At 35.3% G+C, this 61,247-nt stretch overlaps 1 protein-coding gene across 1 annotated transcript; it reads right to left on the bottom strand.

Moving 5' to 3' along the window:
• Nucleotides 1–11,424: 11,424 nt before the first annotated feature.
• On the bottom strand, nucleotides 11,425–27,688 carry LOC145686784 (ionotropic receptor 84a-like). The gene is made up of 6 exons (XM_081760445.1): nucleotides 27,553–27,688; nucleotides 25,846–26,084; nucleotides 23,159–23,367; nucleotides 20,019–20,293; nucleotides 15,547–15,747; nucleotides 11,425–13,981 (listed from the first exon to the last, which is right to left on the bottom strand). Coding segments are annotated over exons 1-6 (1,086 nt in total). The 5' UTR covers nucleotides 27,555–27,688; the 3' UTR covers nucleotides 11,425–13,821.
• Between the last annotated feature and the right edge of the window lie 33,559 nt (nucleotides 27,689–61,247).

The following is a 61,247-nucleotide window of genomic DNA, read 5'->3' as shown; positions in this document are numbered from 1 at the left end:
CCGTTTTTTACCTAACATTTCCGGTTTTTTTCAGGCCTTCACAACACTAGTCTGGATTGGTTGGTTGAGAACTAAGTAAGGTCTTCTACAGTTTATCTAGTTTCTTCAAAAAATATCAGCGTAGCAGGCTGCAAAAACATAGAATAAAATCAAAGCCTCTGCAACGAATAAAAATGCGGAAGACATCGTTTAGTATCTACAGAGTTATTGATACTATGAGAAAGTTACCAAGTGATTTTATTGAACCTTAAAAATACCAAAGAAAAGTCAATGTTGTTCAAATTGTCTTTTTGATTTACATGATACAGTATTTTGTAAAATCTCTGGATGTTTTACATTATTAGTTTCAAAGTTACCTTCACTTTTGTAACTTTTCAGTTTTAATAACCACACTGAAATTTTATGAATATATATATATATATATATATATATATATATATATATATATATATATATATATATCACGTCGTGTGGGGTGATATAACTCCCATCTCTGTTTTGCGAAAATTTCTTTTATTCGCAAAACCATCGGATTATTTTTTTTAAACAAGTAATTATTATTGTGACATTTACACACTTAATCAAACAAGAATATTTTCCGGTCTTTTATTATTGGTTTCCAGTGTGTTCGGAAAATACACTCAAAAAAAAAAAAAAACGGGAAATATAAGAGAGTAAAAACAAGGTGTGTCGTGAGTGACAGTTTAATTTGTGAAAACCATTGCATCAATAGAAAATAAGGCATGGGTTTTCAGTATGGCAAATAGTGAAAATGTGTATCTTTGAGTATTTTGTGAGCACATAACACGAGTTTGTGTAATTTAATCTCCAACTAATAAACATGTCTCCATTACGCTATGAAAGGAACACGAGTTCTATCTTGTAGAACGTCGTAACATATCAGTCACTATCCCTTGCTATATTCTAAGTAAACGAGAACTATAATTTCGTAAAGAAAAATAAACAAAAACGAACTAAAACATAATCAAATATGAATATGTATGATTGTTCCTGATAATATTTCACTATCTCCACCCTCTCCTGGTTAATATGTGCATGATTATTGCATCTCATCTCTAGATGGAGAACTTTGAGCAAAGAGAATTTATAATCCACATTATAAGAACATATTAAATTTTAAAGTATCATTTGGAAGTATATAATGGACTTGAACTAAAGACTTTGAGATTGCTAAACCAGCTCCTATAACACCTCGACTACTCATTCATCACTAGTGTTGGTTTGTAACTGAATAGTTGTCTTCATAAAATGAAGGTCGGTGAGAGAAAGAACGAAAACAATGTTTGAATAAATAAATAAATAAATAAAAATAAACTTTTCTCGTGCCGGATCAAGGTTAAAGTAGCCAAGTCTCGGTTAGGACAACTCACTTTTTTGAAGAAATCTTGTGGGGTACAAGTAACCGAGCAGTAGTCGGTTAAAACATTCTTTAATCTTTCAACCTATTAATTACCGAGAAAATTGGCAAAAATATTTTTACCAACTTAGTCGGTTACTTCAGTCAAGAAGAATGATTCGTTAAGCTTTTAGTTTATTTTAATTCTCGGTTAAAGGGTATGTCATCCACTCAGTTAAATTAGTAAAATATATTTTGTCAAGTAGTGATATGCTAAAAGTTTCTGCATATGTTGTGTTGTATTGAATCACTATTACGATATTGTGAACGTGTTTGTAGTCATACATTGTATATACAGGAACATGGTTAACGAGGTGCAAGGAAATGAGATTGTACTAGGGATGCCAATTTCAGAATTTTTACTTTCCGGACTCCGGAAAGTAAAATCCGAAAAATTCCGGAATTCGGAAAATTCCGGATTTCGGAAAAATTCCGATGTCGGAATTGGGAAAAAATTCCAAAATTCGGAAAAATCCGGAAAATGAAATTTCCAATTCCGTCATATAGATTATCCGGATTCCGGAAAATTTTGGCCATCCTTAGAACCCTTTGAGTGAATCTGCGCAGCTCCTTCCACGCCTTAGTTTGTCAAGGAAGATAACATTGACGTTATAAGTGATAGAAGCATTATAAATTTAATTTCTGGAATGATAAGCTAATTTCCAAATTACGATCTTATAAACGGAAAGACCTTTGGTTAGAGGTTTTGTCCTCACGTATTACATTTTTCAATGTCTCGCGTTGAAGTTTAGGAACACGGTAAATTTGAAAGTTCACCGAGTTCTGGTGAGCGACATTTTAGAGTGGACCCCAGAACCGCTTGCTCAACCTTAGTGACGTCGAAAGAGACTACGGCCGAAAATTGAAATTTAGTATTACAGTATGCGGCAAAAGGAACTGTGCTGAAATCACATCGTTAACACTTATTTATTTGTTTGTTGTACAACATACTGGAACATAAGAAGTGTTGTCAAATGGATGTCAACTAAATGTTACTCAACACATATTGTAAATTTAAGAGAAATCGCGCCTGTACATCATGTGTTCAATATGTTGGCCATTACGTCGCATACTCTTTTCATAGCGATCCTGTAGATCAATGAACATCTTAGTGAACACGGGTTGCTGGAACAAGAAAATAAATTACCAAATTTTCTCTCTTGACGTCGTATAGTGGAAGGGAGCTATTTGTTTTGAAAATTACTTCCCTCAGCATACCCTATATGTCAGTAGCGGCTCGTGCTTTGAATTTTAGGTGGTGCACAATAGATGGCCTTGCCTTTTCATTATCATCATTATTACTATAAGTAATAATAGTTTAATAATAATAATAATAATAATAATAATAATAATAATAATAATAATAATAATAATATAAATAATAATAACGATTTCTTCATTGCATACTTCAAGCATGCAATGGAGAAGCTCATTTTGTATGATTTTTGACGTACTCTTTAGAATTGTTGCACTTTCTAAATGACTGTTGAGAGCGCTGTCAAGTTCAGCACTGAAATTAATTAACCCACGAAATACGCCTGGATTTGAAGAAGAGACTGTTTCATGTCCTCTTAAAGTCAGTTCGAAGGTGCCACAAAACCGAATGCAATTGATGATTATATTGAGCACGTACCTGTTTTACGTTACTTATTGATTATGACTCAATGGACTGCCTCATGGTGGAAAGACTACAAGGTGGTTGCATGCGCATGTCGCCTAGAGCGCTGTCGTGGCTGTGACGTCATCTGGTTTGCAAGAGACAACGGGAATAGGCGCGGCTTTAAGTGACAAGTGGAAATTCTTTGTTACTTTGTTCTTTTAAATGATATCGAGAATGCCTAACTGTGCAGTGTACGTACGGCTGTAGTAATTATTACAGAAAAACTAAGGGAACTAATATAAAGTACTTTAGATTTCCTCTCTCCAGAAATGGATTTTAGCTTGCAGGCGACAGGACAAAATAAACCTAAAATATGGTAAGTTTTACATAAAAGTAATGAATAAATGCAATGTTAAATTAAATTATAAAAATGCGATTTCATTATGTAGTTTCTTTTTAGTATTAATAGTATGTAATAATAGTATATAGGGCTACAGTAGCTTGTGTTGATTCTGCATACAAAAATCCAATAGTACGATTTAAAAAGACGAACTTTAAAGCGGCCCATACACGTAAACACATGCCTGAAGAAACAGCCCGACTTGTATGAAAAATGATAAAACCACAGGCAAGTTGATCGTGTATGGCCTCGTTCATTCATGTTGAAAGTTTTCAAAATCTTCTGAAAACATGTTTGATGTTTTTGCCGTTCTGCATGCATGTTTACCGTGTATGGGCTCGTTCATGCAAGGTGGCTGTTTTATATTTAGGTCTGCCAATCACGACAACGGAAGAAATCACGTGAGTCTCTCCTCCGTCGCATGCCAAGGTCGTGCAGTTGCAAAAAGAAAAAGCACGCGTTTCCTCGTCCTCCACATTTTTCCAACTACTTTCAGTATGTTGGACAGCACGTTGGTACGTGTGTGGGCAAAAAATTCTTTCAAGATGCATGATGAAAGAAACCTTTCATACATGTTGGTAATGCAAGTGCGTGCGTCTATGGCGCGCTTAAGGCAAGACCCGGACTCGAAACCATGAGGGAGGGGAACCGACAGAGGTTATCATTTCTATAGTTTCCTTCTACATAAGATATTGAGACAAAATTTTCCCCACAGAGGCAGGCATGTAACTCGAGAAGGGAGGCACGATGATCTAGGAGGCTTACCTCCCTCGAGCTACGCAAATGGAGAGCATTGAACGCGTTAAAGTAGTTCAGGTCCCATTTCATTCTGGAGGTCTGCATTCCCTGTAGCCTCGGTGCTAAAACGGGACGTTGCACTTCAAATTAACTAACGAATGGAAGTTTCGTAATAACGATTAATGATTGCAAAGATATATATAACAATGTATTAGATCAAGAGAATAAAGTATCCACTTACCATGTCAGGGCGACATTGTCGGGACATTTTTACACTCAGATTTTGAAATTTTTGTTCATTTTAATCATAACTTTGGATAATTACATATACATATTTAGGGGCCTCCTACAGAATTACAAAATTAAGAATAACTGCAGTAAATTTAAAAATATGGTAGATTCTCAACCAATCAAGGAAGCACGGTGGCTCAGTGGTAGAAGGCTCACCTCTGGTGCAAGGGATACTGGTCCACTTCTCGGTCAAGTGAGTTTGTGGTGGACAACATCGTGAGTTTCTCGGGGTACTCCCGCATTCTCACTCCACCAAATTCCACATAATCATTCACTTGCATTTATCTTTTGTCTTCTTTAGTCCATGGAAAAGAAAAGAGAAAACTTATCAAGAAAATGAAGAAAATTATGTAATTTTATGGTTTATATGTTTTCTAGTCTAGCTGTAACACCCCTACATCCTCTTCATCTACGCCTAGTACTTTGTTTCTTGCTTGAAATAGTCAAGTTGCAATTTCTTTGTTTGAGCTGCTTTGTATATACATATTTATTTCTATATATTTTAGAACACAATAGTATATGTAACGTTTTATTTCGTACAAATGTTTTAATAATACAGTTTGTTATGGCGTAAATTTTGACACTAATATTCAGAGAACGGTCAATTTCACCAAACCTTTTGTTTACATACAAATTCTATAAATAAGCGATCAGCGACTTCAAATAAGATTATTTTTTTTTTATAAATCAAAAATAAAAACTGTTTAAAATATTAAATGCGTGCGTCCCTGCTCAATAAAGTTTTTAACCTCTCCTGAGATTCTGACGAAACTTACGTGGGAGCAACCTCTTTTAAAAAAGCTGTCCAAGCATAACGAAAATATACGTACGTGCATTTCTGTTTACGAAAACCATGAATTCTCCCTTGAGATATTCTCAAAATTTATATTGGGTCATCAGTAAAGAATTCTCTTTCAAGCAAAATAATAATAATAGTAAATCAAAACCGATCAATGTGTTACGAAAATATACTTGAGCATACATAAATATATAATAACTAGCAGCGTTCACCCCGCTTCGCTGGGGTCACCCCGGAACGCAATAAACTTTGTTACTTAGATAATTTTTACTTTTTCGCTTTCAAGTGATATGATAAAAACCATAGAAGATTGCAGTAAATGTTAACATTATATCGCCTGTCATTTATGTTAACCCGCCGAGTGACACGGTCATGTGGGTTGCATATAAATACGGTTAGATTTAGCTATGATGAGCTAACAAAGGATTTCTACGTTATGGACACTTGAATGGTCAATTATCTCAAGACACTGTTAATTGAAAATTGAAGTGATATGATAAAAACCATCTAGGGTCCAAATCTTAATAACCCCCCAAAAATGAAAGAAATTGGTTCAGCCGTATTAGCGTGATGAGCTAACAAAGGATTTGTACGTTCTCTTTTATATATATAGATGAAATGCATTAACGATACACTGTGTTATAGAGGCCTATACATACTTGTGTGTATTACTTCAGATGTTTAAAAAAGAAAAGAAAGAAAGAAAGAAAAGAAAAGAAAGAAAAAGCAGAAAATGTAGTGAATAATATTGGCTTGTTCAAGCTTCAAAGGTGTTTAATATGAACTGATATTGCTGTTTCTTTTGCTATTGTAAATATCTTCCTTTGAATTCACTTAGCTTAAGCATTGATTACATTACGTTTATATAATTATTGTTTGTACTAAACTTTTTACTTCGTTGAAGATCGCTATAAATAGAAGAGAAGATTTTGTTTGTAAGATACCAGCGAGCAAGCGCTTGTGAAAAGTTCATCTGACTCTCGCTGGCCACGTCTGCGACCAAAATGACGTCATGCGCCAGAGCGACAAGAATGTAGCATTGCATTGCATCCACCTTGTAGTCTTTCCACCATGGACTGCCTATAAACAGCAGTTAATTGAGCAGCAATGTTCATATTTCCCAACACAGTGAGATTAACGTGTTATATTTGAGCTGACGAATTTTTATGTTTTTTTTTTTTTATTATTATTTTGTCGTGCAGATGCTGGACATCCACAGCACCTTTTTCTACTCCATGCATCTTCCCCCGCCCCAAACAACACGGAAAACACAACAAAGCATTTTTAATTTCACATCCACATAACCACTTATGCTGTTCGTACAAGTTGGATTAAACTTCGTTGTAAATGTTCGTTTCTGACTTTCAATTACTTGCGTTATATTGAGATCTGGAACCGGTCTTTCAATGTTTTTCACAAGTAGGCTTGCTTCTGAAGTTCTTTTTGAAACGACTCATTCAACAGATACGCTACAGAATTCATGGCCACTTCATGTATATCAGAGACAGATACATAATTATGCAATTACAGCAACGACATTCCAATAAATAACAAATACCAGCACAGGCACGCATACACACACACACACACAACAACAACAACAACAACAACAACAACAACAACACAACACTACAAAGTCCGCTTTAAAATCACACCCCTCCCCAGTTAATGCTCTTTTTTCTGAAAACTGCTCTCCAATTTTCTCATTCACCTACACACACATGAAAAGGAAAACATTCTATTTGTGCTGCCAAACTTCTACTTATTCAGAAAGGAGTGTATTAAATATTGACACTCTTAATCTGTCTTCACTCTTCACGGGGTCGCCTTTAGTGCCTCCATAGCTGGCTTGACCTTACTTGGTTGACAGCAGGGCCGCCCACAGGGGGGATGTATGGCGCAAGTTGCGCCATTGAGAAAAATTTTGGGGGGGATTTTACTCTACTTTCGAACTAGCAATTTTACTGTCGGAATAGCATAAAAACACGATTTTGAGAAGCTAATTTTCAAAAATTTTCCGGGGTAAACCCCCGTACCCCCTGCTTCGATACTCGATGAATGAAGTATCGCGCAAGTAGCCGTATGAAGGAAAGATTGGTTCGTTTTAAGAGAGAAGGGCCGCCCACATGAGGGATGAATGGCGCAAGTTGTGCCATCGAGAAAAAAATTGGGGGGATTAAAAAAATGGGGGAAGGATTTTACTCTAATGTCGAATAAGTAATTTTGCTGTCGTCAGAATAGCATTGGAGCACGATGCGATTTTTTTTTTTTTTAATCTCGAGAATGAATCCCCCTACCCCTTGCTTAGAAACTCTATGAATGAAGTACCGCGCAAGTTGCTATATGAAAGGATGGCGCCAAGTTCTGGTGAACAACAGTTACAAACACTCAAGGAATCACTTTCAAATTTAGATTTGAAACTTGCCTATGTTGTCTGTTGAAAATTATAAAGTAGTTTGACATAATTGTGAGCTAGTGACATTAGCTTGGCTGCATACAGACAACAGCCAAGTTTCAAATCTAAATTTGAAGTGAGCCAGTGAGTGTTTGTAACTGTTGTCCACCAGAACTTGGCGCCTATTTTTGTGATTTCAATTCTTTTTAAGGCCACTCGTACTTGGCTCTTTTACAGGAATGTTTTTGTTGGATATCACTTCTTTTTGTAGGCTAATTTCGAGGATAACATTTTCTTTTGGTATCAAACTCAATAACTTGTAACTTGCGTCTTACTTTTCATGTACAAGGGAATTATATCAATATTTTGTACAGAATAATAATAATAATAATAATTGTAAAAAAAAAAAAAAATACCTGTGCTATACACAGTGTGTAGAAGTTTTTATACCCTTCAATATCCTTATAGAACATATTTAGTATTGTACACTATCAAGACTACTAATAAAAGTAATGCCATTTTTATAATTACTACTGCCCCTACTACTACTACAAGCACTCTATAATACTACTACAGGAAATAAAAACAACAACAAAAATAACAATTACTAGTACTATAAAAACTACTGCTACACTGGGCAATTGTTTTTTAGAGGACTTGAGTTTTGAGGAGGGAAGAGATTATTAGTTTTTGGGGGGAGTGCGCCATCAGCTTTGGGGGGATGGGCACCCCTGGTTGACAGAACCAATAGTTATGACCACTTGGCAATCTCTCATTTAGGCAAGACGCAAGGGTGTTTTTTATTCTCTGTAGCGGCTTGGTTACAGTATGCAACATCGTCACAGAGAAGCAGATCATTCTCTTTCAGGCGAGAACCTTGTCAACCAATACTGCAGGGAGAAGAACGGTGGAGAAGTTCCAGTTCCAAACCGTTTTGTTTTGGAAAAGTTATTTTTGTTTGGTAGAATTGCTTGCAAAAGATCTGCAAACATATGGATCCTTATGAGGCAGTACACGGCGTTATAATGCCCCTTCCGTGCAACCCCTGCAGTGCCCTAGAAGCTGTTAAGCTGGGGAGTTTGTCAAACTCCCAAGCAGAAAGCAATTAACCAGCCCCGTCTCAAACGCACTTATCTAAGAAAATATAAAGTTAACAATAAAACGAAAAGTGATTTAGCACAAATAAAAATTGAAAATATTGGAAGGAGGTTTGTACAAACATGCAAACATTACGAGAAACCGCCACTACTATATGTAGACGTCTAGAGCCATGAGGTCTGGAAAGTTGGAAGGATATGGAAAATCCGTTCCATGGGAAAACAAACGATGTTCAAACTCACGTGGGCAGAAGGGCAAGTGACTCACTTGCAGTGTGAGCAGTAGCTTCGTTTTGCTGCATCCATTGTTTTGTAACGACACATTTTGGTGCGCAAATCACGCAAGAATGGGTCAATAATCAATTGTCGATCGATGGAGCGATCAAGGCACACATAGCTCTCATCTTTCAACCACATGTCCTGATGAAATCTTCATCTTCACATGCCATAGCTCGAGAGCAATACAGTAACGTGCTCGCTCATCTTTTGTAGTGAGATGCTGCCCCACACCGTATGAGCGGAAATAGTGCTCGAGAAGAAACATCTTCTACTCTGTTGTGAGTAACATTTCTTTGCGCCAACTGCACACCACGTAAGCTCACACACAACTTAGCACATATGTGGTGCTCACAGCTCATACCACTTTGCATCTGCGTGCCATCCATACACGAACTTCAGTACTCTTTGTTTTGCAGCATACTGTAGTAACAAAAACTGCTTGAATGCTATCATTGTTTTTGGACGTATGTTAGTTTCGTCTTCGCTCATGGAAATTTTAAGTGTAATGAGTTTCGGGCACGTTATTTTGTTAAGGTGTCCCGATTTTAGCTGTTGAAATTATGGTCACCCTATCTTAGATATTAAGTCATTGTTGTCGGGATGTAGTATTTGTATGAAATTTAACAGAAGACATACACAGCATCACTACAGTTTTTTCATATTATTTTGCATTTGATTATTTGAGGAATTGATATTGTCTTGCATATACTGTATATATCGGTTCAGTACAATTTGCAGTTAAGAGGATAAGGAAGCGGTTCCCTTTAAATTTCTCTGCAATTCGCTATTAAAAAACAAAATAGATCAAAATTGTGTACAATATATTAAGTACTGAACCAAAATAAGACGTTATACCATGTGTATTCCAAAAGTAAGGGCCGTCGACGTATAGTGAAATGGGGGTAGGACGGAACACATCTCTCATCGACAGACTATTAACGAAGCCACCGTAGTGATTGTCTTGAGTCAGTAGGAGTTCGGCAGCCGTGGAAGGCAGATCGTAATGGCCACGAGAATTGCTTCTCCCGCTAGTTGTGTAGTGCGCGGTGTGGTACGATTTTTGCTTTCAAGAGGAACTTCCGCTGCTGATATCCATCGGGAATTGTGCCTAGTGTATAGACCTACAGTACTGAGTGCAGGAAAGGTTCGCAAATGGTGTCGCGAGTTTCAAAATGGCCGCACCAACGTGCACGATGAACACCGGAGTGGCAGGCCTATTGTTCAGAACGATGACATCGTGGAGCAAGTGAACCAAAAATTGCGAAATGATCGGCGATTGAGTTGAGTTGAGTTGATTTTGAGTTTAACGTCCCGTTCAGCAGTGAGGCTATATGAGACGTGGACCTACTGTTTTACGTGGAATCCGAACCACATGAGCTCCCGTCGGGAATCGAACCCGTGTCTCCCACGTCAAAGGCGCGTACGCTAATCGCTTGGCCACGAAGGAGCTCTGATCGGCGATTGACGATCAGTACTCTGGATAATGACTTTCCCTACGCTTCGCGAACCACTATCTACAGGATTGTCACAGAAACGCTTGGATATCATAAATTGAGTGCAAGGTGAGTGCCGAAAATACTAACGGAATATTACATAGAGCAACGAATGTGCAGTGCTCGAAAGTTTTTCGATCACTATCGACAACAGGAAGATAATTTGTTTTCCCACATTGTGACGGGCGACGAGACGTGGATGTCGAACACCAACGCCGAATCCAAACAACAGTCCATGCAGTTTCACATTTCAGGTTCTCTCAAACCAAAAAATTTAAGCAATTGCAGCACCCGAGTCGCAGACTGATGGCTACCGTCTTTTGGAACGATAAGGGCGTCCTGTTGGTTGATTTCTTGGAACGTGGGACAACCGATACAGCTGACGTTTACTGCGACTGCTCACCAAATTCGAAGTGTAATTCAAAATCGACGCCGCGGGAAACTCGTCCGGAATTATATTCGTTCACGACAACACGCATCCTCATAACGCTGCCGTCGTCAAGAAGAAGATTCAAGATATTCGTTGGGACCTGTTCGACTATCCTCCATACAGTCCTGACATAACCCCCAGCGATTACTTCCTCTGCTTGCGTTTGAAACGGTGGCTTGGGGGACAACGGTTTGGAAATGATGAGGATCTCAACATTTCCGTTGTCAACTGGTTCCAATCCTAGGCGGCAAACTTCTATGCAGAGGGTTTACGGAAGATGGTGCAGTGTTACGAAAAGTGTTTGTAACGGCATGGTGATTATGTGGAAAAGTGAAGTAAGCATCTATTTCTGGCAATATATGCCGTTCCGCACGAGCGTATATTTTTTAAATCATCAAACGACTTTTACTTTTGGAATACACTTCGTATTATTCATGTTCTGCTATTGGATCAAAATGATTGCAAGTGTAGTTCAATGATCCACATTTTCAATAAGAAGTTTATTATATAGCCACAAGGAGAATGTGCATCACTGTTTGGACAAATCAAACAAGAATAGATACAATCATTATTTAACAGTAAATACAGTTTTTGTATACAACATGAAAATGAAAAAAATATTCCACCAGAATACAGAGGTTGTTCAGCCTACGTTTGGCCGATTTCGTTCCTTTCCCCTTCCGAACAGAATCGACTCACCCGACCTGGCTCGTGGCGTCCTGCAGTGTTGTGGAGTGGCTTCCTGGGAACGGAGTTGTTTTTCCGCGCGGACGACAATAACGCACAAATTAGGACCATTGTTGTGAGTGTTGTGTTAAATTTGTTTCCAAGTGTTTGGGGTTCCGCTCTGTGACCAAAATGCCCCCCAAACTAAGCCGGTTTTGGGAAGGCTATGTTGCGGTTCTTTAAGACGCCCACTTTAGTGTTTCTGTCATTAGAAAACAGTGCAAGAAGAATGGTTGCAACATCAGTTTAAGTGGAATAAAAAATGTTATTAAAAAGTACAAGGGCAACGAAACTCCACCATTTGGATCACCAAGGAAGTTGCCTAGGAAGCGGGAATGCACCAAGGCCACCTCCACCATGCAGAGAAAACTTCGCAAAATGACAATGCAAGAAAATCCGCCAACACAAAGGTGTATGGCTAATTGTCTTGACGTATCTTTGGGAACTGTGAGCCGGATGTTACACCATCAACTCAAGCTGGAAAAAGTCATGAAAACTCGCGGCCATCTTCTCACGGATGCCCACCAAAAGGAACGAAAGTGTAACGCCCGGAAGCTGTACGAACGGCATCCTGGCAAAACAAAGGTTCTAAAGCTCGATGAAGCATGGATTTACCTTTCCGACTGCGGCAAACCGAGAGCCATCGTGTACCGAGAGAAAGGCACCAGGAACTTCAGAAGGTAGGTCCGTGTCTGTAAAGAATCCTTCCCAAAACGGTTCATGGTCGATACTGGCTACTGTTACCGAGGTAAACTGAGGATTCGTAGGGTGACGAAGAACTGCAAAATAAATTCGCAGTATTTTCAGGAGCAGATCATGCGGCAGATCTACGAACATGAGATTCCAACAATGTACGGAAATGACGCCAAACTGGTGCGCATTCACATGGACAAGGCCTCATCACATACCTCACGATTGTCCCTCGCATTCTATAGGGAGATGGAGGAGGCAAGTGGTATACAGGTGATACCTTTCAATGAGGTACCTGTTAAATCTCCATATGCAAGTCCTATGGATTATTGTGGATTTGGATTGCTGAAGCGCGCTTTGGGAAAACGGCGTATGACAACTGTGGAAGGACTTTGGAAAGCTGTGCAAAGAGAATGGGACAAGATTCCCCTCCCAATTCTCCAGAGAAGCCTATTACAGTGGAAATTACGCTGTCGAGCTATTGTTAGGAACCAAGAGAAATACATCTAGCACTTACGGACCTGGCGCCATGGATTCTTCTAAATTTTTAGGTAAGTCGAACTTGGCCAAATGTAGACTGAACAACCTCTGTAAAACTATCAACTATCAAATTGACAACAAATGACATATTTCTTAACGCTATTCAGATTCATCTCAATTTTCTCGAAAACTACACATGAGGATCTACATGGACCAATATCATTTTATTTAGTTCAATGAGATTTTTCGATTGGTATATATCTCATCTTTGAACATTTTCCCCGTTAAATGTTAAGCTCATTGTAGAATTTATATTAAATTATATATATAAAAATATTCTTTTCGAACAGATTTAATTTGTTAAAACATGTTTCATGAAATGGGTTGACTAAAGCCAGGAAGTTAGTTGCAAACAGTTTGATAACCAGGGACGTATTTAAGGGGGGACTTCCGGGCTTAAGCCCTCCGAAATTTTACATACTATATTAAAGTAAATGAAATATCTAGCAGAATTTTCACATTTCCAGGAATAAAGTTACCAGAGCCCCTCCCTCAAAACAAAATCGTAAATACGTCATTGTTGATAACCATAACAATTTACTTACCTATTTTTGTTGTTAGTTTTAGAGATGTTTATGGCGGATTGTAGACTCAGAATATCAGAAATGTATATTAAAGAGCTGCTATTTTATTTTTTTCTAAAAAAATAGGAAATAAACACCATTCTTCCTACTTACAATTTCTTCTTTAAAAATTAGTGTCAAATTATTGTTTTAAGCACAATAATAATACTTCCATATTTGCAGTTTATTTTTTGTTATGCTCTACTATAGTATTATATTAAAATACTTGTATCCATATAATTTATTTTTGTATTCTCAATATTACAGTATTATAATATATTTATTTGAATTGAAAAAGGTTTGAACTTTATTAACATAATATAGGTGGACATATCACAGTACAAAGATTACGTTAGAAGATAATTACTGGTTGCCATATCTCTGTTTAGTAAATTGCATTCTTTTACTAGGTTTAATTTTTGTTTGTTTCGGTTTTTCTCTATTGAGAGTCGTAATTCTTCTTAAATGCAGGTCTTCATCTTTATGACTTCTTCTGTTTGATATTATTTGATGCAAAATAATGCTAGTGAGATAGATACATAAAAATTATTGAAGTTTACGCTCGCTTGGCAATAAAAAGAAAACAGGAAAAGCAAAGCCAAATAGTATAAAATTCTCAAAATTTAAATATAAAATTATCATACTTACATTGTAGAACTCATTGCTAATTAAGAGAATATTATACTGATAATAATTTATACATAACCAAAAATACAAATACAGTCAAAGAATCAGCATTAAATGCTTGTGTCAATGTGTTAAACTGATCAAATTCAAAAGTGAAAAATATCTGTTAGAAGCTTTTTTTTTTTAATATTAATCATTCTATAGTCAAGATACAGTAACTCTGAAGAAGGACCTCACGGAAGTTGTTCCTTCAAATGGTTACATATCAGACAAAGGTAACGCATGAAAAAAATTAGCTCAATCTATTTATATGAAAGTGACTTTGTTACTTTATATGAAAATCAAAGTGACTATGTTTGTTTCTTAATAACTCTTGAACTACCCGATCGATCTCGATCAAATTTTCAACATCTGAGATGGTTTTATCATTCCACTTTGACGGTGCAACTTAGGAGAAGGGAAGATACACAAAAACGATCGAAAATGACTTATATTAGAGTCAGATCCATAGTTTTGGGGGCCGCTTAGATGAACGGTGACACTTCCGATGCCGGTTAAATCCAAATTCAACCTTTATGTCCAAAATGAAACGTATTCCCCCATGCGAAGAACGGGTATTCTGCTAGTTGAATATTAAATGATACCCAAACGATCTAAAGTTTTGAATGCGTTTCTAGCATACAATATGAAGCAAACATGCCGCGTAAGTTTGAAAAGATATGTATAAATTAATAAGTAGGGATTTGAAGATAATAACTATTTAATAAGTTGGAAATAACGTCAGATAGTTGTGGTGAAAAGCTACCCGAAAACGATGTCACATCACACCTTTACTACTAAAAATTCTGAACTTGAATCCGTGATGGAGGTTTTCAATATTGCCGCCATGATGGTACTATACAGAAATAGATATGGTTCTACCTACATCACCCCTAGCCAAGATATAGTGTTATCCTCTCTAGCGGTTCCAAACTTACAGGGTACCTTTACCTAAAATATTCAGTAAATGCATTCAAGTCTTAAGGTCGCTAGGGAAATTTAATATTATCCAAATGAACTCAATTTTATGGGTTATTTTTATCTGATATGGAACCATTTTAGGGGAGTGAGACTCAAAGAAACTCGAAAGTCAAAAAATAAAGACCACTCTAATATCAATCTATCTACCTATATTTCTGATTTCACAACAAGTATACATTTTTTGTTCTCGTGTGAGGAATAATTTTACAAAGTATATTGGTATTGTTTCTGAACATCCCTAACTCATATTTAAATTTATGATCAATTTTATCCTGAATAGTCGGTATGTCTTATTACATTTCTGAGATAGACCATTGTTGAATAAATCCAAATATTTTATCCAAAATTACATTAATTTCACTTAAGCACAAACAAAGCTTGAAAAGTACATTTTATAATTCTTTTCTACAATTCTTAAGAGACCCAGGAAACTACACGTACCTGTAATGAAGAATCAGTTCCAGAAGAAATATGATCACAGCGGCAAGCGCACCACATCCAAAAAGATATAACGCCGGAATAACGTCTTGCAAATCGATACTGTTAAATACAGCAGCATCCCCATTTAAACATAAGGGCTTCAGGATAAACCATCGTTTGATTTCGCGATCAATGAGGCCAGCTTCCAAAAGAAGTAGTATGCTAATATAACATAGTATACAATACATTAATTAAAATAAAACCAGAAGATCTCTATTATAGCTAGACAGAAGTGTTACAAATATTAGCAGAATAGTAAAAGTTAACTTTTCATTATTTAGACTAGAAATAGGAAATCTCCGGCCTTCCAGAGTCATAAAGTACGGCCTTATGGGCCTGTTGTGGTAAGAAACATGAAATATACTAGAAATACGGAAGTTAATTCAATTATATTGAGCCAAACTCAATGTGCAACTGCACTTCGCATGTGTAATTCATCCTGGTGAAATTACCACAAGGCAAGCAACAATATCTCGTTAGTCACGCAATAGAGCAGTATAGTCGAGAGTAGTCTGATGCCGCCGAAACAGATCCAGGGAGAGTTTCATTATAACATTTTCGACGCTAAGTTCAAGTTGTAGAAATGTGTAAAATGTGGAATTTTCATAAGGTCGTATTATATGGAAATATGCGGTACAGAGTCCTGGGTCTACAACACCGACGTGGGCAGTTAGAAACCAGCGTCTCGTGAAGAGGGCCTCGCCAGTATTGCGTGTGGTTTGGCGTATGGCGACTTCCGAAAATCCACATACACACAGCATCCAACAGCCAACAAATGCAGCACATCGCAGGTGACAACTTGCACTATTCACAAGGATTTATGCCTCATGGTTCACAAGAGCAGTGTATACGCCCTGAAACTGTGTTATGCGACTGAGTAAAAAAAGAAACTGAAGAAGGCTGTATGAATGTTATCTCGCGGGTGATCGGTGGAAGTATGTTGTTACTCATGATGAGGCGTGGATTTATCTCACAAATTGTAGTAAAGTTCGTATCATTACATACAGAGAGAGTTTTCCAAAAGGATCGATTGTGGCCGGTTGATCGTTTACGGCGAAACTGCATTAAAAAAAAAAAAAAAAAGGAGTGAAACGTTACAATCAATGCTGCGTACTGCCAGCTCCATGTCCTGATTGAAATGTACCGGCAGTAAATCCAAGCATTGTACGGACAAGACGTAAAGCAGGTTGAACTGCACTAAGACAAGACATCCAGATACACGGCGAAAACATCGCTGAAACATGCCGTATGGAACAGGAAACTGGAATTGCAACAATTCCCTTCTCTGACATCCCTGTCAAGGCTCCAGATGTCAGCCCCATAGACTATTGTCTTTCGGAATCCTCAATCGCCGCTTGTCCCATCGTCGAGTCTGCATCCTCAATGGCCTGTGGAAAGCGTGTGAAGAGGAATGGGATGTAATACCCATGGTCCAGCTGCAACGTAGTCTCCTGCAATGGAAACTTCAATACCAGGCAATAGTCAGTAGAGGTTGCCTGCAGATCGAATACAACCGGTGGTGAAAACACGATATTTACTAGGTGAGAGACATATTCAAATTCTGTTCACATAACTGAATCAACCTCCGTACACTGTACCTCTGAAAAAGTAAATGAACGATAGATTTTCTTATTTTATCTTTTTAATTTCTTATAGAATTACCATTCTCATGTAAATTATTAATGTAACTCTAATAAATGTAAAATAATTATATAAAAATAGGTATGTTCAGAACTGCAGCCTTGTTGGCAAATGAACATAGTCAATGTGGCCTTTAAACAAATTAGGTTTCCCATCCCTGGTCGAGGCGATTTTCAGAGTTCTCATAGCTGCAACATTTGAGAAAATATGAAACTCTGGTATTTCCAACAAATAGAACTTTCCGAGAAAATATATAGAGATAATTTCGATTCTGGAGTTAAATATCAGAAGAAAATGAATATAAATATCACAGATTTCTATCTTAGTGAATCCTAAGTTGGTACTAGAAAGTAGTGTTGCTCATGAAACATGAAGTACCGTCAAATGGGGTGAATAGAAACACATTTTTGGCTATATGAGTATATAAGTCTGGTGATGTTAAAGGTTTCGGTATCAGATTATTCCAAACAAAAGGTCTTAATATGCTAATGAAGTTCAGTAAACGTAACGTTAATTTATCAATTCCACTTTTCTTCACCTTGATTTTTCTTAATGTTTCTATTCATCCCATGGGTAGGGGTGAATAGAAACAATGACTTTATTTCCATTGTTGTTTCTTTTATACTATTGGAAAGGTTAAAAGAAACAGCGTATTTGTCGAAACGAACTATTTATTTAATACCTGCAAGATATAAGTTCAATAAGACCTGTATTATATAAGTTACAAACTTATAAAACAATACAATGCACAATATAGGTACAAACGACCATACAGTTTTGATGATATTTGAATAAGATTTAAACCACTGAAATCACCAGGGAAACTTATCATGAGTTGAGTTGATTTTGAGGTTATCGTTCCGTTCAGCAGCGAGGCTATATGAGACGTGGACCTACTGATTAACGTGGAATCAGAACCACATGAGCTTCCGCCGGGAATCGAACCCGGGTCTCCTACGCCAAAGGCGCGTACGCTAACCGCCTAGCCACGAAGGAGCCCGAAACTAATCATATACTTAAAGCGTGTTGACGAACTCCTAATAAAACCCAACAGTTTCTTAACAATATCCTCAGGTCCTTTTTTCCGCTTCTCAAGAATTTTCCACTCCTCAAGAAGTGTTTCTATTCACCCCACTAATTAAAAATCATAACAATAACCCAGTAAAGTTAAATTTTGATTAGAAATAATTTACAAAAGGAGAACTTTTACTATGAACGTCAGTAAATGAAACAACAAACTACAAAATAGGCATATGTTCAAATGCAACAAATATGAAAATGTCATACTTACCAAGAAAGTTTGAGGAGCGCTAAAATACCGTGTAAGATTTCAGTAACACATTTATGCTACTGTCGTCTAGCTCAGTGTTCCCAACTCAGTAAAACATTTTGTCTCTGCCCTGAACACTTTAGCCGTATAAGACTATGTTAAGAAATTTCAGTTTTCTTGATTAATTTATCGTCCAGATAAATCCAAAACTAATCTGGGAGTTTTGTTTCTATTCACCCCCATGTTTCTATTCACCCCATTTGACGGTATACATGTTGAAATTCGAGTTGCGATGAAAAAATACAAGGGAAGTGATAGCTGAACTTAATGTAGTTTTTGGCGCTGATGTAATAATGATAATGTCTATCACGTCATGTTTTCTTCAAGAAATTAATTTTACTTGGATATCTATGAACATTCACTGTAAAACGTGTTTTTCGGCGTTGAATGTCTTCCCTGCCTGCCTGCCCATCATTCTACTGTGGTGAAACCTACAGAATACCCATCTGTGACACCTTCCCCTCGTTATCCCTCCCTTCCCGTTGCAATCTCTCGCTACCAATAGCGTTGCACGAATCACCTGAGATCCACCTTGGTTCGCTGACTTCGCAGGAACACTCGCGATGAAAGCAGCAGTCATCTTCTATTTGTTCGAGCTTTATCTGGGTTGATCCTGAACGTGTTATCTTTCGGTCGGAAGACTGAATTCGTCGTAATATTCTGAAGTCATCAGAAAAAATATAAAAGAGCTGTCCTCACGAGGGACTCAGTTTATCTCTCTTTAACGCAGACGATCGTGTACGTACCGTGTTCGTAGTAAGATATAAGATGTGGAAAGTTTAAGTTCATATCAGTGTGTCATTCATGTGAGTGTTGTGCATTCGGTGCTGATACAGTGACAAGTGGAAACTTCATCACAGAAAGAAAAAAATGTAACGGTTGCTTTTCTCTGTGCGTTATTAACTTGGAAAGAATACTTAACAAAACACACATTATCGCACACTAAAACAACTATTTCACATAAGATTCATCCCTCAACTACCGGCAATAGAGGAGTCGTTGCTTAGAAACAGCGGGAAAGAATACTCCAGTGATTTGGCTAACAATCTTTCCTTTCGTTTTGTTTATAACACGTGCAGACGCCCACTTTCGTTAATTGTACTTTAGTATGGGTCATAAGGCTATCTTTACTCTTCTGACATACCTCACACACACGATGTTGTCTCTTATCTTTAAAAAAAAAAAAAAAACACTCATTTCATTCACATAGTCACTTTTCTCAGCCAAGTTTTACTTATTTAAAAGTATTGATTTACTCATAATTTCTTCACCTTGTCATCTATTTGTAAGTTTCAACCTTTTCGATTTCTGACTACCTTCTGGGATATATGTGTTACAATTTGCTCCTAATCTGAATTATTGAAGGTCATGCCACACGACAATGTAAACTAAACCTTGTACTACTAACGTATGTGTGAATTAGTTAATTGAAAAAAATAGTGGTTTATATTTAATCACATACCTATAATTCAGGATATTCTTATAAGGTGATGATTTTCTAAGTGGAACTGCACGGTGATAGCTCTTCTGCACCACTGGAATGGTAGCAACGCTACATTTCTCCTCTTCTGTTAGAGTTTCTTGTAAGTAGGTGATTGCTTCATTTGTATCTGTGATGAATGCCATTTGACCCTTCACTACAGACTGAAGACCTTCTTCTTTTTCAAAGAAAACATTACTCAGGTGAGGTTCCATCTTCTTTCTATATAACTCTCTTGCGAATTCATTAGTTTCATTCTTTTAGAAAAAATAAAAGTTAATAATAATAATAATAATAATAATAATAATAATAATAATAATAATAATAATAATAATAATAATAATAATAATATAGGATGCAGGTTCACAATATAGACCATAAGCCATCTTATTTCCATCTGCCACTGGTTTCTATCTCCCTTTTTTTTTTGTAAAATCAGAATCTTACTATTCTGTAGTTATTAATAATTTTCTTAATGAAATACTAAAAATGCTATATCTATTTTCGAAACCAAATATAAACGTAATAAAACTCACCTCTACCAATAAACTACCTCTCTTCCTTCCTCTGAATCCTTCTAAGAAAAATGAATTATGCGTACTGTGGGCTCGTTCGTGAAAGCATTTACCAGTTGTCTAAAATGTCTATTGAGCCTTTGGGTGTGAAAATTGAAAACATATTTATTGTGATTTAGAACTAACATCATGAGACCATATATGCACCTTCTGTCATTTTTCCGCCAACACAATAATGATGTCACTTTATGTAAAGAACATCTGTGTTCTAAAAAAAAAAAAAAAAAAGTGACTAATGGTTTCCACAGGCCTCTTTAGAAACTAACGTAACACCATTCACGAAGTTCTGCGGAGAATGAAACAAATTATAATCTGACGGTGCCAGGTCTGGATTATGCGGTGGATACATTAAATGCTTCCTCCAAAGATTTCTCAATTTCTAATGAGTCGTCAAAGATATTTCAGTCTGGTGTTGTCAGAGTCGTATGTATACAACACGCTTTCTATTGGTCAGTTCGGCCCTTTATTTTGGATTGCATTCGCGGTAATTGTCGACAGTACGGGTCCCCAATAGCAGCAGCTCATAATGCAAGATGCCCTTCCAATCCCACCAAACAAACTTTCCTGGGCATCAGTGTGGTCTTTGCCACAGATTGTGGAGTTTCTCGCTTCATTGAAGATCTTTTTCGTACAATATTGTCGTAGATTATCCACATTTCATCACTCGTGATTAACCACTTCAGAAATGGCTAAAGTTCGTTACGTTTCAGTAGAGATTCCCAGATGGAAATTTGATGGGGTAAATGTTTTTTTGAGTCAGATCATGTGATATGCAAAAATCGAGCTTCCTTTCTCCAAATGGTTTAACACCGTTTGGTGATGGACATTCAGGTTATCGGTGAAGTCAAGAATGTTTACATGCCGATCTTGCACAACTTTTGCCAGAATATCATCCACTTTTCTGCGATTGGTCCCCCACTACGAGGAGCATATTGAACATTGAAATTTTCAAGAACGAAAGCGACTGAACCATCCTTTGGTTGTTGCTTTCGGTAACGTATCTTTCCTATAAACAGTACAAATTTCTGCACGGGAATGTGCAGGGTTTGCCTCGTTACCGAAATAAAATTGTAAAATATAGCGCAGTTTTGGGGAAAGTTTGCTTATCTTCACGGCACAATATCATAACGTCTAATTATTAGAGTTCTACCTCCTTTTGCACTTCTACTAGCTACAACTGTCAGCTGTCTAATTACATTAAGTCTCATCTGCCGCGACTTATATAATCTGAGATTTGAGGCCCTAATACCATCTTGTATGCCAATAATTCACTACTTTTAAGAATACCTGATTTTTAAAATAAGAACAAAATCTATAGAGCTGTTTTTTAAAAAAAAATCGTCTAAAATTAATCTCAGTAGTAAAATACTGCTATTGATTTTCCGAGAAAAATGAATTATTGTCATACTGTAGTATTCCTGAACTATTTGTTTGTACGTGTATCACAAATCTCGTGGGACAAAACTTACCTCTTATCATACTAGTTAACCAGCTTTTATGTATTTGTTCGAGAGAAATTTTGCCATATTATATGATTAGTAATAATGAAATATTTATTTATGAAATATTAACAAATTCGTTAAAGCTGTTTCCGAGAAATCATTTTTAAAAAAACACCTCACTAGAAATTTTTCGAGAAAATCGCAATTGCCAATTGTAGTCCTCCAACGAACTACCGTTATTTGTATAAATGTATACTTCTCAGTAATTTTAGCCAGTTTAAGCTCTTTTTTGTCGATTTTCTTTAATATTAATTACTGTGCAAATAAAATTAAATAATATTACTGCCTCTATTTGTTAATCAATTACTGTATTATAATATTTTATAATACATAATACATTTTGAAAATATTAATGCTGAAATTAAATAAAAGATACAATTATTAAATACAATACAAGCTCATCAGTAAATGATCATGATCATCTTCCATTTAATAAATTCATTAAAACTCAATATCTGTTCAACATTTGTAACATTTTTTTATTAAATCATCATATATTACCAATTCATATTATTTTCAGTAGCGTATCTAAAGTTTTTGCTTGGGGCAGGTGTGACGTAGGGTGTTAATCTTACGACAGTGAATATTTGGCCTGTTGATCCTTGGCGATGCTAAAATTCTATAATGTTTTGTCTGGATTTGGAAAAAGAGAAAGAACAAAGATGGGTCTCTGAACTCTCACAAAATCGTTACACACACAACAAGATAGCACATCACAAACAGAAGAAAACAACAACAAACACAAAGATGTAGTAACCATAAGAAATGCACAACTTAGTAACACAATATAAACTACCATCACACAAATCACAAACTGAATCACACAATACTAATGTACCAAAAGAGCAAGACTCAGAATATACGTCCACAGAAAATAATCATTCTGATCTCAACATTAATTTTCTCAAGTGATGAACTATATATTTTTAGTGGAGCTATGGGATCCGTATCATATGCTAAACTATGATTGCAACATTTCTTGACGCTTCTCTGTTGAAAACCGACATTAAACGCAGCAACACAAACATTGTTTTAATCAACATACCTTAAAGTAGCTAAGGAAATACTCAGTCTTCTCAGCTCCAACCATCATCTTGTCATTAATAATTTGCTGTTGTGTGTTTGTGACAGATCCAGTAGCTGACAGAAGAGATACAACGTTCCCTGAATATGCAGTGTACAGAAGAACTGCTAGCACAAAAAGGGCAATGAACAATATTCTGGCTGCAGCTGTCACCGGGTCACGAGCTGTTCCTGTTAAACGATACATGCATTTCCGAATCTCTGAATTGTTTCTCTACAGAAAACTTTTTAAAGCTGATATAAAACTTTAATTTACGTAAAATTAACATGATTTACACTAAAATTAATTCAAGTAAAACACGCAAATGCATTATTAAATCATACAGATACATTAAAATGTCAAATGAAAAGTTGAGGTTCCGTGATAAAATGATACATTTATTAACTACGTTGCACAGGTATAGAGAGAGCAAGTGTCCAAGTTTAAAATTCGTAATAAGGAATGGATACATCCTTCGTGTAGTGAAAAATATCCACATAGTAATTGAATTCCTGACCAATAAATTGTATTATGATTTTTAAAGTGCATATATTAACCAGCTACTAGGATCGTGAAGGAACGTCGTAATGGTGGTATGTAAACTGTATCTTTAACGAACTCTCAAAAGAATAAATTGTACACTTAATAAGAAAACAGGAAAGCCACCACGGGACAAGGTTGTCCCATTCCATGGACAAACAGTAAACGTAAACAAATTTGGGTAAGGTCTGTCGAACTTTGGCAGCTTCATTCGTAATGCTCGTGTAAGATAGTAAACGATTGTTTTATTCACTTATGAATTCTCAATCATTCTTTATGAACTTCATTATTCTTATACCATTTGCTACTTATGAAACTAAGACACTGTATATTATTATTTTCGCATCACAGGTTATTCAAGTATTACATTTACCTGGAAGTGTTCATTTAATGCCGTATATCTTTACTTAATTAGTTATTCCATTTGTGTATATCATCTCATATTTGAGTACAAATTTTCTTGATGCTGTTCAGATTATTCTTTTGTTGAAATTGAAAATCCAAAAAGAACAATATAGTATACTACGAAAAGTGTATATCGTAATATGAAGCATTGTCTCTGATTACAATAACTTAATTGATTTTATGATTTCTTAACGTGTGGCTCTAGACCACAAAGAGAAAGTTTTGAGCTTATTTAGGTATTGAAAACCTCATTTTTTTGGATTTTCCGAGAGATAATTCTGTTGGAGTTATTTCTGACGCATATTGGTTCCTTCAATTTTTAAAGTCGCTTCTAATATTTCTCTACCACCTTGTTCTGCTACATTAGTTCTTTTAGAAAAAAATACATAATCTCACGGGCAATAAAAACGTCATTTTTTAGACTTTTCATTTAATAATTTCGTGACTTTGCTAAGTATATCAAAATATTTTAAAATTATTATCATCTTGTATTTGATCAGTGTAAGAGTAACAGTTAGTGTTTTCACTGTTCTCACTTCCCAATTATGGGATCTAGGACTAAAATTCCACATCTACAAGATTTTCCTTCTGTCCCACTCTACTGGGATGTTTCCTTGAAATTACATAGTATTATTTTATAAATATAACATCATGCAGCAGTATTTATTCCAATAAAAATATGAAAATACGAAATAATTTTATTAAAGTAATATTTGACATATACCTATATTATGCGCAGATAGCATTTCTATTTCCTGTGAGATCATGCAATATTTTCTAAAGCAATTAATGTACCAGAACGAGATGGTAGTGAAATATTAATAGTAACTTTAAAAATTATAGGAACTAACGTCACACCTGCATCAGAAATAACCCCGATAGAATTATTTCTCGGAAGATCAAATCAGGATGTTTCCCATATCTAAATATTCTCAAAACTCTCCCATTGTGATCTAGAAACCACACGTTGAGAAATCATAAAACCATTGCCAACTAAGCCATTGTAATAAAAAGGACATAACACATTGAACGAATCTGTGAAACTAATGTAATTGAGAAAAGAATTTGAATAACATCATGCCATCTATTGTAACTGTATTGTTCGAAACATCTTTGAGCAGAATATGAAGTGATACTATTTCACTATTGTCCCCAATCAAATTATCAGAAATGATCAATGTTTGTGATTCACTATCAATCAAAGAAGGATATTATTCATTATTAATCTGCGCATTTACAAATGGTAAATTCCGTAACATCATTAACGGAATTGTAAACTTCTGTGTCGATTGCGACTTATTTGATACCGTCATATATATTAACATCTTCATTTAAAATCATTATTATCGTCACATGAAGCACTCCCCATAATGTTACAAAATTTAACTTTAAAAATAAATAAATAACAATAATAAATCAGTGAAGAGATGTGGAATTATTATGTCATATTCGCAGTATGTGTATATAAGAAGATAAACATCGCTTATTTTTCGTTTTCTTTAGATTGTCCTCTTGCTATGTCATATCAATTTATATCTAACTATACAGAGTGGCTCAAAAGAAGGTACAGACCTACGTATATAAAACATACTAGGATTGTATACCTACTTTTGGGCCACTCTGTATATGCAACATTAATCTTTACTTACATTAATTTTAATTTAACTGTCTATAAATTATACATGGTTTCGGTCTTTTTACACCCAAAAAATGGATGAACATACCTTGTTGACAGAAAGCTCCAACTGTAATCAATATAATTTCAGTGAGTTCCCAAACAGGAATACGTGGTTTCGACGAATATCCAGAATATAATCCAGTCTCTTTCGCCAAAATAAATCTCATAGCAACTGCAATGGCTAACACAAAGATTATTACTGTAAACCACACGCCTCGAGAAAATGCCAGTAAGTAGACATTCCTTGTTGATCTCAGTGACTGTACTTTATAATACAACTGTGGCCTGGAATAAATAATAAAATAACATTAATACATTATTTATTTACCTAAGTATTTACAGCTTGATCTCATATTAAACCACATGTACTAGTTTTATTTAGATACATGAGAATACAATTGGGGCATTCAGAGCACAAGAAATTCAAGACTACTGTGTTACAAATTTCAAAGGTTTTTGCTTCCTCGATGAAAGAAGGTGATCTTTATAGATTTCGACCTCCTGATTCAGGATCTGTTCTTAGTTTTGCTCTATCATCCACAGTTTTTGAGAAACAGTAAAGGTTATTCTATCAAATAATATCCCAATATACCTTTGTACATGAGTCAATAGGAAATTTTATGGGTAATATGAAGTATAATACAGTATTGCAATTGTTTTAATTCAATTTATTTTTAAAATTACACTTAAATTAGAGCAAATTTGTGCATTTTGTAAAAAAAACATTAAAAGAGAGGTACCAGAGCATAAGTCACAAAACAGAAGAAATGATTAATTTTACATTTATTTGCTCTATCATCCACAGTTCTCTAGAAACAGTAACGGTTAGTGTATTACTATCGCCTTGGTGAAAGGGGGATCGTACAAGCTTATTTACGTCTCTCTTTTACACTAATTTTGGACTAGAAATTTTCCCAATCATCCCTTCCACCGGGAAGTATACGCATGTTTTGCCAACCTTCCCCTGAGCTTGGGAAAGACTCAAGCGGAAGAGTTGGTAGCAACGTGTTTGGCTGCGTCCGAACTATCCGAATATAAAAATTAGCAAATAAGAAATATCGACTTAAACCTTTCTTATCTAACTGGAAGTTTGGCGCGAGGGATAGTTCACTACATAAATATAATTAAAATCATGTACATTCCGCAACCTGTTCTCGCGTCTCTGTTCAGCACTAAAAACAATCACAAAAAAAAGAAATATCTGGCAAACAATTGAAACACTGGGACTTAGATATCAATCGTTCATATTTAACAGAAAGCAAAATTAATAACTTTACATGCACTGGTTTTACACGGGAAGATTGAATATTAACATATATCTGAGCTGGAATGAACAAAAAGTATTAATCATTTACATCACTAAAACAACACTCTCATCAATGACATCAAATAAACAATAATTTTTCAAAATAGTACTTTGGAATTCCCTATCTAGCTAAACAACATGTAAAAAAAAAAATAGAACTGAAAATGTTTACATAACATAATTATACGCATGCGTTTTAATGGATTGTGACCGTTTGCGTTGTAAGTTTACGTTTGTTATCATTTTTTTTTTTTTTTTTTTTTTTTTTAATTCGAAGTTCACTATTTAATGGCAAATACGAGATACCTGGCGGGTAAAACACAATCCCAAAGCTAGAATCACTTTTGCATTCCGTCGATAAGTTCCTGAATTAGACAAACTTGATGTCAATGCTCGCGAAGCTTATTTTCCTGATTGCTTCTATCATTTTAATTCACCTTTACTTACATCACATGGTCCTCAAAAAATGGCGTGGCCACCTTGTCGTTCCCCTGGACTTGCAGAGCTCTAATGGAACCAATTGCATAAATTTTGAGTCTTCTTGTTTAATATGACGATCGTTACTTCCAGAAATCATTTACACACGTTAAATCTTTTTTCTACATATTATTTAAATCACGATGCTTTTAATAAAATGAAGTTTCACTGAAAAACTGTGTCATAGAATCGGGTCGCGTCACGCATCCATTGGGTCCTCTTTTCCGAGTGCTGAGCGTCCCTCCTGAACACACAAAGCATGTGTACAGAATGCACTTAGGACGTAACATAGTTTCCGATTGGTCAGTTTTTGAAAAGTTGTCCAATCACCAGTCACTTTAGAAAATCACCGTAAGTACGAAATAGTCTAGCAGCTTCTGGAACTTTCTCGAAGCTGTTCAACCGGAAGTTTCAACATCTTTGAGACAAAGAATCTCTGCTTTGCACACACACACATTCACAAGAAAAGTCAGTTTGTGGCGTCGAAGAGAAGTCATGTGCTGAACAAGCATGCATAGAGTTGCCAACTACTATGTTTTATCACCAAAAGTCAATTATAAATTTAATAAACTATACGCATTAATTTTTCTTGCTGTCGGTGGTCGATAGCAAATGGCGCCCACAGAGAATTGGCAATATTGTATTGACAAAATTGCCAAAGGACCCTGGGTGTTTACATCTGGTCCTTAATTTTGATGCACCCTGTATATGGTTCGATTTTACTGTTTCATGATAATGGTGAACACAATGTTTCCTTGTGGGGACGAACATAATAACACTATATAGGAGCAACTTGGGGTAAATGTGAAACATTAGCATTATAATTTGGAGGAACTATTCACTGTTGTAGGAGCATTATTGGTGGAGCATTATTTACGAAGCACTAGTAACACCATTTTGCACTATTTTGTACGCCCTGCTATTATTTTGAGTGATAGGTCTTTACACCTGTATGTTCGGTCACTTTTTTTTTTTTTTTTTTTTTCGGTCACTTTTTATATAATTATGAAATGTTTTCTGTCTTTTAATGTCTTTTCATTAAAATATGTAATTTTCTATCATTTTGGTAATTTTCACTCGATATTTTAAACTATGGTTTCTCACCGTGTGCTTATGTTTTATGAACATTCACTATCAACAAAATCTATTCACTATAGCATTACAAAAACGTTATTTCACAAGTATACAAGTCCCATTTGGGTGAATAGTTAAGATTATATGAAAAGAAATATTCTTTCGACCTAATGAAATTATACGTGACTCTTTTTTTTTTTTTTTTTTTTTTTTTTTTTTTTTTTTTTTTTTTTTTTTTTTAAGCTGGGAACGTATCGGAAACGGATTCGGGATTCGAAAATTAAAATGGAATCAATAACGGAATCGAATTTGTGCATTGCTTTACAATAGATAAACCTCAATACTTATTGGCTACAAACAAGTTTTGAAAAACTCCTTTTCTCTTTTTTTTTTTTTTCACAAACAGTACGGATATCTTTTTCGAGCATTTCAAAAGAAATCAATACAGTCTAAAATGAAAAATATTATCAATGTAATAGTCTTTGTCATTACAATTTAACATTATTAAACTTAAAAAAAAAATCTTTCACTTATCAATTTGGTGGGACAAAATTCAACAATCCTAAAAGTCATATTTCACAATAGATCTTATTCTCATATGTTCTATCAAGTGGTTCAAGATTTGAGAGGATCTTTAGAACAAAAATTTGTTCTTAACAACGTTTAACTATCCTGTAACAATATGACGGCATCCATTAAGGCTACATAACTGTTCATGTATTTAAGAAATATCTCTAACGCTTTTCTTATTAACACATTTTTATCGCATCCACATTTAATTACATCGAGGGCACAACGTCAACCTCGGTAAACAACATTTTCATAAAATCATTTTGTCGCTACTACTATCGGAGCATAGCCTTGCTACTGCTATCAGAGCATAGCCTATTTTCTATCCCAGACATACTTTGTCAACGGGGTACGTACATATATATATATCCACAATATTTCTTGAACCCATTTGTAAGCATCGTTATATATTCACCTTATGCCTCAGATAATTTGTTACCTGTTATTATTCTTTTGCAGTCATTAACCTCTCATCCATTACAATTACCACTCGTACTTCTCGATGACCAAAACAAACTTGGAATACAAACTTATTTTATTCCCACTAAAACAAATGATTGTTGACTATGTTAACGAAAAGAAATTATTTATATATTCTTTCCCCTTTTTTTTTTTTGTTCAAATTAATATTCTTACTTTTAGATAAATTTACTTTAGAGTTAGCGCCAAAAGTTTGGGAATGTATCTGTGTGTCTCCGTTACCTCCCATTTTTTTTTTTTTTTTTTTTTTTAATCGATAACCAAAATAATGGAGTAAAAATGTAAAAGTTCGATAAGAAAAAGAACATCTAATTCAATAGTATATGCATAATTATTGAACTGAACTATATTTCGGGCATTACTAACTAACCTTCTTCAGTGACTTGCTTACATATGTTTCTTCGATATATTTACTAATAAACATCACATTTATCTAAGAACCTAAAAATATGAACCAACACATAATATGACATTGATTATTAGAACTACTATAGCACATTTCGTAAAATTATTATAATGTTTTATAAAAGTTATTAAAACATTTTATAAAAATCTTTAGTTATTAAAATAAACAAGATTTTCTTTCGTATAAAAGGCATATTGCTTGTGCCTTTGGTCTTAACTATCGTAAAAAAGAATAAAAATGTGAAAAATGTGTATCAAAGCTAATTCCCTAAATAACTCGGCTATTTATTACTTAATACGTGAACGTTTTATTAAAAAAAAAATGTTAACCTACTTAATTGGAATATTGTATGTATCATTACGACTAAATTACACGTAATACAAATTATATTGAAAGACTGAAAAATTAGTATATTATATTAAAGTTCAACAAAATTTACTGTAATGTACATTTCTGTGTATATATATATATAAGTTTATATATTTTTTTTTTTTTTTCATACAGTAAAACACAGTAACTTTTAAACTATGAATGCAAAATTTGTGAAACCTTACAAAAAAAAAAACCTAACATGTGAACATAAAATGGTATATGATTAAATCCAAATCCTATATTCATTCACTAAATATGCAAAGTAAATATACTCAAAAAGACTTACAAAGTTTGACATGACTAATGATTTCTGTATGCAATACGTGATATTTGAATCTTATTATTATTATTGTTATTTTATGTCTTGTTCCTTACGTATCAGATAATTGAACTATTCATATACAAGCTTGCTTTGCGTAACTTAACTAATAAACTATCAAACATTGGGGTACATATGTACAAGTATGAGTGAAACGGCGATTAAGCCTGACGTAGCGCTACCCTGTGTGTCATTGGTTGACAAAACAGGTCGTAAGCCATTAATTAAACAAAAATATAGGTTAATGATTTGATCCCGAAGATCAATGAGCGCTGGCTTACTAGTTTCTCATAGCTAGAGTGTGCGGGATCGCTGAACTTCCCGACGATTTACATAAATCGCTCTTGCACTAAATCCAAATCCCATCCCAGCTGAATGCTTCGAGCATTACAGCTATGTCATAATCGGGTAAATCATTCCAACCCCAATTGGACTGTCAGTATCTAGACCTATAGAAGGTATTTCGAGAAAATAAAGACATGAAAAGGACAAGAAGAATACCCTGGGGGGGGGAAAGTTCGATACTACAGTCCCGCATCTCAATATCATCAACCATTTATTAATTATTAATAATTTTGGCCCGCTCCTACCTACAAAATTAGTAGGTTTACAACACATTCTCTTAAGGAACGCTGGCCGTTATTAAAAATTGTGCGGCCTCACTGGCAAAGTGCACTTATCAAATCCGGGCATATGGTCACCTTCGAGATTAAAGTCACAATCGAGTGTATCATCCACCAACCTAACATTACAATAATTCATGACGTAAAATGACAATTTTCCAGTAGACTGATAGAATTACAAATACGTAAGATAACGCTAATCGGCTTCCAGCACAAACGTGTCATGCTTAATTTTTCCATTTTTTTTTTTCAATGTGGAGAAATAAAGAATAAGATGATAATAACCTCAACGAAACAAGTAAATGAGGCCAACATTACGAGCCTGACTATGATTATCAGTGGGTTGAAAATGTTCAATTAAGAACCAACAGACTCTTTTCATAGAAGGAAGATTAAAAAGAACGGAAATTGAAAAATTTTCACATCCTGAATTAATTGTTACATTTAACAACCATCATTAAAAGAAATTAAAATGACATATCCATGATTTACTTGATTCTACTTTAAACAATTATTATTCACATTTTTCATTTCCGAGAATAAATTTCTTTTTAAAATTTAAAATAACACTTATCAAATTTTGTTTAAAGTTACCGACATTAATGAATTTCAAGGTTGATAATATTTTTGATTATTACGGCCAATCTATATATATATTATATATATCTTTCATTTTTATAAACCAATTTTATTATAATTCCAATTTTATGATCCAAATTTATTGTAGGTAATTACTACCTAATTAAAAAAAACATTTTATATGTTGATACCAAATTGTATCGGTGATTATTGGGTCCATCGCATCCATAAAATAATATAACATTCCTTCACCAACGACATGATGGCCTTGTCGCATTTTACCTTTACATACAAATAATACATTATTTTATTTTGTGGAAACGATGCACCCCGAAGAAAAGAAGAAGGAGTCGGTTTGATTAAAATCCAAACAGTTACAATTTATTGTTTTTCTCGAGTCAATGAAAAATGAACATCTGATAAAATATAAAATTTTAAGCGTCAAACTAGATATCTTGTCCTTAAATATATATATATTAAATGTCACAGACCGAAAGGGAATTTTGAAGTGTGTGTGTCTAAAGGCCAAATTCACACACTAGCTGAGGACCCAACCGGATGCCAAACCGATTTCGTCACTGTAATTTTGAAAGAGAATAGTAGTGACGCCTCTAAGGGTTAGATTGCATTCTGACCTCTTCATTCTTCTTATTTTATAACGTTATTACTTTTGAATTTTACTAAACCTTAAACTTTATTAATGTGATAATAAATACCTATTGACTTTGTGTAATAATTATTCGTATGAATCAATTTGTGATCAAGTTTAATAGTTTCAACCTTGTTTTGTATTATTATTTTTTTTCAATCACATTTAATAATATTTTTAGAATTTTGATACTACAATGTATAACCAATTCGATTTCGTGGGTTTACTGTACTCTTACATATATTCAATGACAAAGACAATCATCGACGAACGAACACATTTTTTTTTTTTTTTTTTTTCAAGACATGTTTCAAAATACAATTGTGTTTACATATTTCCGCCAACAAAGTAAACGACAAAAAAAAATGTTTGCAAAATAATTTTAAGTATGCATGTACTCTCATTTGTGATATATGTTCTCTAAAGATCCTATCAGAGTCTCTAAGAGTACCTAAGCAATCTCTAAAATTCCTATTAATGACTTTAAACAGGGTTAACAGGTTTTTTTTTTTTTCTACATCCACATTTCTTAGTATTATGGTAATAAAACAACACAAAATGATATAGGTGAAACTTTATTCAGACCTCCTCTCCTTTTATCCTGAAATGAACACAAATACACAAACAAATCATTTAAAATTTCGTGAGTGTGGTAGCGTCCACACGAAATAATAATGGTTGGAAAATGGGTTGTGTTTATAAAATTTTGAATCAAAATACATTCGCGAACTAATTTCAATTTATCTTTACCTCTCCTTTTCCTTAATCATCCTTCCTGGGTCCCTTTTCTTTCTCCTGGTCATCCTCAACTGGAATTAATCCTGAAATAAAATTTTATTAAACACACATTTATTATCTCACGTACCTGTCGTAATGGTGAAAAATATGGCTGGCTGGATGGATGGTCATCTTTGGTAAGCTGTAAGAGAAATCCCTAAACATACGGATTGGTGGGGTTCCTGACTTTTTCCTTTCTTTTTTTTTTTTTTTTTTTTTTCAACGGAGCAATTGTAATCCACTGGAAAAATTAGTCATAACCGCTTTAACACACTCGTCAGACCATTCAGTGGAGTCTTTGCAATAATGCGTGACATACAAATCACCCAACTTACGTAAAAAGTATTCTAAGCGATCACAGTGTTGTAACTTAACACAATTCTGTTTTAACAATGTTTCGGGGTTACCCTCATTAGTTTCATCCGGCTGATTAACAATATCCACTTCTGGGTACAGCAATGGTAATGACTTTTCATGTGTTGATGGATGGTAAGGAGCATCTTTGAGTTTAGCTACTTGTTCTTCTGGTAAATGTTTTCTGGCCATGAGAATCCAAGTATTGTAAGTCTTTGGGGTGGGGTTCCAAATTCTTACTCTGTCCATGGAATGAAAACCGATACTTTGACCATTGTATGGATCCCATAACTCTACAGCGCGATCGTTACTGGTAACTGAAGTACAAACATACGGCCCTCGGAATATTTCAAAGAACTTTGCTATTTCCTTCTTAACAAGACTGCTTACATTTCGTTGCCTAACAAACACTAGATCTCCCTTAACAACGAGTCTCTTTCCCTGTTGGGCTTGATTCCATTTTTCATTACGTATGGCAATCTTTCGTTTTCTACGTAAATCGGCCATAACAAGTTTATTGCTCCAATTAATCGAATCTTCAGGCGTAATCGCCTCCTGTACATTTATACCAAAATGTGTGAATATGGGTCGTGAGGAATTGATATTTAAATGCAAACTAGCAGGAGAAACACCAAGACTCTGGGAAATAGAATAATTATACAACAATACTGCTTGGGTCAGATATTCAGCCCACTCCTTGTGAGATGACGAACACAAAGTTCTGAGGGTTTGCACTAGATTCTTATTAACGTTTTCCACTAACGATGCCATGGGATGGTATGGGGTAGTATGACGAACAACTACATTATACTTTTTCATAGCCTTCAAAAACGGTTTCGAATGAAACACAGCTGCATTGTCAGTAATAATTACTCGCACTAATCCTAACATGGGGAAATAAAATTCTTCCAGACATCTTACTACAGCCTTCGCTGTTGATGTGCGCAATGCAAACGCAGTACAATACCGGGTGTAAAGATCCATTATTACCAAAGCGAATCTTTTCTGGGTTTGGCCAGTCGGATAACTTCCTAAAAAGTCTATGCTAATTGCGTCACGAGTTGCATTTACTGGTATGGTATGCATCAATTTAGCAGGTGGATGTTGGTCTGGTTTCATACGTTGGCAGGTAATACAATCGCGAATGAAGTTTTTAACAGCTGTTCGCAATCCCTTCCAATGAAACGCTTTTGAAATTATAGAAAAAGTCCTTTCAACGCCTGGATGGTGAATATCGGTATGGTACGCAACTAAAATGTTCTGGGTAAGTGTTGGAGGAACACAAATTTTCCATTGATCTGGCTGGTGAAAATCTCGAACTAATAAGATATGATTATCCAATTTATAAAACTTTTTCCACGATCTACCGTTTTTATATTCAGTCTCGTCTACGGTGCCCTCTAAAACAGCAATGACATTAGCGTAATCGGTACATTCACGTTGGAGTGCAGCTAATCTTTCAGGTGTTATGTTCATAACTTCTTCCTGTAACACTTGGAAAGTGTGAACCTTCAGTAGGCGGTGTTCATGGGTGGGGAACAGCCTACTCAATGTATCGCTTATAGTGTTCTCAGAACCTGGTATGTATTGTACCTCGTAATTTAATTCTTGCAGTTCGACGGCCCATCTGAGCAAACGATTATTCCAAGGTTTGACGCGATCTAGATACGACAAAGCACGATGATCCGTGACAATGATTACATGATTGCCCAACAACATTGATTTCCATTTTCTAATTGCAAAAATGACCCCAAGACACTCAGCTTCTGTGGATGAATATTTCTGTTCGGTAGGTGTTAACGTTCTACTTATACATTGTATGATACGTTTTTCGTCGCCGTGTTTTTGCCAGAGGACACTTCCTATTCCGGATTGTGCAGCATCAGATTGCACATAAAAATCTTTTGTGAAATCTGGATGAGCTAACATGATGTTGTTACAAATATCCTGCTTGATTTGATTAAATGCCATTTCGCATTGTTCGCTCCATTGCCATTTCTTTTTCTGTTTCAACAAATCATATAAGGGAGCGGCTGTCATCGCAAAATTGGGAACAAATGACCTGGACCAAGAGAACAACCCTAATACTGAGCGCAAAGTTTTAATGTTGGTTGGTTTTGGTAAGTCTCGCACAGCTGTTATACTACGTTCGTCTTTCCGGATACCTTCCTTGCTAACTACATATCCTAAAAATGGGACTTCATTGGCACAAAACAAACATTTATCTATGTTTAACGTAATCCCGTGTTCCTTGAATTTCTGAAATACTTCATCTAACAATTGCAAGTGTTCTTCAAAACTGTTAGACATTACTAAATTGTCATCTACGTATCGAATGATTTTACTATGTAACTCGGGTCCTAAGACATATGCCATCATCGCGTTTAGAGCGGATGATCCATTTCGATATCCAAATGCCACTCGCTGATATTGATAACATAAACCTTCGAAATTAAAAGCGAAATATGGTTGGGAATCTGGATGAAGTTCAGTCTGCAGATAACTTTGTTGTAAATCAATAACCGTGGTAAATTTCTTTCCTTGCAATTTCGCGAGTAAATCTTCAATGCGCTCTGGTCTAACCTGTCGTAATACGGAATGCCCATTCACCATGCGTAAATCGACACAAAGACGGAATTGATTATTCTTTTTAGGTACTACTAAAAGTGGGTTACTGTGTACACTTTGGCTTGGTTTTATGATTTGCAACTCAAGTAATTTTTGAAGTTCGTTCCTAACGAATGGAATGGCCTTATAAGGGATAGGATATTGTTTTCTTACCAATGCTTCCGTAGTGTTAATTTCTGCCTTGTATACAAATCCTTTACATTTCCCGGGGTAGTTAGTGAATATTTCCCTATATTTAAACAACAGATCTAACAACTGATTTCGCTGTGGCGGAGTTAACCCATCTGCCCTCTGAACTGCATTAATGATCTGTTCATCCGTGGCAATCTGCTTTTGGAAGGGTTCACCTTCATTAACACCTACACGGTTAACACACTGCTGTTTTTGGACATTACTACTGTCATTTGTTTCTTGATCGCTATCATCTGACATGGATTGTACCGACAGTGGGAGTAACGATACAACAATTCTAATGTTTTCATGTTCCAATGAAAACGTGCCCTGACTAAAATCAATGATACTCTGTAATTGTGAAAGCGCGTTGACACCCAAAATAAAACGTTCGTTTAAATCTTGCACGACATACAACTCGAGTGAAAACGTTAATACGTCAATCTGAACTGGTACTATTGTTTTACCCTTGCACTTTCTTTTGAAGCGGCCACTGTAATCGACCAAAAGAACGTCGTCTGCTGACTGCAACCTAGGCGCGGAAATGTCTTTGCTTATTTCTTTCCAAAATTCGTACGAGATCAACGAGGCATCAGCGCCTGTATCGAGGAGAGTTTTAACTGGAATGTCATTAACTGTTGTTTCTATGTACGCAGAATAATTTCGATCATAAGCGGAGACGAGTTCTCTTTCCTCATTGTCTTCCTCTACATCACTTCGACCATCACTATCTAAAATATCATCATTTGCGAAAGTATAATTCCTGACACGGAGAATGTTTGGGGAATTTATAAACGAATCGCCTTCGATGGACGCGACCCCTTCGTGCCCATCGGATCTTAGTTTCCCTGCTGACTATGATCGGACGTATGCCCACCATCTCTCTCGGGCGTGCGCTCTCGCCAATTCTGCCGTTCATTATTGGACTGGAAATTGAAATTAGGCCTACTATTTCTATTATTACTATTGTTTCCCCTTCTCCAATTGAAGCGATTCCCAAAGTCACGAGAGTTATTGTTACCACGTTGTGACCTAGTGTTCTGATTAGATCGTTCATTCCTCCCGCGCGCATCACTCGTGAATTGCTGTTCGCGCCTATTCTCTCGCTCGTTTCGCCTAAAATTGCTTTGTTCAGAATTTCTACCGTTCCGTGGATGATTATTGGTATTATTAGGCCTCTCTCTAGTCGGTCTGCTATACTGTACCCGAACCGCCTGGTACTGCTTATTACGATTCTCATAACTGTTACCTTCGCGCTTAAAACCCTTTTCGTTTGGTAAACGTAAAGATTCAAGACGTTTGACACTAGCAATAAATTGTGCAAAATCTGTGCATGGATAAAACGCAAACATTTCTCGATACTTGTATGGCAACGTAGGTACAATACTAGCTAATATCTTCGCTGGAGTGCTTTCGGGATTCAAATCACTTAATGCACGGTATTGAGTGGTTGCAAACTCCAAAACTGAACCGTGTACTCTTGGGTCAAAGGAAGTATTCCGCAACGCGGTCAGCCTACTCACTACAATTGCTTCTGATTCAAATGCGTTAACTAAAGCATTGCTAAATTCCTCAAAAGTGGTGAACAAATGTTGGCGTGTTCGAAACCACTCCAAACATGGATTCTGCAGTAAACTTGGTAGTACCGGCAACACTGCATCTTCGTGTACGTTCAATAAGTCCAACTTATGTTGCAAATCACGTAAATATGAACGCGCAGTTTCCTTATCTGGCATCCCACTATATGTCGGTAGGTCTCGTATTTCTTGAATTGTAATACGGCGTCGAGGTTTACTAGTTTTCACGAAAAATGGATTATTCTTCCCCTTCCTATTCGAGTGATCGGATTCATAACCTTCACTACCACTATCGTACTCGCTATTTTCGTCAGTTTCTCGTGAGAAAGGGTGAGGTCCGCGACTAAACTGATTACTCCGTAAATTATTCAACTCTTGTTCTAACTTCAAAACGCGATCATTCACCTCTCGATTCACTTCCGCTTTTACAACCGTTCGCGTGGGGATATTCTGTACTTGGTCTATAACTTGTTGAATAGATTGAATGGTGTGAGACTCTAGTTTATTTACCCTTGCCGTAACGTGCGTAATTTCCTCTTTATTTTCGGCAGCTACTTTCTTAATTTCTAACATGTCATCCCGTATTTCGTTTATTTCGCCGCGCTGTTCTCGCAAACTAAACATCGCTTCCCGCACAAATGTACCGTGGGTGTCAATGGTTGCTTGAAAATTAGTTACGCGCTCTTCTACCTGAGCATGATACCGGTTTGTATTAAGTTCTAATAACACCTGCCTATCTTTTGCTTCCTGAAACCTCTCTTGGTTGTTTACGCGATCTTGTGCTATCTCGGTCCTACAATTGTCAACCTGTGCCTGTACGGATTCGTAATTTGATCTACACTCATTTTTATATTCCTCTATTTTCTCCTCCATGGCCTGAATACGCGTGGTAATTTGAACAATGGCATTATTAGTTTGCAAAACATTCTTACTAACTTGTTCTAATTTACTTTCTAAGTTTTCCTTCAAACTAGCAACGTTTTCTGCCTGCTCGTGCTTTAAACTAACAATATCTTCCTTCAAACTAGCAACACTTTCTACCTGTTCCTTTTTCAAACCCTCAATTGTGTCGTTAATCTGTGCGGACTGCTTTTCAAACAAAGCTTGAAGCATGTTCTTTAATTCCTCAGACTCGGACATTTTGTACAGGTTCAATAATCAGTAACTAAAGAAAGCTAATAATTTCTCTAATTCAAACTAAGAATGCACTCTATTGGTTGCTAATGATTTCTCTACAGAAACACAAACATAATGAAACACACAATTAACAACAAATTATTTAAAAGTAAGACACTCTGAAGCAATGCACAAATTGGTCGCGGATTTTACTTTTCTATTTATTAATACCAGTGCAGAATAAGAATAAACAAGGTCACCGTATTATAAATCTGTCCCAAGTTGGTTTCTGGATCAAATAACTATATCTTCCTGGGAAGGCAACGCCAATTAAGTATGCTATTATCAATCTGTCCCGGGTTTCGGCACCAATTAAATATACTATCGCCTTGGTGAAAGGGGGATCGTACAAGCTTATTTACGTCTCTCTTTTACACTAATTTTGGACTAGAAATTTTCCCAATCATCCCTTCCACCGGGAAGTATACGCATGTTTTGCCAACCTTCCCCTGAGCTTGGGAAAGACTCAAGCGGAAGAGTTGGTAGCAACGTGTTTGGCTGCGTCCGAACTATCCGAATATAAAAATTAGCAAATAAGAAATATCGACTTAAACCTTTCTTATCTAACTGGAAGTTTGGCGCGAGGGATAGTTCACTACATAAATATAATTAAAATCATGTACATTCCGCAACCTGTTCTCGCGTCTCTGTTCAGCACTAAAAACAATCACAAAAAAAAGAAATATCTGGCAAACAATTGAAACACTGGGACTTCGATATCAATCGTTCATATTTAACAGAAAGCAAAATTAATAACTTTACATGCACTGGTTTTACACGGGAAGATTGAATATTAACATATATCTGAGCTGGAATGAACAAAAAGTATTAATCATTTACATCACTAAAACAACACTCTCATCAATGACATCAAATAAACAATAATTTTTCAAAATAGTACTTTGGAATTCCCTATCTAGCTAAACAACATGTAAAAAAAAAAAATAGAACTGAAAATGTTTACATAACATAATTATACGCATGCGTTTTAATGGATTGTGACCGTTTGCGTTGTAAGTTTACGTTTGTTATCATTTTTTTTTTTTTTTTTTTTTTAATTCGAAGTTCACTATTTAATGGCAAATACGAGATACCTGGCGGGTAAAACACAATCCCAAAGCTAGAATCACTTTTGCATTCCGTCGATAAGTTCCTGAATTAGACAAACTTGATGTCAATGCTCGCGAAGCTTATTTTCCTGATTGCTTCTATCATTTTAATTCACCTTTACTTACATCACATGGTCCTCAAAAAATGGCGTGGCCACCTTGTCGTTCCCCTGGACTTGCAGAGCTCTAATGGAACCAATTGCATAAATTTTGAGTCTTCTTGTTTAATATGACGATCGTTACTTCCAGAAATCATTTACACACGTTAAATCTTTTTTCTACATATTATTTAAATCACGATGCTTTTAATAAAATGAAGTTTCACTGAAAAACTGTGTCATAGAATCGGGTCGCGTCACGCATCCATTGGGTCCTCTTTTCCGAGTGCTGAGCGTCCCTCCTGAACACACAAAGCATGTGTACAGAATGCACTTAGGACGTAACATAGTTTCCGATTGGTCAGTTTTTGAAAAGTTGTCCAATCACCAGTCACTTTAGAAAATCACCGTAAGTACGAAATAGTCTAGCAGCTTCTGGAACTTTCTCGAAGCTGTTCAACCGGAAGTTTCAACATCTTTGAGACAAAGAATCTCTGCTTTGCACACACACACATTCACAAGAAAAGTCAGTTTGTGGCGTCGAAGAGAAGTCATGTGCTGAACAAGCATGCATAGAGTTGCCAACTACTATGTTTTATCACCAAAAGTCAATTATAAATTTAATAAACTATACGCATTAATTTTTCTTGCTGTCGGTGGTCGATAGCAGTATATAAAATAATATTGCAATATACTTTTGTACATGAATCAATACGAAATTTTATGGGTAACATGAAGTACAATACAATATTTCATTTTTTAAAATTCAATTTATTTTTAAAATTACACTTAGATTAAAGTTTTGCATTTTGTAAGAGAAACTAAGAAAATAGGTACCAGAGCATACATTACAAAGCAGTCACAAAATAGAAGAAATATTTAATTTTACATTTATTTGTACCATTGCATGGCTTATTTAATTCAGGTAGTTGTAAATATCTGAACGTTAATGTCATACATTCTAAAACTCTTGTTGCTTTAATGAAACCACTTTGAACAAGAAGCGGACCTGTTGTGATCTTGTTTTGTCTCCCTTTATAAGAACCAACAAAAGTCTGCCAACAGTGAAGGTGTCCATTTACCCTTGTATTTCTTCTCAATGGTAGCTAACTCTTTGTAGAACCTTTCACCATGTTCATCACCCACATGGCCTGAGTTAGAACGGAAACAATCAATATGACTATTCAGAAAGTGAATTTTTAACGACATACTACAACCCATCGTCCGGTAGGCATCGATTAGGTTTTGAACCATTTCCTTATAGTTTGGATCTTTTTTTCTACCGAGGAAATTTTCAGCAACTACACAGAATGCTTCCCATGCAAACTTCTGGGTGCCTTCCAAGAGTTCATAAAATGTCATATTGTGCATAAGTTCTCTGACTTGAGGACCAATGAAGATTCCTTCTTTGAGCTTCATGCTACTAATACCAGGAAATTTCCGTCCAATATATTCAAAGGCTTCACAGTTTTGATCCTCTGCCTTTACAAAATTTTTCATTACCCCAAGTTTAATGTGTAAAAGAGGCAAAATAATGTTTTGTGGCTCAACAAGAGGTTGATGTGCCACATTTTTTCTCCCACTCGGTAGTATTCTCTACGAGGCCAGTCTTTTACAACATAATGATCGTATATTGCAGGACTGTCCCATTCACATAGATAACAGCAAAATTTTGTATAGCCTGTCTGCATTCCTAGTAACAAAGTAATAACTTTAAAATCTCCACATACTTTCCACGAGTATTTGCTGTATTGCACACAATCAAGCAGAATCTGCAGGTTTTCGTAGGATTCTTTCATGCATGTGGGATATCCAATAGGGATGGAAGGTAAATCACAGAAAATATGAAGAAGGACAACTTTTAAGCTTACCTTCGATGAATCAATAAAGAGACACCATTCCTCTGGCTTATGCTCGTATCGTAATACACTGAATAGGCCATCAATGTTGTCACAATAAGAAACACTATCACTTGTGGAAAAGAATTGTACCAATTCTTTTTCACGATAACGATATATCGAAATGTTCACATCTTTTTCCAAGTAACTATATTGTTGCATCCTAGAAGCAAGTAGTTCTGTTTTCCTTTTTGGCAATTCTAAATCCCGTATAAGATCATTTAGTTCACACTGTGTCATTTTATGAATCGCATTTGAATTTGGTGGAATATACTCTGTACCTTGAGGTGCAACCCCAGAATTCATCACAGCATCTTCTGTGTCAGATTTGTCACTAATGTTCAGTTCATAGTTATCTGGTTTCTCTGGTACAGAAAGGTCTACTGAATGTGGGACAGGTCTCAGGGCCGAAGGCAGATTTGGGTAAACAATTTTCTTCTTACCGTTAGTTTTAGATGTATGTCCTAAAATGTTTGTTAAACAGAAATAGCAGTCTGTTACATGGTCTCTTGGCTCTCTCCATATCATTGAGACAGCACATGCCATTGAATATTTCATCCCTTTAAGCCATGATCTAAGGTCAACAGCACAAGTTGAACAGCAAATATGGGGTGCCCAACTTTTGTCTTGATCCCCGATTGCACATCCAAAATAGAGTTTATAGCACATCTTGAGAGTAGAAGCAATGGTTATCCTTTGCGATTTTAAGGTAAACTTTCCGCACATGTAACAAAATACATTATTGTCATTAATACACCGGCGTGACATGATGAAATCAACGGCGTTATGTGAGAAACACACAGTTTCTTTGTTTTATTCCTTGTTCGTCTAATCTCTGTAATGTATATGATTTGACGTTTCGTATTATTCCAGGAAAACACAGCACTCATTGATATGAGGAACAATCAGTACAACACTGATTCCTTATTTTAAATCTCTTCTCACCGCTTTCTTATCTTTAAGCACACAATAGCTTTGTAACAAGCAACAACGAAATGAGTTATGCCTTATCAACACATGACACTGTTGCCAAACAATAAATATATAACAATTCTCAATGTTGCCAAACTAAGGAAAATAAATTTCCCTTTTCGGGGAAATTTTCATCATACACAGAAAAAGAAACAACAATTTCCCGCAATCTGTGGGTGATGAGCAAAAATTAAGGTCATTTCCAGACCTTGGGGGTGGATGCCTGCCTGGTACGCCACATACCTTTCAGGAAGCAAAATCACTGTAACACAGTGTCAAAGTTATGGGAAAGAGACAAAGTTTGGACGCTCCGTTTAAACACATGAAAAAGTGAGCTCTGTTTCTTACACTATACAAGTTATTTACAATATCTAGAGCATCAGGTAGAGATCTTAAATGTGAAATATATCCAAAATGGTGAAGAGCGATCTTGAATTCACTGAGCGCCCCAATTACCGTAACATTTTGTTGTTCTTAAAATCTACATTAATTTCCTATCAAACGGTCCTTATAAATTTATCATTGTATCTAAAATATCGGTGGCTAGAAAGACAAAAGTAATTTTCTAAGGCAGGCCAGTTGTAGGGAAGGGGTTGGGGAAATGAAATTCCTCTTAAAAATACAGCATTTTAATTGCATGTATAATAGAACATGTAAATTTACGTTGTCAAATCCTATATGTATTATTCCAATTTTCCTAGTAAAATAAACCGAACAATAATTTAGGGTAACCAATTGTTGATATATTTATTCATACTTAAGAACGAAGATTATTTTTTCCAAGATATGTTTTTTTCAAGATATCTCTGTAAGATTCCATTTATTCACAATATATTGTAAGGATTCCCACATCACAACATGAGCACATGTTTATGAAAGACACATGCTACCGTTTACAAACAAGCAGTCGATACACAGAACAGGAAGAGGCGAGGGGAACCGAAAGAAGAGGAGCCACATGAAGAGGGCCCATAAAAGACTAACCACAGAGGAAGGAGACATCAGTTGACTACTGATCGCCAACCCACTGCGGCTCTGGAGGTCGCTTTGGACTAGGGGCTATACCTATCCTATGTTAGGGGCTATACCTATCCTAACATCCCGAGAGGCTGCTTTGAAGCGAAGGGGATTCCTCAACACAACCATACCAAACGAGGCTGCTATGAGCTGAGGTTTCCTAGGACCATAACCTAAAGTCATTATAAGACACCCCGGTGGCTGCTTCAAGCAAAGGGTTTCCCGTACGAAACTATATACTTTTCAACCTTGGTCATAAAAAGAAATTCTGTTATAAGAACTTTGTAAACACAAAGACTATTTTGTATTTTTATAATGAAAAGATGAAGGGCTAGATTCCTGGTCTATTATTGACTCTGTTTACAAATCATTTCAATATGCATAAATGTTACGTTACTTTGGAAAGTATTAATGCTAAATGACTGTTCGAAAATGTGAACAACAGACAAAGCAATATCATTTTTGTAAGAACAAAATTATTGTAGTTGTAAATTTATTACAGTGGACATTCTGCTTTAGTTCACCTACTCCTTAGTATCATGAAGTTCAACATATAACTGTGTCACCTATCCTTAACGTGCTTTATGTGCCAAAAATATATTTATTATACTATTTAGTGATATAGGTGAAAAAAACAATCTTGATTTAATTGGCTTGGCACAAATGATGACTATTGCTTCTGAAATGGCCATCCTTGCAGTTGTTATGTTATACAGCTAATCAGAGCTTTATCACACAGTTACAGAAGACAAGAATTAGTTTCAAGAGTCAAAACCTAAAGGAAAGTTACAAAATTAAGATAAAGTGTTAAAATATTTAAATAAATATTATACAATCTCAATTAAAACTGTCTTGTGCCTTTTCGCTGATAAATATACTACTGCTACATTAATCTGTTAATAGCTAATATTCTAATTAGATCTGACCGATTTGTTTTGGTCTTATTGTGAAATATTAAAATATATACAGTGGAACTCGTCTATGTTGACCATTCTATGTTGTCAGAACGTTTAGTAGTGTGGTAGTGTGAATAGTTATATAATCGTTTCACTCCAAATAAACATAACTTACTTAACTTTCTGTGTTGTTTCAACATTATTGCGTGCCTACAAGAACTATATATATATATATAAAACAACTTAACTTACCTGAATGTTGTGATTGCTATTGTGAAATCTACATCAAATAATTTATCGCCTGTCAAAGTCACACTAGAAGCTGCAAATTCTGCTTTGCCATCAACCAGATGCTCCAATATTACTGTCCATTCGCCATGAACGTTATTGTAGCTCGGCTGTACTGCATCCATAAAAATTGGAACTGGCCTACTTAGTGCAAAAAATGATTTAATTTTGCTTTTGACTATACCTAATTAATGTACACTACTTCAGAACAAATTGAATAAACACAAATAGAATATTTTCTCTTAAGATGTATCAATACTTTCATATTGGTATTGTACTACTTTTACAGAAGTTATGGACGTTAGTTCTGAAGAGATTTGTAAGTTTAAAGCATCGTTCAGACAAATTATTAGATTCACGTTATGAAATAATCTATTATACTGTATAGTAACAAGTCTAGTAGAAAAGTATTCAAGAAAAAAAAGGGAGGTATAGAAAATGAATAGTACAAGAAAAACCAATACAGTCAATTCTAACAAAATTTCAGGAACACAAGTTTACCTCATAATAACTTCTTTATCACTTCATAACTTGGATAAAATTGATTTTTCTTCAATAGTGATTCTATATGTTAAAACGATTAAATGATCCTGACGGAATTACAATAAGATATTGAAACTACAACATTTATAAAGACACATGAGATTCTACTGTGGTTCTGTAAGAAAGAAATTCAATAATCATATTTCGAACTTAAAATTCAAGGACTGCAATTCACGAAGAACATTCATTATTACAAGTGTTTCATCCTTACCTGAATTAAATTATAGGGTCCTACTGAAAAACTACGAATATTTTATATCAAACATGATTGATAGAACCAACCTGAAATTCAGAACTTCCACTATATGTTGGAAGATAGCAGCATCGAACTTCTTCTGATATTCACTTCTTGTGCACAGCCCACATTGTGCATAGAAGTCGTCCTGAATAAAATTAATTGATAACATTTTAATTTATCAATTGAGTGTTATAAATTATTGTAATTATTGAGAATATATTGTAAATTACTCAAATATTGACTTTTATAACACAGCTTTTCAAGCTGATCTGCTGATTGGAAGCTTTGCGGTGTTATTCAAATTTTGAAAACGGCCATCAAATTATTTGGTTAATTTCTAAATCTAGAATTCAGTAATAGATCAACTGCAGTGTCTATGTTGTTGGGGAATTAACTTAGGTATCCAGTTAAAGTTAAACAAGATCAAATACAAGAGGTAGAGGTGAATTTCTCAGGAGACAATACTTATCCTGAGACATTAGATTAACACTAACACAAATTTCCACTATTTTATTATATTTTAATTTAAAAAACGAAATTAACGTCTCACGATTAAGAACTGAGGCTATGGGGATCAGAGGTAATGAGATGCATGATAATGGAGAACTGAGGAAAGAGGGGGGAAACGGGAGATCCTCGAGGAAACTCATGCACGGTGTTTGTTCACCACAAAGCCCACTTGGCAGGAGCTGGGATGAAACCAGGAATTCAGATACCAGAATTGACCACTCTTCCCAGAATTCATTTCGACACCTTCCACTATTTTAGATCAAAATGATCTAAATAATGTTAGTGTTGGTCTAACAGTTCAGGAGATATGTTTTCCTCTCCTGAGAGATCAATTTTTATCGACTTTGGTCATTTATTCTACTGTCCTTTCACTAATTTTTATTTTCATTCGCTGTATTCAATTAGCTTAGTAATATTGAAAAATCTCACTAAAGCAGATGTTATCTTAATGTGCCATTCTATATAATAAACATTAGAACATACAGTGACCGTCACTTTAATATTGTATAAAAGAGATCAACAACAATAAAAACTTTAGTGTGCAGCAGAAACTCGATTTGATTTGATTTTTTTTAAAGTTTAGCGTCCCTTTCAGCAACGAAGCTATATGAGACGTGAACTTACAGCTTAACATGAGATCCAGGAAACGAGTCCGGGTCTTCCACCCCAATGGCGCATACGCTAACCACTTATCCACAAGGTAGCTCATCAGAAACACAAAAGAGAGAGAGAGAGAATTTAACCTAATTCTTAGGATCTTATTGCACACAAAAGTGTTGTAAGCAAATTAAAATTATTAACATAATTGGTTAGATTTGAAAGTTAAAAGCTTTTGAAATTGAGCAGGTACTTGTTTTGTTAAAATCTATTTTGTGTACATTTCGTTCAACTTTTTTAAACTTTCTAGTCATATAAAACAACAAATTCTCTAATTTAATACATAGTTTTAGTAGCTAATATCTGATAGCACTGAAATTAAAAGAAGAACTTAATACATGAACATTCTAATCTGAGTTAAATAGTAAAATGATTAATACATATTTTAAATTTCTAATGAATGTCCAGTATGAACAAAGGGGCCGCGGTGGCTCAGTGGTAGAGCGTTCACCTCTGGTGCTAGGGGTCTCGGGTTCAAACCCTGCTCCCGCCAAGTGAACTTTGTGGTGGACAAACACCGTGTGCGTGGGTTTTCTCGGGGTTCTCCCGTTTCCTCCCACTTTCTTCATTCCACCATTTCATTCATTACTCATTATCACCGTCTCCTTTAGCCTAACCGGCATAACCGTGGGACGTAAAACTCAAAATTTCATTTCATTTCATTTCCAGTATGAACAAGTATTATATCAATTCATATGAAGTTTAATACAACCGAAGCATATTTAAAACTAGCGTAAACATAAGTTTATTTAGCATATACTACAAATTTAAAAGTTTAAAAACTCATTAAAAGCACAATAAGACTAGTTTCTTTACATTCTTTTATGACCATATTATTTCCTTTATTTATACGCTCATGTGGTTCGGATTCTACAATAAGCTGAGATCCACGTCTCATATAGTCTCGCTGTTGAAAAGGGCGTTAAACTCAAAATCAAAATTATTTATGAGATTGAAATAGTTAATGGTCTCTGAGGCTTTTTTTAAAGTTTTTCTCTTTTTCATTATTATTGTTATTCTTCCGGTTACTTTTGTTCTAATATTTTTTTTCTATTTTGTTATTTGATCTTTCAGTTTTCTCAGGCATCTGTATGATAATAATATTTGGTTAGATTTTTAAAAAATTCTATATTTTCCCACCTTTTACTCGATTTAAACTTCCTTTTATTATATATATGTCTGCTTGTGTCTTCATTAAACACCTCTATCAGTCGATCAAACTTACATCTAAACTAGATCCAATTAATTTCCTTAGTATGTAAGATTTATTGAAATATGAATATTTAAGTGAAAATCGATTCCAATATAAATTAGTTACATTAGTGATTTATAAATATCAGGTTAATCTATTATTATCTGAGCCTTGCTAATAAAAGTATTAAAGTTGCTATTAGTATTGTATTACAAAGTTACGATCGTATCGTGGAAACCTTCGTAAACGTCTTAGGAAAATTATTTCAGTTTCCCTGTGGATCTTCCATGAGTGAAATATATGAACACATCGTATAATAATATTTGTAGCTTTTACAACGACTAATTTTATTGTACACTTGGTTTTTCGCTAAGCTAATTCCATATTTAAAAAAATAGTGGATGGCTTTAAGACAATGATGAACAGAAAAATATAGAAAATGACCCAAAAAGTACCTGCAAAATGCTATTATATAAACAATTAATTACTTTCAAGATATTTTGTATAGGTATAAGCTTGTGTACCTAACAATTGAACGGGTTAAATTCACAGTGGTATAAGTCACTTTTTTCAGAAAGAAAAATACTTACACACAGAAACCAGATCTAGATAATTCAATCAATTACAGAAACGTATCAGAGCTTAATTCAACTATCAACAGCTGACAGTGGAAGTTCTAGTGATAAAAAGCAAATATTTTGTTTCCGAACTTATTACAGAACCTTTTGGACGTTTTCTAGGAAAAAAGAAAATGTGACTTGCACCACTGCAATTTTAACACGTCACATTATGACGTTGTCTAAATGCTTGGTCTACAAGAAAAGATTTGGAAACAGTTATGTGTTTATATTATAGGACTTTGAAGCCAATTTACATTATACGTTTTTTTATATTCTTTATTGTCTTTAAACTAGTCTCTAAAACACAACACATTTACTTTTTTATGGTCTTCATTGTCTTTAAACTATTCTCTAAGACGCGAAACATTTAGGTGTTTTAAATGTTCTTCATTGTATTTAAACTTTCTCTAAAACGCAAAACATTTACGTTTTTTTTATGTTTTTCAATGTCTTTAAACCATTCTCTAAAACACAAAACATTTACGTTTTTTCATGTTCTTCATTGCCTTTAAAACATTCTCTAAAACTCAAAACATTTTTTATGGTCTTCATTATCTTTAAACTATTCTCTAAAATACAAAACAGGGGTTCGTAAAATTAGTGAAGAGCTCTAAGAAAGAAATAGAGATTAGAGAAAATAAGTGTACGCACCTCAAGGATCACACGTATTGGAATTCCTTTGAGATCGTGCTTTCTGTCCGCTAAACTTTTCGTGCTTCCTTTGTTGCTGGGATTCAACAAAATATTTTCTTGCAGAGTCGTTTGTAACTTCTTAAGCTTTGTGATTTTGATATTGCCAAACGTAATACTCATTTCACTACTCGCAACAAAAGATAAATTTCTAAGGATATTGGTGTGATTCATTTTCTTCTCTTCCAGTAGAAACAAATAATTGTCTCTATGCAGAAATACATGCCTAGAAAACTGAAACTGAAAGAACTTTAGACGTTTAAACATCTTAAATTTAGATTATAATCATATAACTACCACAAAGTTCATCTTATATCAATGCAGTGGTCGAATTGGAAATAAATTAATACCGGTATGCTCGAATACGTGGACTTGCCTTTAGGCAGGCACGTAGCCAAGGGGGGGGTCCGGGGGGTCCGGACCCCCCCCCCTTCGAGACCAGAAATGAAAAAAATTAAGGAAGGATGAAACAAAATGAAATGAAAAAAAGAAGGATCAACGTTAAAATAATAAAAAAAAACTACAGGAAGCTTTTGATTAGTCTTTCTTACGAGGAGATTTGTATTACTTGCAATACATGGTGGCGAGGTAAGCGAGATTCCTGGAAGAGTCAGGGAATTTGAAATTTCTAGAAAAGTTACGGAATTCTCTGAATTTCTGCTACTAGTCATAGAAATTTCAAACTTCGGAAAGCATAGTGCCGTTGTGTAAGAGCTGGATGTTTTTTATCATAATTTTTCGTTATCGCATAAATGCAGTATCAAACATGTTATTTCAAAAACAATTTTCTACTGCTCCTTTAACCTGTCATTTGGAGCAGACAGGAGCTGACGGAATAAAAAAAAATGTGGAAAGAAAGTTCTATTAGCATTTGATTAGACAGAGAAAGAAACGCAGATATTGTAAAATATTTTACAAGACATTATTGATTATGTATTTTTTGTAATAGTGAATATGTACTTTTTATAATAGTTGAGGTCATAATGAAAGGAAAATTGTTATATTTGAATGAACAGAGGAAGTACGTAAATAATGTAAAATCTTTCTCAATACGTTTTTTATTATTATTATTTTACTCGATATTTCTTCATAGTTTATTAAAATACTTACCAACATATCCTCATTTTATTGTCCTAAAAAAACAATATATGTCGATAGTAAAGTAGTTTAGATTGATCGAGTCCCTGAGCCTTTAGAATTTCATGTTACTCCACCCCACCCTGTCGTTAGGAAATCCTGGTTAAACGAACCAATATATGTTCCAGTAAAATAGTTTAGAATGGTCGAGCCCCTGGTATGATGACCATAGTATTTCATGTCACGGACCCCATCCCCCTTCACGAAATCCTGGCTACGTGCCTGCTTTAGGTATACTTTTTATCTAGCGAGTGACGGTAGTATGCTGATTGAAAAACAAAATCGAATTATAGATTTCAACGGATTCATAAGTTTTATAGTCCCTACACACATAAAAAGTGATTTTTCGATGTATGTCCGTATGTTCGTTCTGATGTACACTCGTTTAGAGATCATACCGTTCAATGTGTCACAACCAAATTTTAAAGTTTTATTGTTAATGAGATTGTCCAGGAAACTTTTCGAATTTTCTTCCTACTCCAAAATAATAATAATAATAATAATAATAATAATAATAATAATAATAATAATAATAATAATAATAATAATAATAATAATAATAATAATAATAAGCAGATGGGTAAAAAAATTAAAAGATCTAATTTTCTCGAAAATTGCTCTAACAATTTTGTTTATTTTCCATAAGTCAATATTTCATCATGAACCCTATACTATATAGTATAAATTATGTCTCCGGAAGAAACCCAGAAAGGATCTTAGAGGTGAGTTTCTCTTGGACGATTTTCTCAATAACGATTCAGGAGATTTGTTCATATTTCATAGATAAATTTCCATTAATGTCTGATAATGTGCCATAGCGCGTTCGTTCTGAAAATATCCACAAGGACTAGTTTAACTTTCGGTTTTTAGTTGATTTCTATCCCTTTTCTTTAAAATGACTAAGGCGATTTTGTTCATATTTCATAAACAAATGTTCATATATGGCACTACAATACAGGGTAAATCATTTCTTATGAAAAAATCTACAAGAAGTAGTTTTTTTTTTTTTTACCTTTAGAAGTGAGTTTTCCCTTGGAAAATTTTCTTAAAAACTGCTGAGTTGATTTTATCCTAATTTCATGAATAAATATTGAGTGGATTCATTAGTTTGTGTCGTTTGGAACCAATAGACACATTTCTGATTTGAGGATTGAACTAATCAGATAAGGGGTCACTGATGTATTCCCTCGCATTGCTGCTCGCATTGTATAATCTGTTCCCAAAGTTCAGGCAGTTATTGGATGTTTTACGAAAATAAATAAATAAACTCAGTGATTTGGATGCATAAAAGACAACATGAAATTTTGCAGCTGCTTATCGTTTTCGAAGAATGTACCATCGAATGTAGTCGACAGGCTCGAGAAAGATGATTGAGACACAGAGAGAAATAATAAATGAACGAGCGAAACCTTAAGCGTTACTTTAATACACTAAAACTTATTAAAATTTATACAACTGGTGTAATTTTTAGTATTTTAATTTACTACTGGTGTGCCTAGATCTCCCAGACTTTCAGTTTAGCAAGGAAGTCCCGGATTTACATTATCTGTTCTCCCTAAATCTATATAAAATTTCGAAATTTCCTGGTTTTCCTCCAAAACATAAGTTAATATCATTCGTGTGCTTTTATTAGTGACCGTTACTTAACCGATAAAAGTTATTTACACTCTTTGTCACTCATTCTGGGTGAGTATTGATCTATTATTTAACTAACTCTGATATTTCAGTAAAAAAGCAAGTGCATAGCTAGCTATAACTATAGGCCCTACTGTAAATTTTCGTAGGGTGTTCTATTTCTTTAGTCTGAAAATCTGGGAATCCCAGGTACGCCATACCTGTCTAATTCGACCATTGAATAGAGGAAAAACAATAGTAGAGCAGCAGTTCCCAAACTGGAAGCCACTATGGCGAAAAAAAAGTTAAAACTACAAGGTGAAAAGAAAAATCTTACAATGAAATACACTATGTATTTTTTTAAAAAATACTTCTATTTCATTTTAAAGTACGGAACAACATAAAACATATTTTTTCCGAAAAAGCGGTTTCTTCATATAATTATTCGAATTTCATTTATATCTCGTACATATCTATCTCATCAATATCTATTAAGCCTATAATGATGTTCTAATTTTGTATTTTTTCACTCAAAAAATTACAAAATTACTACTGTGAATTACTGCATTCTTTCATAAATATATAATCGTATCTGATTGGCATTTAAAGTTTTAGGCACATGAACGTCGCATGGAAAATATGAAACGTGAAAGTCGGCTTGGTTTCATAAAAATAAGAAATTCTATAGCAAACTATAAAAATATTTTTGCAAGATGTTATAAATATTTGCTAACGCCTTTCCTCTTCACTTTATTTCACGTTATAGATCATTTCTATAACATTTACTATTAGCATTTAGAAATTAATTTTTATTAAAACGTTTCTAGCATACTACTAAACTACTAAATAAAATTATTCAACTCAAAATCAACTAAAAATGAATTTTCCCTATAGGTCTAAATTACCAAATGTATGTTGAGTGCAAATTTGAATCCAATTATTGAAAAACTTCTACAAATTAATAATTACATTTATTTAAGGTTTATTAATTTAGAACGAGGAAATAGAATAAAATTTGTGTTAAGTTTGATTACCAAAATAAGATTTTAGTCAGAGAAATTTATACATATCATATGCCATTCCATTATTTATTTCGATCTAGAAAAAAGAAAAAACTTTCCCTAGATTGGAAATATTTTGAAATTTGGTATGCTGGGATATTTACGAGTATATATTACTTAACATTTCAACAAGAATAAAGATTATTTATGGTGCCTTCCATTTCAACTCAGGCAAAAAAATATAAAATTGTACCATCACCATCTCAGATATTGTTGAAACTTTTTTTATAGCAACTAGACGTGTTTTTAAGAGACCCATATTTTTTTGTTTTGTCGAAAAAAATTTTCCCGCCAAGTAATGGGCCATCAAAGACGGGGAGTACAATTTATGAATTGGAGAAGACATGGAAAATGGTCAACTTCGGAGCCTCACCATTCGGCTATGGAGACAGGTAGAGTTATAATTCTTGTTGTGGTATGTACTTAGGGATATAAATAAACTATATTTTATTATAGTTTGGTTTGCACATGCGTATCTTTTTGTACATAAATTAACAAATGAACGTCAATTTATCTGAAAAGTCGAAGTTTGCGAATTTTTTTCGAGCACTTCCGGTTCGAATTTTAAAATTCTGTTTTCACGGTTGGTAAGACCTAGCTACCCGCTTTCCGAAACAATTTTTGTATCGCTTCTGTGTGCAACCGTTTTGTCGTAAAAAGTTCGAGAAATTGTAAAATTTTCAAAAATCGCCATTTTTGGGCGCCATTTTCTCGAAAACACCATCTTTTAAAATTCTGAAATTTTGTCAGATGGTTCAACTTTACATGAATAATAAACACACCAAACATCATTCTCGACCAATGCTTCATGAATTAACTGCAGCCTCTTAAAGTTAGCGAAGTTTTATTAACTTTGATGTCACAGTTAGCAACACTGGGAACAATAAAAGTGCAATGATTTGATGATATTTGTGGTTCACAATCATTAAATGAAGAATAGAAGGTTTTCTTGACTTTTTTTTCATTATTTTGATCAAGAAGGCTCTCTGAAATAGTTAAATGAGCCTCCCCCTACTCCTCCGTTTTCTTAAACCGAAATAATCTGAGGTGGAAATTACGATTACGAAACTCACAAATTTCAAGTTCACTTACTTAAAATGGTCTTCGGAAACAAACTTTCACTGATTTTTTTAATTTTTTTTTATTTTTTACATGGACCAATCATTTGCTTGGTTGGTGTCTTCTTCGCTAATAGCATGTAACCGTGCACGTGCTCCAATAAGTGTTGGCTCACTCACAACTCGTCCAGGAGTGGATCTAGGGGGAAGAAACTTTTTTATTTTATATATAAATAAAACCGATCTTAGAGTTTGGAGCTCTTAAAAGTAGCTCTAAGTAGCAGTATTACCCCCCCCTCTCTCTTACAGAAGTCCGTCCTGGTTTCGCCCCTGCGTAGTACATTGTCGATAGTTACAAATGCTGAAGGTCCATGTGGAAGCATAAACAGCACTTCAACTTCACGTAATTCATGATTTATTCATAATATTTCTGCTACGCACCACTGATTATCATACATATATGTATATAACAAAAGTTCCTTTTTGCAGATTTCTTAAATCTACACTTTGAATTGCAGAAGTTCGATTTTGGGGGAAGCATGAAGTTAATTCATGGTGACCCGTTACTGCCATAAAAACTTCACCATTTTCCGAAAGCCAAAGATGACTTCGTTGAATACCAGTTACCGGTCACATACTTTCCCTTTTTTTCTTCCGGTAGTCGTCGAATTCAGTTCCAGGCAACAAAACGAGAGTAATACCCGGAGTTTGTATTTGCACTATACTCACGAATTCTTCTACGGGTTTAGTGGGGGCGCGGTGGCTCAGTGTTAGAGCGTTCACATCCGGTGGTTGGGGTCCCTGGTTCGATCCCAGATCGCGCCGTGTGGACTTTGTGGTGGACAAACACCGTGCTCGTGGGTTTTCTCGGGGTTATCCCGTTTCCTCCCACTTTCTGCATTCCACCATTTTACTCATTTCTCATAATCACCGTCTGCTTTAGCCTAACCGGCATAAGCGTGGGACGTAAATCTTCACGATTTCATTTCATTTTTTTCTTCTGTGGTTTTAATACTGTGTATCTGTATTTGCCTAATGTTATGCCGCGTTGCCACATTCTTTACGCCCCCCCCCCCAATACCGTCGCAGAGACCCTTGCATGGCCGGTTTCACTGCAAAACCACTGCTTTATCGGACCTGTCTGCATCTGGAACATCTGAAAGCTATTTTTAAAGTGGGATGCAGCACCATTAGAAATCACTGACACGATTTGGGAAATTGTAGACACTTATTTTCTCGTATTCAAACCTTTTTCTATAAAATATATTTTCGCTTTTCTTCGAGTATTTTTAGAATTTTGTCTATGGCTATGAGTACATAAGCCGAATCGTGTGTTTTATCGTCGTTTATTACAACAAAACTGTCAGCTGTTTCATATTCCGGAGATAACTATTTCACTTTGCAGAATAACAGTCCAGTTTTCAGCGAAGTCCATATGATGTAAAATAGAATTTGTATCTTGAAATTTTATACGGTGATTTTCGGTAGCAATTAATTCTCTTTGGATTTTCTTGATGTAGTCATGAATTACAATTCTTACAGTTAAACCAGCAATGTTCGATACGAAAACAGAAAGTGGCACAGTTTTTTAACGAGATTATTGTTTTCCCATATGGCATACGTAACACTTTCATTTTCATCAGGATCAATAATTAAAGACTCCACACTTATTCCTTCCACTCCAGGACATTCACCACATTCTTGAAGAAGACAGTTGTCATTTTCTACGGATCATACTACTAAAGGAAATAGGTCACTCATGACAGCTTCAATACAGGCTGCACCTTTGATTTGTAGCAACGCAGTAGCAGCTAACTTAAAATTTGCACAATACACACATACACACTTCCCTCGCAGGTTGCGGACTGACCCACTTTAGTCGAATACTGTAAAATTCCGAGTGACCCATTCTTATGTTGGGATTGTTCTGTTTAAAAAGTCAGTTAATTTCTCTGGAACGCGTAAGAAAACGTTTCGATTTTTTAAAACTTTTTGTCCTTTTCCAATCACTGTAATGACATCGCACTTAATTGTGACTTTGTCTGGAGCATTCCAAATCATCACTGAGGTAATAGTTCAGGCCTTTTGTAGATCATCAGAATTTATTGGATGGCCGTTTCAAGTAAAGTTAAAATTTGTGTGTTTCGTAATCATAATTTCCACCTCAGATTATTTCGGTTTAAGAAAACGGAGGATTAGGGGGAGGTTCATTTTACTATTTCAGAGAGTCTTCTTGATCAAAATAATGAAAAAAAAAGTCAAGAAAACCTTTTATTCTTCATTTAATGAATGTGAACCACAAACATCATCAAATCATTGCACTTTTATTGTTCCCAGTGTTGCTAACTGTGACATCAAAGTTAACGAAACTTCGATAACTTTAAAAGGCTGCAGTTAATTCATGAAGCATTGGTCGAGAATGATGTTTGGTGTGTTTATTATTCATGTAAAGTTGAACCATCTGACAAAATTTCAGAATTTTAAAAGATGGTGTTTTCGAGAAAATGGCGCCCAAAAATAGCGATTTTTGAAAATTTTACAATTTCTCGAATTTTTTGCGACAAAACGATTGCACACAGAAGCGATACAAAAATTGTTTCGGAAAGCGGGTAGCTAGGTCTTACCAACCGTGAAAACAGAATTTTAAAATTCGAACCGGAAGTGCTCGAAAAAAATTCGCAAACTTCGACTTTTCAGATAAATTGACGTTCATTTGTTAATTTATGTACAAAAAGATACGCATGCGCAAACCAAACTATAATAAAATATAGTTTATTTATATCCCTATGCATACCACAACAAGAATTATAACTCTACCTGTCTCCATAGCCGAATGGTGAGGCTCTGAAGTTGACCATTTTCCATGTCTTCTCCAATTCATAAATTGTACTCCCCGTCTTTGATGGCCCATTACTTGGCGGGAAAATTTTTTTCGACAAAACAAAAAAATATGGGTCTCTTAAAAACATGTCTAGTTGCTATAAAAAAAGTTTCAACAATATCTGAGATGGTGATGGTACATGCTCTGCCTGAATTGAAATGGAAGGCACCTTATACAAACTGATGCGAACACATTTGAGAACAAACTTAACATAGTTCGATTCGAAAGATAATTTATATCACGTAATGTATGACCAAAAAGGGCAAGGTAATCTTAATTTGAAGATTCCAGCACACTGACCACTGTAGAGGGCAGCTAATCGTAGTTTAGAGGTAGTCGGAACACGAGTATGGATGTGTGGGTGCGTGGATCACAATTAGTGTCTGCAATATCAATGTGACGCCACAAACCCCTATGGTACAGTTAAGACACATCAAACATGATCATATAATGTTTCTGCTAAAAACCGGATCGTCATTCCTTAGAATTGTCACTTACGTGGTCCTCACGTGTAAATGGTCCACCATTGGTCTACATGAAGGTAAGAAGAGGATTTCCACAGCAAACATACCCCCTCTATATAGCTGGGAGCGCCTTGACAGGGATTGTTAGAGCATCATAGCATTACATAACAACGAAAAGCAGAGGCATCGTGGCCATCCAAGTGGCCAACTAAACAATCGATTTTTGGAGGCATGTGTATGTCCCAAACATCACTGGTACTATTATCTCTGACTCCTATTCATCGCCAAGAATAACTTTGGTGACGTCAGCAGAGCCTGCAGTGGCGAGCTAAATCGAATGCGGTGATATTTACCGATTAGAGTAGTTCCTATTCAATACGTTGGCAACAGTAAAGGCCGATTTTGTCTGAATAAACATGGAGATCAACGAAAAATGTGGCTTGAGCTTGCATTCGCCATGTGGGGCCCACATTTGGCATTCCAGTAGGACAGGAAATAGCTACACATCGTACTTGCCTATTAGTCTTCATTTAGCTGAGTATGATTAGTGCATCGTACAATCGTGACCTGCTCAATACTACCTTCCGATCTTACATGTAGACTTTGCGGGTCCATTTCGAGGAGAATAACTCGAACAGGGTAACCCAGCGTGTTCTACATGGAATACGCCTTCCACTCTAGGCTATCAGTCTCCAGGCCAAAACCATATCGAACACGAGCTGGACATAGTGGGATAGCCCCTGATCGCCAACAAATCTCCCGCAACGATAATCGCTCAGTTATTTCAAGATTGACATTGAGCGTGGAATAGCATAAACAGGTCTATTTTGAGGTTTTTTACGCCCCTGGACCCAATAAAATTTTGCATTCCTCTTCTTTATTTGTTCGTATTCAATATAGGGCTAAAGAATACGGCCGCGGCTGTTTATGTTGAGTCTCCCGCAACGGAGTGGGGCGCACAGAACCAAATGCATGGATTACGCTGGCAGCCAATATGCAATAGCCTCATTTTCTTCCAGCGCCAGTAGCGTCATAATGACAAAACTTGGTCGCACTGTGGTACCAACATTGTTTTCAGTATAAATTTTTCTTAAATTTCTCTCTCGTAAATAGCCTCATTTTTCCCGCATACCATACTTCAATCTCGATTTTGTAATCATATCGCAAAGTGGCCAGTGTATAAATACGGGTCTAACCATACTCGACACATTCATTATCGTACAATGGGCAACTTGCTCGAATAACTGCTTTAGTGGTCAGTTGAGATAGGTAAACGTGCTTTCAAAATGAATACTTTGCTTTGAACATCCCATTTGACATGATCGAGATATCCTGCAAAGCTGTTTGGATCACTACCACGTACCATTATCTTCTTCTTATGTACCAACTTTTGGGTCAGATAAGGGAATTTCTGATCGGAGTTCTTGAAAGCATTTCCATCAGTATATTATTTTATTTTTCATTTAAAAAACACACTTTTTTTTATAAAACCATATCTATTATTTAATATAGCGGCTTTTGTAAAGTTGACTAGATTAGATAAGAAACGTATCACTAAAAGTTTTGAAAATTTTCCTTCAGATAGGGGAGACCGGCCCAAATCGCATATCTGAGTAAAATGGCATAGTGGCTGTTTTCGAAAAGTGTTTGATTAGAAGCAGCAGTAAATGATTTAAATGAGAGTTTGATCTAGAAACACTAGTGAGTAAAAATGGCGCGTGTGTAGGTAAAACGCAGTAGATGTTATCAGCGAAAAAGTGATTTTGGTAAGTGAAACTTATTTTCTTCTGTTTTTGATGTTGAATTAATTTACAACACTAGGAAGTACAGACATTTAAACAGATCAATTGTAAAATACATTGAATTAAAGGTAGGTTAAGAGTAGAAACTTCAAGGTTAAGCTTTCACATAATGTGCAGCTACCTGTTTTTGATTTCCCTGCGCATCAGAATAAGATGGCACAGTAAATACTGTATTATGCAATTTTGTCCTGGTTTAATCTGTTGAAGTTTTGAAGCGTTTAAAGCAATTTCCTTTAAATAAATTTGCCACATATTACAATCAAAAGATGGAAAGGTGGTTGATAAAACATCAGGGAAAAACCGTGAGTCTTAGTTTGTCAAATTGTTTACAAATGCTTATTTGAAATCTGCAAAAACGCTTAATGCCCTTAGTGGGTTCAAAGCAACTAGCATATGTCCTTTCAGCCAAGATATTTTTCCAGACCATTTGTATTTACACCAGCTGTTACTGCAGATTATCCTGAGCCAGTGAACGAAAGTGAACCGAGTATGGATTCGAATGCACTGTGTAAATAAGTCACAGACCATCAAGATAAAAACGCAACTTCCGTGAGGATATTTCCCCTTCAGAACCAGGTCCATCTACACCAGAGCAGGAAAGAGTTTCACAGCTTCTTGTAGCAGTTTCCCCTGAAACCTTCATTAAGCACAGTACCACGAGCTTCAAAGAAAACGTGAACACAGAAAACAAAGAGGTCTACGCGTAAAGAAAGTCAACTCCTCATAACTAGTCCATATCTCATGGAACTGAAGGCAAAGAGCGAATCTAAAATTAGACCTGCAGCTTGGAAGCCGCTGAAGATGATTATGATGCGCGATGCATCTACTGTAACGAGCTTTACAGTATGTCAAAAGCCGGAGACGGTTGGTTGCTCTGTCAGCTTTGTTTGCTCTGGAGTCACGCTGCATGTGCAGGATTATCTCCAAGTGCCAAGACGTTTGTTTGTGACGTCTGTAAAAGTTTTACTATACTTAGTGCTTCATTTTCAGTTTTCATCTTGTGTGTTGTCGGCATAATCCTGAAACATATTTTTAATGTCTTTAATATTCTTTAATTTCTTTTAACATATTCGTAATTTTTACGTTGTTTTGCAAATAAAGTTTAGGCCTACATAGATATGTTTAAATGTATTTGTTCGAAAATGTTCCTTCAGCCATTCTGTGT

This window comes from Thermobia domestica, chromosome 1 (genome assembly GCF_964235325.1).
Source record: "Thermobia domestica chromosome 1, izTheDome1.hap1.1, whole genome shotgun sequence".
Taxonomy (NCBI): Eukaryota; Metazoa; Arthropoda; class Insecta; order Zygentoma; family Lepismatidae; genus Thermobia; species Thermobia domestica.
Note: the sequence above shows the minus strand (reverse complement) of the source record. Positions and strands in the feature narration are given on the sequence as shown.

What these genes read in the sequence shown, in the direction of transcription:
- LOC145686784 (XM_081760445.1), bottom strand. An exon ending in TGGAGCTTTCTGTCAACAAG is followed by an intron (nt 23,368 to 25,845) that starts GTATGTTCATCC and finishes ATCGTTTAACAG; the next exon opens with GAACAGCTCGTGACCCGGTG. An exon ending in ATTTCCTTAGCTACTTTAAG is followed by an intron (nt 20,294 to 23,158) that starts GTATGTTGATTA and finishes TTTTTCTAAAAG; the next exon opens with AATGAAACTAATGAATTCGC.